This window comes from Amblyomma mixtum, chromosome 3, assembly GCF_055824585.1.
Source record: "Amblyomma mixtum isolate Tamu chromosome 3, ASM5582458v1, whole genome shotgun sequence".
NCBI lineage: Eukaryota > Metazoa > Arthropoda > Arachnida > Ixodida > Ixodidae > Amblyomma > Amblyomma mixtum.
Genome location: NC_143014.1, coordinates 221053958 through 221126046, shown reverse-complemented (window position 1 = coordinate 221126046; position 72089 = coordinate 221053958). Strand labels below are relative to the sequence as shown.

General features: G+C 48.8%; 1 protein-coding gene across 1 annotated transcript; it reads left to right on the top strand.

Moving 5' to 3' along the window:
* Positions 1-35836: 35836 nt before the first annotated feature.
* LOC149353756 (acyl-CoA desaturase-like) lies at positions 35837-51054 on the top strand. Its single transcript, XM_089582813.1, has 5 exons — positions 35837-36192; positions 39622-39880; positions 46980-47110; positions 48688-48893; positions 49306-51054. The coding sequence occupies exons 2-5, from the start codon at positions 39649-39651 to the stop codon at positions 49766-49768; spliced, it is 1032 nt and encodes a 343-aa protein (XP_089438939.1). The 5' UTR covers positions 35837-36192; positions 39622-39648; the 3' UTR covers positions 49769-51054.
* Positions 51055-72089: the final 21035 nt, after the last annotated feature.

The window sequence follows — 72089 nt, the reverse complement described above, 5'->3', positions numbered from 1 at the left end:
TGTGCTAGGCATGGTGCCAAAGTGTGTACAAATAGAAGGCTGTGCCCTGCACTCAACACCACTCCAGGTATAACAAGAAGGTCGTCTATGGCGTCGCGCACAAGTTTCATGACATATGGGAAAGTATCAAAAGACCCCGATGTCACGCAGGAGGTATGTAAGCATCGAAAGACAAGAATTGGAGCAACGTGATGATAGGCCTAGACAGGGATTGCAGAGCCCGACTTCGGAAGCTCTGCAAGCGCATAAGAGCCTATATGCACAGTGAAATGGCATTAACAGCAATGAGCAGGACCTCCGTTGAAATGCGGCCGCTGCGGCCGGGATTCGATCCAACGACCTTGAGATCCGCAGCCGATCGCCAAAGCCACTGAGCCACTGCGGCGCGTGTTTCGTGCAAAGACGCGCATATCTATAGCGGAAAACTGTTAAAAGTGTAAATAAAAATGACGCCGTTCAAACCCACTGAAAGAAAAAAAAACTTTTCCCGGGAAATCAAGATATACATACCGATAATAGCCACGTCGATATCAAAATAAGGGCCACTGTGACAAGATGGCGGAAACCAAAATGTTGTAGTAACAATAATGTTGTGATGTCTAGAAAACAATGCATGGGATGTTTATGGAGCAGCGAGGCCCGCCGCGGTGGCATACTTATCAGTACAAGTGGCCGAGTTAGCATATCGCATTCTGGGTTCACTGTCCTCCTTTCAACGAAGGCAGAATGAAAGAAAAAAAACCGTAACTAAAAACTCCCGCATGTTAAAACTTCGCACTATAGCTGCCTCATTTATAATCCGGACGAAGCTTTTGGAGATAAAAATCGATAGATATTTTTAACCATCTCAAACTCCTGTTTCCACAAAGCGCTATCGTGTGCGGAGCGTTCGCCGCACGTGCAACCGAGCAAGTGTAATTGCTCTCATATTACAACGACGTGATTGCCTAAAACGCCTGTATCTCATCTGCCGACTAATTGGCAATAGATCTCCCTTACTCCATCATCTAGCTCTGAGTCTCACAATCTCGCATCGATCTCATCTGAAAGGGGGAAAAAAAAAGGGGGGGGGGGGAATTCGCTCGTTAGCCTCCACTCGGCACTGCCAGTGTTGTCTGGCGCATTGCCTGCAGCGGTTGCGATTGGGACTGACGTATACACGCTCTGAGTGACCTTATTTTCGCGTATGTCGGCAGCGTCTACCTAGTGCGGTTCAGAGGCAGTTCACGCCATCGCTGAGTCCGATAAGCATCCATAGAAATGCCGCTGCGTGCGTCGTATGTACGCAGTGCATTGATTAATTATTCGGATTGTTTGGCGGTGAGAAGGTTCTTATGAAAGCGCCGCTGCATGAATCAAGGATATATCGAAACAGAATCGGAAATGATGCCTACAATTGTCGGTGAACTCTCCGCAACATATCAATTGTTACATGATTTTTCGAAAGATTATGCGATCACTTACAAGTAGTTAAGACAGCGTACCATTAATTAAATCATAAATTCACTGCAAAACACTATTCGTCCCTAAACATATGCGGAGATGCAGCGATCATCGCACGGTTTGCAGTGTTAAAGGACTCTAGACACCAAATTTTTGCTTGCGTGTTTTAAGCATGAAATGCTTTTAGCTCCCGTTGTCGGCAGTGGGGTGACGTCACGCCGAGACCGAGAGCCAACATCCGGGCACTGAATTCCACTCATCCGGGCACTGAATTCCACTCATCCGGGCACTGAATTCCACTCATCCTGGCACTGAAACGAGAACATCCGGGCACCGTACGAGATTTAACGAGATTTAACGAGACACTCTAAGCCCTCCTACAGGACCGGCATACAAGCGCCGGTAGCTTCGCGCCGAACGGGTGGTGGCGTTCCTCCCTTCCTGTACGGTGCGGTTCGGGTGTCCACCGAGATGATAGAGAATTACTGCGCCGTTTCCTTTCCTCAAAAAGCTTTGCGTTCAAAGGGCAAGGCATCGCGCCGAACAGGTGGTGGCGTTCCTCCCTTCCTTTACGGCGCGGTTCGGGTGTCCACCGAGATGATAGAGAATTACTGCGCCGTTTCCTTTCCTCAAAAAGCGTTGCGTTCAAAGGGCAAGGCATCGCGCCAAACAGGTGGTGGCGTTCCTCCCTTCCTTTACGGCGCGGTTCGGGTGTCCACCGAGATGATAGAGAATTACTGCGCCGTTTCCTTTCCTCAAAAAGCGTTGCGTTCAAAGGGCAAGGCATCGCGCCGAACAGGTGGTGGCGTTCCTCCCTTCCTTTACGGCGCGGTTCGGGTGTCCATCGAGATGATAGAGAATTACTGCGCCGTTTCCTTTCCTCAAAAAGCGTTGCGTTCAAAGGGCAAGGCATCGCGCCGAACAGGTGGTGGCGTTCCTCCCTTCCTTACCGGCGCGGTTAGGGTGTCCACCGAGATGACAGAGAATTACTGCGCCTTTTCCTTTCCTCAAAAAGCGTCGCGTTCGGAGGGCATCGCGCCGAACGGGTGGTGGCGTTCCGTGGACTGCCTGGCAGCGCTACAACACGCTGTCGCGTTCCACTCCTAAAGCCGAAGGTTAAGCGTCATTAATTAGCAGTTAATTAGTATTTTGTCATTAATCAGAAATTAGTCACCAATTAGTAATTTGTCATTACTTCGTCATCAATTATGTGTGACGTAATCCAATGGTGACGTCACCAGTGTCACGTCGGCAAAGTGGTGCGGAAAACGCTTTCGCCTCTACGCACTTTAGACAGTTTCGAACGCGCTGCATATACATTCTTGTCAGGCCTGCGTCTCGACATGTCCGCGTACGCTTCTGCATCGTTCTGCATTTCATGCTTACCCTACTCTCGGTTACGGGGGAGGCACAGATTTTCTTCTTTCGAACGACGCGCTAAACATTGGTACACACGGAGCATCTCGTGGTATGACTGCTAAATAATTTAGAAGTTGATTTCCTCTTGACGCTGTTTCGGTTTAGTTTCATCAACCGAACGATGGCTGTAACGTATAGTTGAGGTTTAGGTCACGTGAGGTGCAAAAAGAAAGGTGCAAAAAGATGGAGCATTGCCGGATTAAAGAGTAGTGGGGACAACACTGTGTCTTGTGGCCTGCCCCACGTATCCATAGTGTAAGGACCATGCTTGTTGTCTTTAATGCAGATAAAGGCTTCGTGGTCCGTTAAGAAATGTTTGATATAATTAAAAGTGTTGTGCCTGCAGTGTGTCTCGCTGAGGTGAGCGAGGATGACGCTGTGTTTCACGTTGTCGAAGGCGCCCTTCAAATCCAAGGCGAGAACCGCCTTGTCATTGTGGGGGTGCTATAGACAGGCGTGAGTACCTCGTGGCTGAGTTGAAGCAGAATTTCCTGTGCCGACTTGTGAGGCCAGAATCTGAACATCATGTCTGCGAACGTATTACGGGCCTCCAGATATTCGGAGAGGCGATCTCGAACCATGGTCTCCATAAGCTTGGCCGCACAAGACGTTAAAGAGATAGGTCGGAGGTTATCCGTATTGGTGGGCTTACCTACCGTGGGGATGAAGGTGACAAGTGCTGTTTTCCAATCTATGGGGAGGGGTATATCTACTTTCCAGATTGCGTTGATATAATCTAGCAGGGCTTCATACGCCGGGTCAGGAAGGTTGGCCAAAACCTTGACCCTAGTAACCTTGTCTTTGCCTGGCGCGGTACCCCCTCTCATTTTAGCAAGAGCCGCCCGCAGATCGTGAAGCTGGAACGGATGATCCAGAGCCGGATTATTTCTGCCTGCACATATCGATGCGCCGCGGCACACGCATCGCAGACTATATAGATTCCCTGTTACAGATTTAACCTCTCTCACATGGTGCCGTGGTGTCTGTTCCTTCTTTTCAGATCAGAGTGGCTTTAAAAAGTGCAATCAATGAAGATTTCGAGAACGTGGAAAGTTATGCCCTTGTCTTAGGAAAGAAGGCCAGGTTATTTTTTTGCTTTTGTGCACTTTCCTCTTCACATGCCTACTCTTCTCCCAGCACATCGACGCCACGGAGATTGTCAAACTGGCTTTCTCTCGTGTCTGTTATCTCGGCATCCATCTTATCATTTGCAATGGCAGTCACCCGGCCGTTTCACGCTTCTCTGAGAACGCGAGTATAGCGATGTCGCTGCTCGTGAAACGTTACGAAATGGAGGCCGGCTGAGACAGACCGTGGGATTTCGCGCTCTTCCGCGGTGTCGTAAGACACAAGCCTCCTTCCGTCTGGTATGTTGCCTGCCGGTGGTTGGCGCGCAAAGACGAGTTAAGACCGCCGGAGACTTCGAACTATCGTCATTTCATTGGCTGTGCTCCTTGGGCAAGCAGGGACTTGTTAGAGAGACAAAGAGGTTAAGCGCAATCTACCAACTGCGGTTTTATACCAGATGATTGGAACGAAGAAAACAAGTGCACGTGACAATGGTCCGACGATAAACGAAAAAGAAAAATAAACAACAGAAACACACAGTGATCATAGCAAGAACCGACCAAACTAACCAACCAAAGGATTCGTTCCCCTACGCCCCGAACAGATGCGTACGCTTAGGCGACACTCATGTTAGTCGTGTACCAGCGCGCCAAATATCTACTTCCCTATGAGCCTCGGAGCGTAAGAGAACGAAACCTTTGGTCGGTTAGTTTGGTCGGTTCTTGCTATCATCGCTGCGTGTTTCTGTGGTTTATTGTTTTCTTTTTCGTTTATCATCAGACCGTAGTTCCGTATACTTGCTTTCTTCGCTCCAATCTTCTGGAATAAAAGCTCAGTTGATAGATAGCACTTAACGTCTCTTTTTGGCTGTCTAACACGTCCATGTTTGCTTGCCCAAGCAGCGCAGCCTATGAAATGACGATATTCCAACGAGCCCAATCCCAAGCACTTCTTAACTTCGAACCAACTGCTCAACTCTTTCATTCGCCGTCTAATCGAACCGCGAGCAAGAACCCCCCCCCCCCTCCCCCCCCCCCCCCCCCCCCTCGCAGTCCCGGAACAACTAGTCAGCTCTAAAACCGGGCGCCAATTTTGTGCTATAAGGAACGTAAAGTAGCACAGCTTTTAATGCAGCAACTATAGTTGGGGGTTATACCGTGAACAGGTGGAAGCATGACGCACGTGCTAGACAGAGACAAAACGGATGACAAATAGTTCCATCGCGCCATGCTCACACGAGTTGGCGACCGGCTATAGATCAAACGTCCTCCAGCGCTATCCTATGCAGACTGACGAAGGTTAATGGGAGGGCGTTTCCTCGTTGCCAAGGCTCAAGAAGTGGCATCTGAGCGAGCGCTTCCACTCACAGCCTAAACGGAACACGAGCACAGAGATCTGTTGCAAAAGCGCGATTGTCCGCAAATCATTACTACTCGCTACTTATATCATTCTCAAAAGAATTCTGCGCTAAGCGTACATTTGTTAGCCTTCACAAACCATTACTGTGGCGGGCGTCCGCCAAAAGCTGTCTTTCCTAGGCTGCTCAGAGACAAGGACGCGCAAACGCTCCCAAGGCTTCAGAAAGATGCGTGATGCACGCTGTTACGCGTTGCACCAGCGCCTCCTCTATACTAGAGGAGGCGCTGGTTGCACTCGCTCATTAACGTGGAAGTGCGTATGGAAATATAGGCACCCTGCACCCGCCAGGCACCGCCACCGTAGAGGCAGCGTTCAGCTCCCCCGCGCGGCCAGTTCTTCGTCCCTGTCAGGAAGGCTCGCCCCGCGACTGCGAAGGGATGGCGTCTGCTAGCGGCTGCCGCTGTTCGTAGAGGCGGGATTTCGACCTATTCATTCATGAGGCTGACAAATTCTTTCGAGGAGCGAACGTCAGGAAAGGAACGAAGCTTTTTGAAGCAGGCCATGTACACAATGTGAAAGAGGTGGTGTCGTGCGACGGGAGCGAAGTAGCAGCCCGGTGCATTGCGCAGACAAGCGTCACTGCGCTACCGAAAACGATCAGATCAACGCTAAGAAATATTTCTATCTAATGCCTGTCAGCGCTACACTCTCACTCATTTTTTTTTTTAATGTAGCTATTTTCCGGTAGAGAGCTTGTAGCCGCCGGCTGCACTTGCAAGGCAAGCAAATGTAAACACGCTGCTGCCGTTACCGTGTTTTTGGAGCGGTGTGAAACGCTCTCCAAAACGAGCCACCTGCAAGCCTGGGGTGTCCCTGCATTTATAAAGGCTTACCCTGCACTTTCAAAGACGGCCAGTCGGCATAGCATTGAAGGTAATTAGAAAATTCCAGTTGCTGAGCGAACGACGCAAACCTGACTTCATAACAATCTCGTTTGCCGCACCTTCGGTGTTCGATGTGGAATACCCTGTTCAAACTACGCCTTGAAATGATGTGCCCATTGCGTAGTCCGCCACTCATATTTTCTCATTTTTTCAGCAACTGCCAGGCCATTATCGCTACAACACGTCCGTCAGTATTTTGGTGATACGAAATGTCCAATGAACGAACTTTTGTAAGCAGAAGAGAATGCAAGCTGCTGCGAAGCGCTTGTGCGCACTGAAACTCCTGCGGAAAACATAAACCTATGTGACTGGGATTCTGCAAAAAAGGAGTATCCTGGCTATTTCATGCGTGATTCTTGCAGAAAGCTTGTGCTCAGAAAGCGGAATTTCATTGCAATGTTTGTTAAATTTTTACGCATTTAGTACAAGTGCCCTGATTTTTCGACATTAGGATATATGATTTTTGTACTAAATTATCACCCAGTCGTTCAGACGTGCAGGCAAAGATTTATCAGGAGCATGTTGCCGTTGCCCCTGAAAACGTGCTTTTACTGTCGAAAAAGACGCTGGACGACAAGGCGCAGTGCAAGCGAACAAGGATTCCGCGCATAGCTGGAACTAATGTAAGCGATTCTTTGCAGCGCAGAATTTGGGCTTCTTCCTCAGGTGTGACTGCGAGTGGATTTCAGCGTGGCTTTTTAAGCCCACATATTGTTGACAGCCATGTCAATGACCGAAAATCGTGGGTGCAAGAAAAGGAAAGGGTTCTCAGAGAGCCATTAGCATTCCTCCGAGTCTGCTGAATTTACCATGAGTCAAAAACCTGTCTAGGAGGTAATGCATGAGTCAGGTAAGCGCCTTCCGTACGGGTTTGAGCATTGTTTGACCAGAAAGCGCGCGCGCGTGTTGCCCATCGCAAAGGGTGGGCCGTCTCCCAATGTCGCGTTGGAAATCCATAAAACCTTGTCCGAGGCGAATTTATATATGTATTATTGTATCCTACAGCACAGCAATGTGTCCCGCTGTTGTTATGTGCCATTTGATGCTCGGGAAGGAGGCGCACAACTGCTTCGCGACGGCGCGCGCAACACAGCGGGAGCTGTCAGACTGCCCCCGCCTTCCTGACAGGGACGCGCGCGCCGCCGCCAGTGGCGCGCGCGTCGCGCGGGAGTTAGATGCGCAGGGTGCAACCGAGCTGCCGCAGCCTGAGAGCAAAATAAAGTTGTCTTGAACAGCCGCACTGCGCCGCCGCCCACCATTATTTCCTCGCTGTTATCGCTGCTACGCCACTTGTCTCCCAGCGAGGTTTCAGACATTTAACACGAATACCACGTGTTGCATTGTGGGCGTGCTTTTTAGTAAGTGCGCGATGTATACCTTGTTTGTGACGTGAGGCTGACGAAGGTTTTGCAGTATGCAGGGCCTAGCTCCGGAAGTTTGTATGCGGCTTTCTACGCCTTCTTTTCATAAAATTTGTTGCGGAAATTTCGCGCGCAAAAGCCGTCCCCTGCCTTTCTTTGTGCGCGTATTGAATGGTCCCCCAACTACCAGCATCTAATGAGACAAGTTTCTAAGGAAATTGACACAAAAACATTCACTGGTGGGCGAAATTTCCAAGTACACCAGCTCAAAAACACCATTCACGCTGCGCGCTCCTGCTTTGCTGTCACGCAGTCGCTCAAGTAGCATGCAGCACGGTATTAAGATCGGGTGAGCGTGGTCGGGCCGGAGAAGGGATGAGGAAGGCGGGAGACGGGGTTACGACGAGATAGACAAGGAAGGAGAAGTTTATGCAGGAATATTTACATTATTTACAACAAGGGTAACTGAGAGGGTCTCTCAGTGAAAAGGAGTACTTCTTCAGGAGTCAACAGGAGTGCCCTGGAGTCTCAAAACAACTCCCGTTAAATAACGCACGGATTCCCCAGATCCCTGTCTGGGGAATATAGTTCGAAGGATGATGTCCAATAGCATGAGCAGACGTGGACTCCGGAGGTACCGCCCACGGCAGGGCGGCGCTGGGCCGTGGGGCTCTCCCGCAGCTCGGTTGATGGGAGAGGGTAGAGGCTCAGTAATTAAACACTGCTGTCTTTCACTCAGCACACCACCACTCTGTTCGTTGACCCGAGGGTCGACTCGGCCACGGAACGCCGCATCTTCGGCCTTCGGCGGTCTTTGACCTTCGCCGCTGCCACCATGGTCCCACGGTCCTGGAAGTTCACTGCCTTAATCCACTTAGGCAGGAGGGGAGGCATCACAGGCGCTACAGCACCCCTCTTTGACCTTCGCCGCGGTTTCTGCCGCTGCTGCCGTCTTTGCCAGCCCCCGCCGCATCTTCGGCCTTCGCCGGTCAGGGTCCGCTGCCTTAATCCACTTAGGCAGGAGGGGACCGCGAGCTGCCTTAAATCCACCCAGGCAAGAGGGGGAGGGGGGGGGGGGGGGGCATCCCAAACCCAACAACGGCGAGCGCGACTCTATGAGTCTCAAATCAGTCCGAGTGAGTGTCTAATCGTGAACACGGAGGAAACAGAAATGTTTAAACAAGACCGCGAATTAAGGTACGGACACACTGGCGGCAAAACGCGCGCGGCACGCCGCCGGCGGCAAGCCGCTTGCCGCGAAACCTGCCGCAGCGGCGGGTTGATCTGCCGCGCAGCGAATGGGTTGTTATAGTTCTCCAAGGTGCCGTATTCTTCAAGAAATAGTTCTGTAAAACGTGCGAAATAGCTCCTGGGATATAGGTTTTCACCACGCGATCATGAGTTTGGGTAAAAATGCCGGCCATTCCATTTAGTGGATATATATCTACAGCGCGTGTTTGGGCAGTGTAAAAAAGTATTCCCTGTCCTGTACCCTCTTTCTTGTGAAAGTAAGTTTTGCTTTGAAAATTTCTTATTCTTCTTCATTCGTCCTCCTATGTTATTAATTTTCCCTTTTAGTGTTTCTTTTGCCATTTTTTCAAAGCGTGACAAGTCAAAGAAAGGCTACGCGTTCTCTCTTATAACTCACATGCCCGTACGTGACCACGTGACGACTACATTAACAGACCCTCATGACACCCGCTGCTTGTTGATGGCGCCTGTTGTGGCCTGTGGAATTCCGCGCGTGGGCAAAATATCGCCGCTACAGCACGCCCCGCTTGCTAGTGATAATGGCATATTCTGAAACGCATCCGTGTTCATTTTTGCCCGGCACATTTACCGCTGCTTAGAACCCGTACAGTGAAATCAAGCAAGTACGGTAAAACGAAAAGGGTACATAATGATAGAAAGGCGTAATAAGGGAATCTGAATAGAATGGTATGAAAAGGAGCCCGAGATTAGCACAGATGTCAAAAAGAAAAGTAATCCCGTCAGACCAGAAGCACTCCTCTCTTGATGACGCTGGTCCTAGCCCCAGACCATACTTTGCCGCTGACATCGGTTTCCTCTGAAACTATCTTTCCCCGTCGCCTCCAACGAAGGTATACACGTGCGTATCGTTGACCGCATTCGTGAGAGCTGAAAATTGCTCGAACGCGCAAATACGTCCAGTCAGATTCGACATCCTTCCTTACATTGTGAATAGAAAAAAATAATGACCACGTCTTATGTGTGGGTATTAAATTATTTTTAATTAATTGAAGCACAAGGCGCGACGACCATAAAAGCACTAGCATGACTTAAAATCTCCTTTCCACGACACCCCCCGTACCACGTCGAGTGTGCTCGCACGTTTCAGGTGACTGGCACCCACCAAATATATTTAAAGACTTCCTGTGTCTTTTGCGTGCAATTCGTTACAAAGAAATTCGCCCGTAGCGAAAGCAGCAGTCAGTTCTTGCATAGTCAGCGAGCACCTAATCAAAATTGTGCGCTTTAGGGCAGGCACGCGTTCACATTTTAGGGCTATAACGATGCATGAGTCTAATTTGCTTCATTTATTTTTATTTTTGGCGCAGCTTCCTCATGATAAGCCAGCACTAAGGCGCATGAACAATGCGACCCAGTGTATGGGTTAGTGCCGAAACACAAACTTGAAAACAACTCGCGTCCATGCAAAGTAATTATGTGCAAGCAAATACAACGTATAAGGAGCAGTATTAACAACAAAAAGAAAAAGATTATGGTCGGCATGGTATGTGGATTTAAAGTGAAGCCGTAGAGTTGAGCTCGGGATTTATTTGGACCAGCCGAGGTTATTTAACGTGCACTAACGTCGCACAGCACACATGTGGAGTCTAAATGCAGCTGCCGCAGCAGGGATTCGATCCCGCGGACTTTGACTCGATATCAAAGCCCCGTACAGCCACTGAGCCGCCGCGGAGAAAAAAAAAGAGAAACATTTGCTATGCGTACTTATGTTCCCAGCTGAACGTAAATTAAACAAAATGGTTTTTTCTTCCACAGTGATTAAGCAACCATTTGATGTAGCTTTGCAGACTGAGTACCTTTGAAATGTTTAGTCTGTGCAGCGCAAATATACTGCGACAACGTGGATGTCAGACAAGGACACGCCTTTCTCGTCCCAAATGGACGCAATATGCCCCCGTCAACCTTTACTGATGACTGCTGAGGAGCCGTATTTGATTCCGGAAAAAGTGGGAGGGCCGACCTCGCATATCAACACGTGTATACGCCCGCATCAGACCATTTGGACGGCAGCACTCTTCTCATCCGTCAGAATAGCAACTAGCCGGCCCTGAGCCGCTAATGAAGAATGCTTGTTTGCGTGTAGCCGCAAGCTAGCCCGGCAACACGGCAGCCTATTATAGCCGCCGCTTCATGCGAATGACATTCTCTGTGACAACCGGCATGGTGTGGCAGTCGGCGTAGCAGGTCGTAATCTAAGACTCTAGCGTTCAACTAAGGGTGCAAAAAAATAATAATAAAGCTGTCCAGGTCATCTTGGGTCATACTGTGCGGGTGAGTAACGTAGTCGGCACTCTTGGAAGATGCGCCACATGTAATCATGTCCTGTGACCCAAGTTGACCCTAGGAGTTGGCGATCTGCTGCGCGACAAAATTACAGCCCAGCTGTCTCGTCAGTTCCCTGCCCCGGGAGATGGAAAGCGCAGTTTTTCGTTACGAATAAAAACGGAGGCGTATGCGCTACACGCTGCTAAATGATCAGCATGCGGGAAGCTGCATCAGCATGAATCCTCTATTGCACTTTTCGTGATGAACTAAAGTACTTGTGCTTCCGCTTTCAGGTGACACTATACTGAGCGAAAACGGCGCGAGACACCCATGCTGGAATGTTGCTTTTGACTGCAACTGCGAAGAAGCATAAACTGGCTCTCGTCGATAGCGTGGTTTTCTTTTTTGTCTCAGAAGCTTCCACTCTCCTCCTGCCTTTCTTTGCAGGTGCGCTGAAAGGCGCAGGGACAATCCACGGCAGCACTGGCAGAGCACGAATTCCAGTATGCATCACGTGCTGACGTAGGAGGCCTGGAGCGGAAACTCTACTTCACAACCATAGCTGCAAAAGCCGATTCATCGATGAAGCCTTGACCTTGAATGAATAAATAAATAAATAAATAAATAAATAAATAAATATTGCCGGGACTGCGATTAGAACCCGCAGCGGCCCGAACAGATCATCTTCGCTGGCCACTGCTCAAGGGCACTATGCTCTCGCCGCTTTTTTTTTTTTCAACATGGTATTTATTACAATGATGGGATGTTTTATGTCATGAGATATCTACAAACATTAGGAAAACATTGACAAATCAAAACACCTAAGCAACGAAGCACGAGAAGAGAGTCAATGCGGAGCACACAGCTAATACATCATAATACGATAAATGTAAGCAACAAAGAACTAGAAAAAAAGCCAATGAACAACACAGCACTGATAGTGAGTGCCACGCCGGTTCAAACTCGTTCTGGGCCTACATGGCCTTTAGGTGTACAGTCATTCTACAGAAATGGTCTTTAGTAGAAACAACGGATTCACAATGTCGGTCCACCATGCGTGTTTTGCATAGGCTGTGCAATCCAATTAAATATAACTTATCTAAGGGTTCATCAACAAATCGTAGTGCAGTGAGAAATCGCAGAGAATGCTGCGTCAAATTGTCTTTTTTTTTTAATGTCCGCTGCATTACGTCCAAGAAGAGTATATTGCATCTTTACAATTGATGAAACAATTAATGCTAAATCGTTTCAGGAGGACCACAAAGGCGACAGTTAACCGTAGACACGAAAATACCCTTTTCCCTAGACATGTTTCAACCTATAATGTCTCAGAGTGTAGCTTAAAGAAAAATGGTTTTGTACATGGCGAGAGGGACATTCTACGCACTCCCTTCAGTACGTCATGTCCCGGTAAACCGAAATACACAGAGCGATACATTGGCGGAGGAAAGAGTATACAGGTTAAGTCCTTGTACAACCCCATCCTCGACTCGGAAAAGAACTAAGGAGAAAAATGAACAAGTAGGAACCGAACAGACAACACACCTCATGCATAAATCCCCAAAAACACGGACGATCAGAAACATTATAGAAGACGCAGTGATGCTCGACAAAGCACGAACTAAATCTACTTGCAAGAATGCACGGACTATTGGGCGTGTGTCCCGGAAAAGCATGAAACATGAAACTATATGTCGGACATACAGATGCACTAAACCGAGGCCGCCAGCGCTTACAAGCCGGAAAAAGTTATCATGCCTCAATGATTCAAAAGACGAATCCCACACAAAAGTTACGGAAACTCTGGGGAAACGCTGGATATAAAGTCTTGTGCAATAAATAATCTGCAGTACATAATAAATTTCAATGACAAGAAACAGACTGCATGTGATCGCCCTGCAAAAAATCAAGAGAGCGCTGAAGAGTTCGCACGCGGTCTTTCCAGTAATGTACTATCAGCAAGAAATGAAACGCGAACAAGACAACTGAACCACACACTGCAAAATAAGCAGCTCTTAGCCAGGGGAAGCTGAATACTAGCTCTTGCTATTTTAATTTCGAAGGCACAAAGACTCTTCTTTAGAAGTGTTATTCAAACGCGCTTGTATTTCGTATACAGGAGCTAATACATTGGTGTTTTTGTATTGCCACCTCAGTTTTCTTGTTCGCGTTTCATTCGTTGCTGATAGTACACTGTGCTTATGGGCACTCAAAGGGACACCAAGGTACTTATAAAGCGTAGTACGTATCCATTGCATACCAGCATATTCGGCAGATGTCGTGCCCCACATGATAAGCCAAGCATCGATGAGGTTATTCGTTTAACGCAAGACTTCGGTTCAGTGTCAGGAGCTCGAATTAATCATTCTAAAGAGTTGATTACGCTCTCGCCGCAGCCGATCACGCCTCGTGTTAAACTGCAACACGCTCTCGCTATATATATATATATATATGAACGCCACTTTGGTGCCGCCGCGGTGACTCAGTTGTTAACTGTGCGATGTCAGGGCACGTTAAAGAACCCCAGGTAGTCGAAATTGGGGCCATTTTTTCCTTCCGGCCGTTTCGTGCGGTGCATTTTTCTCTGAGGCCGCTTTTTTTCTACACCCATTGCAGACCGGTGTGGCTTTCGAGGCGACAAGCTAAATAAGGAACTGCGGCAGCACTCATAACATAGCTGAACATACCATTGCCTTTGTATGTACGCGTGCATAAAAAAAAAATCGCTGGTGTTTTAGCATTGCGAAGCACCAAATATTGTGCGAAAACACTGTTTTTGTACGTGGACACCACCGCCACGGACCTGACAACGCGATAGAGGCGTCCACTGACCCAAGGAGCCAGTTATGCGCGTCTTGAAATTTTTCATCGTCAGTGCCAATTTATGCAACGTACGCCGGCGGCCTATGCTCCGTTGCCGCGCATTGCTCTAGTACCGTGTTTCTGGCACAACATTGTCGACGCCACCGCACTCAACGCACATCTCTCTTTTTTAGGCCCGCAATAATATTTATCACTACCACCCCATAGCTCAAAGCGCGCATGTTAGTTGGATAGTAGTAGCACTTGATGAACAAGACGGTGTACAATGCACGGCATGAGAGTGCGTTGCAGTTTAACACGAGGCGCGTTCGGCTGCTATGAAAGAAAAAAAAATAAGAAAAAAATGCAGTGGTAGCCTAGAGAGCTATTGCGCAGTGAGCAGCGAAGTTGATCACTTCACGCCGCCGAGGGCTCGAATCCCAGTCACAGATATTTGTTTGTCACAAGCCTGTATATATCAGCGTATGTGTATTGAAACTAGCCCTGAGCACATGTGCCAAGCTCACGAGAAGCCTATAGAGCATAAAACAATATGTTAATTCGGCTGCGGCCTTATGTTTCCTTGTTTTTTATGTCCCCTGCTCTACTGTAATATTTAATATAACACGACTCGAATGACATTCGGAACCAATGTCATTAGAGAGACTCTTTAATGAAATGCAGAGAATTTAGCCGGCGTTTAAAAATCGCTGGCATGCTACTTTGCGTAGGAAGGGGAATTTGGGAGAAAAAGACAGAAGGAGAGCAGCGTGGAAGAGGTAAAAAAAAAAAAACCCGAAGATGAAATGCGGCCATGAAATGGGTACTAAGGATGCAATGGCGAGTATTGATGTAACCTACGGAATGATGGAGCGCATAGTCCGACAAATGGGCTGACGAAGTTCACTGCATGAAGAATGCATGAAGGTAACGTGCAAGTGAATTTAGATCTTATCAAGATGTCCAATGTCTTTTAAATATGTAAAAAGAAAGTTCATTGCAAGTCTCTGTTGCCTGAAGCAGGCTAAGGGACCTAAAACTTTGTCCATTGTTAGGGGCACTGGGCAGAGCTTCTGCATGCAATGTTCATAGTACGCACGCTCGTTAGCATACGCAGGGCACACAAGTAGGATATGTTCCACAGTTTCTATAGAGGCACAATTGTCACAATGCGGACTGTTCGTTTGTCCAAAACGGTATCGCAAGCCGTTTGTATATGCAGAATTCAGACGAAGTCGGTGATAAAGTGTTTCCAGTTGTCGAGGAATTCTGGGTGAGAGTCTTGATCTAAGATGTGGGTCGATTGAGTGAAGAAATTGGTACTGATGTGTCGGCAAACTCCAAAGCCGATACGTTTCTTCGTAAGCAAAACTTTTAGCCATTTGGGACGCATCCGATTTCGTGAAAAAAGTTCGAATGTATCTCCGATGTTGATGGCCCTTACGGGCCGCTTCATCTGCTTTTTCATTAGCCAGAATGCCACAGTGAGCAGGTACCCACTGAAATGTTATGCAGTGGCCTGCGGCAATAGCTAAATGATGTATATACCCGATGTCGAGGGAAACTGGCTGGTGATTCGTTTTCTTCAGCAGGTTGGCCAGGATCTGCAGAGATGCTTTTGAATCGGTGAAGATAACCCAACGGCCGGCGGTTCGGCGCAGGATGTAAGAAACAGCTTCCTTAATGCCGTGAAGCTCAGCTGTCGTAGAGGATGTCCTCCGCTGCAGCCGGTAAGAAAGGGCATGGTTTGTTGAGGGCACATAAAGGCCACAAGAAGAGGTTTCTTTAGTAGTTGAACCATCGGTGAAGATATGGATGTGCTGCGTATATTCCTCCGTTAAGTAGGCGAGAGTAGTTTGCAGAAGCGCTGCCTGTGGCATGCGGCTCTTTGCATTCACATCTGGAACAGACTTCTTCACCTTTAGAGGAGAGAGTGTCCATGGAGGAAAGGCCAGAGGTAGTAGCTTCTGTGGCTGATTAATAGTAGGAAGGGGCAGGAGATGTACTGCCTGGCCAAAGCTAGAGTTGCTGTGGGGTTATTAAATTTAATCCGGTTCGAAAGAACCGACTAAACTGATTTGCATTCCACTTCGAACCGAATGAATTACTCTCAACCCCAGGTCAGTAGTGAAAACGAACAGCATGCAAAATAGCCTAAACTCCACGAAAAAAAAAGAAAAAGAAAGGCTATTCCTTTCGTTTTATGACACCCGTGTCCGCCGATGCAAAAAGCTATTTCCATTCCATGCTGCCGCAGAGACAGAGAACAAGCTGTGCAGCTGGCTTTCGTTCATTCATATCAACACCGCACACATGGCCAGAACGTTCCAGAGAGTGTAGTCACTTTCGACCTTAGTGGCAATCGGGCACCGCCATGCGAGTTGTCCATTTTCGCTTCTTTAGCCCCAGTTGCTTGGACACAGTTGTCGCTCGGTCATTATTCCACATGTTGGCAACTGCTGTGCCGTATTAAGCAGTGGCTTTCACTCCGTGAATCTCATTTGCAAAAATTTCACTCCGCTTCACGCCGCCACGCTGTTCGTTTGCATTGTTTCGTGTGTAAATACTGGTAAAACACTTATTATAGGTTGATGTGTTGCTTATACATTGATTTAAAAAATACCTTGTGAAATTGAACTATGGCCGCCGCGGTGGATCAGTGGTTATGGCGCTCGGCTGCTGACCCGAAAGACGCGGGTTCGATGGAGGCGAAATTCTAGGAGCCCGTGTACTGTGCGATGTCAGTGCGCGTTAAAGAACCCCAGGTGGCCGTAATTTCCGGAGCCTTCACTGCGGCGTCCCTCATAGCCTGAGTCGCTTTGGGACGTCAAACCCCCATAAAGCATAAAGTTTTTTTATTTCAACTTTCGTACTTTTTCTTGCTCAGCAATTGTCATGGCTATCATTCTCGAAAGTTTTTTTTTTTTTTTTTATGCCGCAGAGCACGGATCGAGAGTCAACAACATTTGACGTGTCGAATCTCATTAGCCTGGAATGACATGCAGTCCTACAGCGTGACAGGCGTATTTACTTGTGCGGCGTGCGACTGACATCGCGCGCACCGATTACGAAACGGGAAATTCTTGAAAATACATATGCCTTTCCAAAAGTGTCCTTGCCGTTATTATATGCGCAGGGACACAAACACAGAGGAACCACCTCTCAGCACCTGTTCACAACCGTCCAAAAGTCGTTCGTATGCTGCGTGACGTCACCGCACTTAAAAGAATCCCCGGTGGTTTAAATTCATCCGGAGCCCTCCACTACGGCGCCCCTCAAAATCCGTGTGACGCTTCGAGACGTTCAATCCCTGCATATCACTTTCCGAAGAGCAGATTTTTTTAAATCTGCGCGCATCCGACAGAAATGTCTATTGCGGTGTAGTCGTCCAAACAGTACGGCGCAGACTCTTGGGGTCAGCTCCAGCTGGTTCGCGCAATGATGCAAATACACGGCGAGTTGGAGGATGTCACAAATTTTGGCACAGTTGTGATGACCGCTTTGTAGTCTGCAAAATGTATGGACATGTGTGCAATTTTGAAGAGAGATGTGTTTCGAGTAAATGCCAAACCAGCGCACGTGTTGAGTGATGCGGCAGGCTGTGTAGGTTTTTGTTTCGAGGGAAATATCTTCTATGACCATGTCAGCGATGAAATTTTTTGTGTTGGTTGGCGTCTATGCTAAATTCGCGAAGGAAGACCTTTGTTCAAGCAGAAAGACTGGCTAGTTGGCCGCTGTGACTTCAGAACATTTTTTTTTTTCTTTTTCAGTCGACTGCGCTGAAAATATGCGCTCAAGCGAGGAGCGCCGTTGGCACAGAGCGCTGTATAAGTAAGATGACGTACTTGTCCAGCAGGTGGATGTTCGCCTGCGAGGTGCCGTCGGGAGTGTTGCGTTGGGCCTACTGAGATAGCGGACCCCAAGAGTAGCGCTGACCGAGCGAGACGTCGGGCCTTTGTGGCTCTGACATCGGTAGATGGTCGCCGATGCGCAGACGGGCTGAGGAAGAGAAAACCGTTTATTCACGCGGCAGAAATGCAGCCTAGATAAATCCTTCCCTAGAGGGAAAGGTTCAGCATGCAAAAAAAAAAGAACACGAGACACCGGTCACTGGCACATGAGGCTCCGCCCCTTCACACCCTGGCACACCACACGTGGGAGAGGAGGAATGAACGCGTGCTGCAGTCACATGACTCACCACACATTCCTCGCAAAGCACTTGCGAGGAATGTGTCGTGAGTCATGTGACCACAGGACGCGTACATTCACCCTCTCTTAGATATGTGAGTGTGTGAAGGGGAGGTGCTTCAAGTGCTAGTGACAGGTGTCACGTGGCTAGTTCTTGTCCGACCGCCTACGGGGAAGGCTTAGAGGGATTAGTGTTCCAAAACTCTTTGGGTTGAAGCCAAAATTTACGGGGTAGGAAGCTGTGCCTCTGTAGACCTCGACCAACTTGCAGACGGTGATGCGAGGAAAGCAGGTGTTAGACAAGCTGCCTCGTCCTGTTTGCCATGCGGTCACCTCGTGGGGCGCATGGGGTTCGACAGCTGCTAATCCTGTAGCTAGAAACGAGTTGTTCGTCCAACTTTCACTTTCCATTAACCCATTCAGAAACCGTTTATCATATCAAATATAAACAAATATTTCTCGGTCAAAAATAGCATATCGAGGACTCAAGAAAACAACTCTCCTAGTTTTCCAACGAAAAACACTAGCTGTTCATTTTTACATGCATATACACATTTTCTTATAAAGGGTCAAAAAAGTCCGAAACTGTAATATTAGAACATCAAAATTTATGAAATCAGCTCCATAGTAATCGTGGAATTTTTTTGTATTTCAAAGGAGCATGCGACGGAAGAAATCCAGAATAAAAGAAGACACTAGTAGTGCGGCAAAATCTATCAGCAAGGAAATGGCGGAAGACGCGCTACCTATCGCTACCAAGCCTGTGAAATACTTTTTGCTGCGTTCGCTAGCTAGCATAAAAAAAAAAATGCAGTATTGCGCAAAATGCAGTATACGCAAAAATCTGGCCATGGAACAAAGATAAGGCAGACAGAGCTTCAGAAATGACTGTCTTTAAAGATCACTTCTTGGTATCGTTCACTGGTCCTCGATACCCAAAGGCCGCCATTTAATGCGGCCGCAAGACGGCTGTCGCAGGTGCTACTTTGTAATTAATGATGTCGGCATAACACAGCTTTATACGGGCCTTATACAGACACTCATGCGCAAAATTCATGTCAACTGAGTCCGCAAAGTAAAATAAAGGAATTACTGACACTAATTACACATTACACTATTTGTACGTCTGCCGCCCGCTCGCGCTCGTCGCAGCAGAGAGGTTCTGCATGATAGTGCGGCGGCCGCGGCTTTCGCTCTGGGGTCAGTGTAATAATTCCAGATGACTCATAAAGCTGTTTGGTCGCCATGGAGACACGACGTCAGAGAGTACGGGATGATGAATAGGATTGATGTTTCGGACTGAAAAAAAAAAAATGGTCAGTAATTACTAAATTTCTAATGACTCGCTGTTTTTTTTTTATTATACATCACTTTTTTCATCCGTGCGGATGGTGACAAATGGGTAAATAAATTTGCAACGGAGTCTTTTCTGCACTTACCATTCAGCGTTTCACTCTTCGACGGAAATAGCGCTTCGAGCGCCCAACGCACTGCGGGTGCGGCCAGCCCTTATTCTAATGCATTGCCGCATCGTACTCAAACGCAAGGCTGCGCCTGCTGCACGCAGTGTGCAAATAGGGAGCCGGTAAGTTTCTACTTTCGCAAATGATTACGTGGGTGCGCGAATGTCGCTGGATTCGGTATACTCGCGAATTTCTGCTCCTTTTTTCGATTCGCACCGAAATATCTAAGCACGCTGTTTTTAGAGCGCGTCTCTTCGGCGCTCGTTTGTGCGTTTCGCGGCGTCGCCGTTGTCCCTTGTAACCAGCAGTGGACACCTTAGTCGCGCTTTAAGCTGCAAAACCAATGGAGCGGGAGCTTGGAAAGCAAAGGAAAGGCGCATAACTGCCCTCTTGGAACAGTGGACACCTCAATAGGGCTTTAAGCTACGTGGCGGTAGTGACAGATGTGCACAGCAAGCGTTGGCATTTGTGCCAAAAACGCGGCGCTGAAGCCATAGGCCGTCGGCGTGCATTGTGTTCACTGGCGTTGGCGTTGACAACGTTTTACGCTCCGATCATTTTAAGGAAGGAAGTGCGCATAACCGGCTCCCTGGGTCAGTGGACGCCTGAGTCGCGCTAATGGGAACTTGGGGTGATGAGAGAGAGAGATGTGGGCTGCATGCGCTAGCGCTGACAACGGTGAGCGCTCTCTCGCGATCAGCCATTAACTGCCACCTGCCAGCGTGGCAGGGTGGGCGGGGACTTCAATATACATATAAAGAAAAACAGGAATTTCTTACCACTCGTGCGGGAGAACATCCCGTTCCTCTCACTCGTAATGCCTCCCACGGCTGTGACAACTTCGCGAAATACTTGCACAGACCTCGTCTTTGAGAACCAGGAATTGGTACAGCAAGTCGAGCATATATCCATCTATTCCTCCGACCACAAAGCTTACTTCTTGACAGTCAAGAACTGTTAGTGGAGTGATTCTTGAAGACGGAATATGTGGGGAAAATAAAAAGTTGTCTTTAATTGTACATACATGACTTGCTCGAATTCTTTGCCTCAATCTATCGCAAAGCTGAAACAGCTGATGAGCTGCGCTCAAATTTCGCATTAAGAAGTAACGCAATAGTTGGCATTTTTTTTTTTTTTACCTATCATGTACCACGACGCTTCAGTGGCGACTGGCTAGGCATCAATACATTCTGCGACTGCAGCCTCGCTAAAACGAGCAGCGAAGTAGCGGGTATACCCCAAGCTGTTGTCAGGCGCACGCCACCGCATGCATTTGTTAGAATGCATATTAATTTTAAAGTCTTATCACATTTTGTCCGCTCGCATATAGTGCCGTTTTCCGATTGAAATGGCGCGGTTGGGACGCGTAGTAATTCTAAATGTACCGCAGGTTCCGAGAGATGTCGCTTTAAACGCCACGTTAACGACTGCAGTTACCTCTTCTGTCCGATATATTTAGCCGCGTGCAAAAACGCACCGACTGCAGGGCCGATAGCGGCCGGTCGAAGTCTGTTCAACAAGCTCGAACTCTTGCTTTCTTCATACGAGTAATCTCAACCTTGGTCCGGATACAGTATTTCGAGAGAGACCTATGTACGCGAGGAAAGGGAACAGAACATTCGCTTAGGGTTGCGGGAGCTAAACGTGCGTGTTTCGTACAGACCGTTTTTGCAAGACGACGTCTAGTCGTCTAGACCACGAATGCGCTCCGGTTAAAATATGAGCACTTGCGAAGTCGAAGCGCAGGAGGCGGCAGGCTTTCTTGAATTACGACGAAAACAGTGAATTTTTTATGTTGCTGTAGATTTAGTTGCACAATTTTCCGGCGCTCAAGGTTTTCTCAGTGCACTAAACTTCGAGGCAAGAAGATATAGTCAATTAAGGTGCAGAAGATGGCATATATTCTTCGACTCTACCGAAAAAAGTGAATTTTTTCATGCTACTGCAGATTTGCTTACACAATTTCCCGCTGGTCAAGGTCCTTCTAATGCAGTTGACCCTGGCGTTTGGCAACGGAAGAAGGAGCAAATACATCAAAAGTTGCGCTTTTCTTTCATAAGCTGAAAAGTTGTGCATATGAGATTATATGCCGATGAAAATCGAAAGGTAGAAATGATGCGATTTAAAGCGCCGGCGTGCAACAACTCGAAACCAAGAGATAAGGACTGAGAGTGATGAATAAATCCATTCTCCAGGAGGGTATTTCCTAATATTCTAGTTTTTACTGAATTATCCTAGTTCTTACTGAGATGTAGCGTCATACTGGTGACCAATATTCAGCCCTAGCACTGTCAACTTGCGTGCTCATCCGCAAAGGCACATTTTCGTGGGGAGATGGCGTTCCTAAAAAGAATATTGCCCTGCATTGCTAGCTACCTGCTATACCCTGTTAGTAGGTGCAAGGCAGCTGACCTAAACGTCATGACAATAGAACGCCGCCATTGGTCTTAATGCCTGCTCTGAGACGCATTTTCTGCCGCGTTATTTATATATATATTACAATAGGTGGCGTTTGTGAGCATCCTATAATACACGTCCATAATTTCCTGAATTCAAGCAGCAGTCTAATTCAGTGCCAAAATTATTGTTACGGGTTATTGTAAAACACTTCTCATTAACTGGGGCGAATGTACCACACCAAAATTTTCCTTTATATCTACAGCGATGAAATAGATTACTTCATCCTTTGGGGAGAAAGCTTTTTGTTGTTTTCAACAACGCAAAGCGCATAGACTGTGTCGTAGACAGGCCCGCCCATGGGTGTCAAATTTTTGTCTGCTCATGTACCCCAGAGAGCGCCACGTGTGGTGAAAAAAAAAGTAGATTCCTTTGCTACCATTTGACTTCCAGTTGAACTTGCTAGCGGACGATGATACGCGTAGTGTTGTCTCTTCCCGTCTTTTCTATGTTTATATGCTTGTCATTAGTGAACGTGAAGACTGCATAATTGAAATTCAAAACAAAACTTCAACCCATTAAATGACTGCATTTTCATGGCCATTCTCACGCTCACATAAAATCGTAAAAGTGTCATTTGCCTTATTTCATTTCATTTATATTTTCCCTAAACGTCCCGAAAGCATTACATAAAGGGGGAGTAATATCAAGATTTTTGTGACAAGAGCACATCAAAACAGAAAAATAATAATTGGATAAAAGAGAACAATAACAAAAAACACTATGTAACAGTTGAATGATCTTGTGACGCGTATACAATGCTAAGTGGAATGCACGGGATCGAAACAAGAAAAGAATTTATATATGCAACACTCAGTCAATGCATGAGAAAAATATAGTGCAAAAGGCATGACACAAAAAAAGAAAAGTTACAACAAACAGCTGTTTAAAGTGCTCAGGTGAATATGGCGGGAACTTTTTGCCCTCATGAAAAATGGTCGTTTAGTTTTTCCCGGAATAATCTGCGGTTAGTGCATGAAGCGATAGGATTTGGTAGGCCATTCCATAGTGCTATCGCGTCCGGAAGGAATGAAGACTTTAATGCTAAGGTGCGACAGTTGATGCGCGCAATGCTATTATCATGGCTTAGGCGGCTAGACGTCCGTGCGGGGGTTGCAGCTTTTCGTGTCTCGTGCGTGGGCGATAATGGAAATGATGAAGAAGGCACAGGCGAGATATGATGCAGCGTGACTAGAGAGTTGGAAGGGCAAGGGACAGTGTTTCAGCGCGGTGATACTGGTTTTCCTTGAATAGCAAGATGTTATAAATCGGATGGCGCGATTCTGTACGGCTTCGAGGTCAGCGGCGAGGTACGCTTGTGATGGGTGCCAAATGGGTGATGCATAGCCTAGTGTTGGGCGAACGAATATTATATATGCGAGCTTTTTTTATGTCAAGGGATGCGGCCTTCATGTTACGGCGCAGGAATCCGAGTGTGCGTGAGGCTTCAGCGCAGATGTATTGACGTGAGTTATTCGTGATAGCGATAGAGTTAGGTAGAGACCAAGATATCTGTACGATAATGCGGGGTCAATCGAAAATGAGCCAATACTGTATTGATGCTGATTGACGGTGCTCTAGAAGTACTTTGGTTTGGGCTAGTTGGTTCGTAGCCATGTTTGAAACAGAAAGGCGCAAATGGGACGAGGACCAAAAAGGAACGTGAATCAACAAGACAGGCGCCAACTATCACCAAGGTTTATTGCACCACACCCTGCATTTATACGCAACACCCAGCCGTATCACAGAAGCCAAACGCCAGGAAAGAACTAAAGAACCAAAATTAACATCCACAATCAGCACACAGATTAGAGGCGAACGAGGTGGATGTTGATTTTGGTACTTTCCTGCTGTTTGACATCTGTGATACGGCACTTTTATGGTGCCTTTACATGAGGCTGAAACCAAACCTTGCTATTAATGTTTGTTAATTGCTCAACGCCGAAATACAAGCATAATATAAATCACTCTATGCATGTGCAAAAACGCCTGCTCCGAAAGCAAACTACTCGTGTGAGAGCTTCAATTCTGGGCATTTTTGCCGAGGCTAAAGTTCATGCCGACTGGTCGTGGTTGTTGGCTATAGGTTTTCCCCTTGGATATCAAGCAGTTCCTGAGGTTCACAGACATTGCGAATTCAAGCTCGTGCTTAACAGAACAGCCACTCGGTTTATCAGGAAGTGAAGGCAATCAGTCAGACTTGCAAATGCTCGCAATCAGGCTCGCGCTCAGAGCACGGAAGCGGACGCATTTTTGAGGTAAGTGCCCTCCTCCTTGGCAAACTCTCAGAAACGTCGTGATCTCCTCATAATGGGCTGTATAAAAAGCCCCTCACCTCCTGGCTTTACTTCTAACAGACGAGTTTGTCTGTTCACGATTGTCGAACAGGGTTCGGACTGAAGAAGCTTGGATTTGTGGCGTTTAGCCTTCACAAATATGCAAAACTGGTCGAGATGGAGCTCATGTCGTGTGAACCTTCCTCCGTGTCCTCGTTTTTTTCTCGCTACGTTTCGTAAAATGCGTTTAGTCTTCCATGAACAGGTTGACGCTTGTCGCCTCTGCACGATCGGCGCTTGCGTGGTATGTTTCAGTAAGCTGGCCACTTATTATTTCAGCTGTGTGTCACGCCTCTCGCTTCCTAGTAGCCTATAATAGCCATGAATGGTTATTCTCCAACTCAAGAAATCGTGGCAAACCTGATGATGTTGCTCTAAAGCCTGTTTTACGTGCAAACAAAAAACGCTAGCGGATTTTGCCGCCACGGCGCAAAAACCAGTTTTGAGTCGTCGCGGCGGCTCAAGCGGCAAGGTTCGAAGTTGAAAATTTTTCGCTGCGACGCGTCGCTCAACCGCTCAATTCGCTCAGTCGCTCGCATGTGAACCAGCCTTAACAGAACGCAGGTGTACCGAAAGTAAGTCGTTACCCTACTCTATATATTTTTTAACAACTAGTACTAACTACACAGGCGTACGACCGGCGCTCTCTCTTTTTTGTTTCTTTGCTTTGACGAAAAAATTGTTGCGCTGCCCATTTCTCTTGAAGAGGTTCCGGTTTCTAGTATGCGCTCACAACCACGCTTTAGATACTTTACATCACAATGAGAAAAAATTATAGGGCCGCATACGACTCGACAGCAGTGTGTTCTGGATCCATCGCGCAGGGATGGAAGTTGAAGACGATCGACATGCAAAGCACAGCGCGAGAGTCTGGCAGTTAAAAACGCGGAATGTTCGGCTGCAGCAGTGACGCGGCTGCAGGAGAAGGGATTATCAGTGCCGTTGGGAGCCCACTGTTTTCTGTGTATAAAGAAGAAGACAATTGAGCGTGTTTTCTTGGAATGCTGGGACGTCCTCCGCAGGACTCTTAAGAAGGATCTTCCGCTTGACCCCCACTGCATTGATACCGCCCGATTGAAAACGATGATGGTGTGTCTTACGATCAGGTCAACGCTTCGGGATTGCACATCATATGGAGGAGCAGGACGGCTGTGTGTCATGCAGATCTTGGCAGTATCTTAAATATACAATAGCATGATATATTGAATAATCACACTCGAGGATCCGACACCAGACTCACGTCTGGCAACTTTAAGACAATTAGAGCATTTTAGCCTTTCTACGTCAGTCACAGGTTGGCTGACGGTTCTTGCGTGCATAATTTGTTGGCAGTACAAGAAAGAAAGCGGCAATGGCGTAGTCGTCCAATGCAGTGCCCAGCGAAGCTGATGCTCGGAAGTGAAACAGCGCAACCGCACACGGCCTAATAGGGGCCCGTTCACACGTGCCCAAAAACCCGGCGAGCGAAGCGGATTCGATCGCTTTATACGCCTACCGGAAATCGGTCCATTTCCGTCGCCACAAAAATTCCGCGGAGGAAAACAAGACGGCTCCCTACGAAGCAGGACCCCTGGCTTCGGACTGGATTCGGCGTTGTTGCTGCCTTTTCCAATGCGTTCAGTGGCCATAAATGGGACACCGGTCTTTCGCTTTGTCACACCTCGCCTATAAGAAAACGTACAAGTGATAAATATGCTTTATATTTTTTATTTAGAGTGACGATTGTGCCGCCTCTAGGCCTCAGAGTAGATTCGGTCGGAGCGTCGGTTTGTTGACAGTAATGGTCCCCATCCTGACAACCAGATGGCGCCACTAGGCTGAGCTTATCGCTGGGAGGAGGGAAAATTTAGTCCTTCCACCAAGGCTTATCGCCTCGTCTCGGTTAGAATACGCTGCCTCTAGAATGTGCCTGCGTTTAGCGTACGTAAGCGTGCGCACGCTTATGGTACGCAGATAGCGTCGATTTATGCTCTTTGCTAACCATATCTGTGTACTTTTTTCCGGCGACCGGCGAAAGTAGTTTTTTCCGGCGACCGAACCCCTTCGTCGTTGCGCATTTTCACGCCCATCGAGAGAAACCAACTCGCCCAACAGTTCGTGCTTTGAAGCTGATCAATTCGCGCCGCCCCGGATTCAAAACGCACTAGCAATCATGAAAGGTCCGTTCGATTCGCCTGCACCAATTCTGTAAAGGTCCGCGGTGGTGCCGTGAGCTTCGCAGCGAAGTGTTGGCATGAATCAGCCTCGATGCAACCTCGCGGCAGCTAAGCGAAACGCAGGTCTATTCTTTTACTGAACACTTTCCCTCATTAAAATTCCTTTCTCTCTCTATCGACAGCGGTGTGCGCGCGCCGACTTGCATGTTAAGCGGTTGCTGCAAAAACGTGCATAATGCTGCATGCACGTCTTTACCTATTAGTTAACATAACCGGCTTCGACTACTGCTACAACATTATTAGTCCAAAGGAAAGACGCTGGTACAGGTACGTCGAGAGCACGGTGGTCGAGAGGCGCAAGGTGCCGGCGAGGGCCGCCGTTCCCACCTGCTTTAGAAAGGTGGGATGCGCACATGAAACAATCACAAGAAAGAAGACGGGACCCAACAACGCATCCTGCTCAACTACGTTCCCACCTCCGTCGCCGCCTTCTCGGGTGGCCAGTCACGTTCCATAAGAGTCGGACCCGTGCGGGGCACCGTTCTCATCGACGAGTGAAATAATTTGAGTATCTCCGCCGTTTATCGCAAAGCGCAAGTCATCGTCGCGCAAGCCGTCGTCTGCTTCCATGGCGACTGCAGCTGCACCATTTCGGCACCGACCACTGAGGAGGTGCACAGTTTCCTGAACTAGACCTGCACAACGTGTGCACTTTTCTGGAACGAATGGCGTCGTGAAGACGGCACCTTCTTGCACAGCTGAAACGAACGGCGAAGTGCAGCATCGCGAGAACCGGTTCACGTAGGGCAGGCGAATCGAACGCACCTGAAGTGTTTCATTGTGTTCATTTACTAGTCATCCGCCCACCTGACACTCGACGCCCCTGCTATGGCTTGCCCTCTCCGGCAGCGATGTCGATTACTTCCGCCGCCTCACTGTTCGAACGGGGACATGGATTTTAAAATTTCGCGCCACCATGTGATTGGTTCCTTGATTTCACGTGACCTTGATGACATCAGTCCTCTCGACCAATCACTGAATTTTGTGACAGTGAACATTAGTTTTTGCCTCGATGGCAGCTTAAATGCTATCGCAGTAAAAAGTAAAAGGCGGCTTTTACTCCAGCCCCCCCCCCCCCCCCTCCTCCATCATGTATATTTTGATGGCAAATAAAATTATTATTATTATACACCGCCTTTACTGCGGCCGTTTTCGTTTCCCTCTTTCGTAATGTATCTGATGATGTCATTAAACAAGCAGCAATGAGAAAGTTACACGCAGTATTTCCGATTGACGCCGTCTGCTTGGCTCGGCATGGTCCCATTTGCTTCGCTAAAGCATATCGGCGGCTGGCCAGCATGAGGTGTTAGGTATTATTACGTCACGCGCTGCGGTTTGCGCGATGGGTGACGGAGTCGGCTGTTGTGCTCCTGTTTTCTTTGCGATAAAAATCATAACACCGCTGGATCATGGCTGAAAGGTCAAGTGGCGTCTTGTACACCTTCGGCTAGAACAGGCTCCCTCTAGGGGCTGTGGCACGGCTAGTTAAAACGAGTCATGCTGGGCTGTCTTCGTGATGAGGGGGGAAAAAAATGACCATACGTCACTGGCATGTGAAAATTACGCGGCTGAAGTATAGGTAAGCGTCAAGAAATTTTGAAGGAAATAGAACTCGACAACAGGCAAAGTACCATGTAGCTGAAACAGCGAATCGGTGTTTATTTTGCCTCATTTTTTTTCCTTCTCTCCGCTGTCAGAAAGAGCGTTGATCGCTCGGCCACCATTTGATTAATTCACAAATTTGGTGCGTGGGTGTTTAACGTCCGGTACCGAACCCGCGTTACCCGCGTCTTTCAGGTCAGCTGTCGAACGCCATAGCCACTATTTCACTCATTGATCCCGAGTCGTTCCGCCAGGGGAATATTTTAGGAAGAGAAGCAAACAGCTTACACACACCTACGCACAAACAGAAATACGACTCGACAACACACGCGAGCGCTTTGTTTCCGAGGGATGACAAGAGGCCAGTGAGAAACCGGATTGGGAGCCGGGAACCAAGTTGAGCGCACTTCCAGTGTGGCTTTTGGAAAAGCTTTCAAAGGCATTGGCAAAACACGTTCCTGCACGCAAACCAGGGTGCATGCAAGCAGGAAGAGAATGCCGACAAGGGCAAGGGGTAAGGTTGGGGAGAAGGGGCAGGGAGGCGGAATGGCAGATTAGCAATGGGTCAGTTGACGTGCGTCAGCGCTTCCACCTGCGAACCACGCCTCCCAGAACCACGAAATTTAGCCGAAACGCACAAAAGCGGAAGAGTTGAAGAATTGAGAGGAAGGGATACGGCGATATGTCCCCTTCGGTTTGAAAGCTGACAGGCAGCCGAGGCGGGCGCACCGGCAGCGTCACCACTTCCGAGCGTCGACGCAGACACCACGTGGGCGCGTCTCTTCGTGTTCGAGCGCCTCGTCGTCGCAGGGTTCGTCGAAGCCTCCACCGAATCGTCCGGCAAGTGGGGTTTTCCTTTTTCCCTTTGTTTACGTAGCGGAGCCAGGCTGCCGCGACCGCCGCTGTCGTCGGTGCGACCGCAAGAGCGGTGTGGAGGAGGGCAAGGCCGTTCGAGCTCGGGCGTCGCGATTTCGGCGCCGGCATGCGCACGCTCGTTCCCAACTCGAAAGCGGAGCGAGCGTACGGGGCCTGCGTCCGCCCGTGACGCACTGCTTGTCGACGGTCTCGCACGGGCGCTGCCCGTCTCCCCGATGAGCAGCAGCCGCCGTTCTTATTCACTTCTTCCATTTCTTTGTTCACGGCTGCTGCGCTACACACACGGCGCTGCGCATAAGCATTGCTGGAGGCTGCGACGGCGTGCGACGTAGCCTTTCGATGGCAGTTATACGTACAAGACTAACCTTGTCCACAGGTTAGTCAAGTACGTATAGTCCACAAAGAACCAGCGCTAGATAAGTGCTTAATTTGAACTGACATGAAGCAGGATGACTCGAGTGGCACCTTGCAGCTATGAGCGAAGATAGCTGGATTTCCATTAAGTAGTCTGGAAACAGCTGTTCCTATCAACAACACGAAACTAGGCCGGGGTATTTCCGAAAATTTAGTCAAAGCCACGATGCCCGTGTAATGAACGAGCCGCGAAGAGTAGCGATCGCTGGAGGATGATTGACAGCTTTGCTTCAACAGCCTGCTCCGTTCATGTCGCGGCAAGTCCGCATGTTTTCGGAACTGAGTGTTATGAAAGCATACGGAGACAAATACTGCGGAGAACGTTTTCGGCAGTGACATTAATGAGAGGAAAATAGCTGGGGTTCAGCATGTCCCAGTATATTTAATTGTTCATTTAATTATTTATTATTCATACATTTTGCTTGTTAAATGTTTTTATCAATTATTGTCATCGCCTGCATCGTTTTTATTGCTCTTTTGTTATTCTTTTCAATGTTCAGTGTTGTTTATCTGCTCTGAGTGCACCACTGTAAGCAGCCTATGGTTGGGCAGGTCATAGGGCAGGAACCCAGTTTATTCTTCGACTAACCCTCCTGGCTTCCCTTCTCCTCCTCTTCACAGTACATAAATATTTTTTCCATTGCGTCATGGGCGGTTTTCCCACCGACGCTCTTTTTGTTGCCGAACATTAAATCAGGAGAGTCACCGTGGCATTGCTTCTCGTGCTGAAAAATCATTTCGTTACAAGTTCGTGTCGTCGGTTCTCTCGTCTTGTGTCGTTGTCGGCAGGCGTGCTTTGACAACATGGCGTGCATTTGTCTACCTTCTAAAGCCTAAAAGGTCAGGGTAAAAACGAATTTGCGCAGCCACACACGTAAAATGAACAGGCTTCAGTAATGTCGGCCTAAGATTCGGCGTTCGCAGCATGTGCCTGTTATCGCTCAGTGTTAGCTCAGTCGGTCTGTTCGCGGCTGTCGCAGTCTTTGTGGCGATTGTCGTCACTTCTTTTTCGGAGTGTGAACCGGCGTATCCCTACGCTTTCTGGCTGTACCGACGACAGCACTGCTGAAATAAACAACAGCGGTGCTTGTGGACGTTGCGCGTTAAAGTTGAACCCGTTTCTTTTGTTCCCACTGCTGCAAAATTTGAATTAATCCACCTAAACAATTGTAACACTGTTTGGCGTTACAAGATTGGTACTGCGTCCTTTCCCGGCTTGTGAAATTGTTGTAATCGGTGCTGTGCGGTACTTCGCTCCGATAGCTGCACGTAGCATGCCTCAGATCTAGACAGTCTCTTCAGGTGCAAGTTCTTTTTTTAGTAATCTGGTGACTGGGCCAGAGGAACGAGTTTTTTTTTCCTGTCACCTACCTAACGTGAGCGGTGTGTGGAAAGATATAGACTGCGTTTCGCCAACGTCATAGCGGCCACTATTTTGCTTTCTATGGAGCACTGCGAAAGGTCTCCGGCGTGTCTAATGGTATTATCGCCTCCTGGTTCGGCCTGCACCGCTGAAGCTATGCGCTGGATAACAAAGTGGCACCCGTGACGTCATGCTCTCCCCTGTGTTTTCTCGCTATCCATCCTGTCTGTGTTTCGCCTCCCTAGCTTCCCTTGTCTCGTCCATTCCCGCCGGCTGCTGTTCACCTGCTTGAGATAGTAGATAGCAGTTTCCGTGGCTGACACCCCGCTTTTCCTTCCAGTTTCCCACCAAGCACGTGCACACCACTTTGCTCCAGTGGCGTCCAGGCATCGCGTCAAATTTCTGTGTCTTTAGAAAGTTAGGTCTCGTGTACGATGCACGCAAATATCCAAGGATTCGTTTGTTCGTGAAGTTGTTCTCAGAAAATGCAAGTTGAAAAGGTAAGCTTGAGATTCAGATAGAGTTCCAGCTTAAGCACATGCTGAAGCCAAGGTAATGACAGGTGGCTTGGCGAAAAACTCGGGAAACTGTCGAAAGTCTGACGGGCAGCGTGGCATTACTCCAGAATGTTTACTTATTATGCGCTTGCATGGTCATTCGTTGAAGAGCTGTTTAATGTCTGTCGCAATGACAATAAAAATAGCTGATATTCGTGTGACAGAACATGTCGCATACGTTGGTACGTGTCTGAACACGATAACTGCCATGAAAAGAAAGGCTAATCAAGAACGAAAACCGTGCAAAGCGCTTGGCGCCTCACTCCGCGTTCTTTCCTGCGTGAGTGGATTTCGCGCACCGCTTCTGCGAAGCATCCGCGACTGTTTTGAAGAGAAAAGCTTCATTCCCCGCACCACAGCCGCGCTTCGCGTGAGTCGTCGGAGCCAAGATTTGCCACAGCTGCGCATGCGCGAAACCGCGTGACGTCACACTCGGTGCAAATAAAAATAAATAAAAACAAACAGTGCGCCAGGAAACTCTGCCCATTTTATCCTTCATTTGATATCATTCTTCACATCCTCGTATTCATCGTCGCAACGCGCATGTCTCCCTTTGCGGAAATTATCTTTAAATTAATACGCTGCTTAGAAGCTCCATATAGGCGGGCTCAGCAGTCAGAATTGGTGGTCCGACGCCGGATGACGAAAATCGCGGAAACCTGTCGGCATGCTTGTTGATATCTCCGCTAAATGCTATCTCGGAGGTTGTACACACAGACTGTTATTGCAGGCGTAGTAGTAGAACGAGAGAAAGGACTTTTCTGGGCGTGCAGTCATGATACCGAGATGCAGAAGTAATGCGATGAAGCCTTCGCACTTTTTTTTTCTCGCAGCAAAAGTGGGCCGTAGACAGGAAAGACCAGAATGAGCAAGACGCTTCTTCTTGTACAGGCCGTTTAGCGTTAATGGAGGCCTGTGCAGGGGGGTCCGAACTGATATTGCAGCACTGCCGGTGGGTAAACCGGCGCGAAATTGCTAACGGCGCCAAACGACAAAACGCGCGATTGTGGTGGCCATCTCAATGGACCGACAAGCGGAGACCAAACATTTGTGCGGCTCGTGCTGGACGTTTAGACAGGGTTTTATTATTCATCACTCACAACAGCGCAGCAAACACGGACAGAAGGGTGACTTTGATAAGACAGGCGCTGAGTTCAATTAAAATTTATTGCAAGAAGGGAATAATATATGCGGCAGTAATCTCCCCCCCCCCCCCCCCCTTTAAAAAAAAATACAAAACTCTACATCCAAGGCGCGAACTAGCAGCGCACGTGTTCAACAACAATAAAACACTCTGGCCAGTGGAAGATAACTCTGAACGCGGCCTTATTTCCGCTATCAGCAGAGATATTTGCACTCTTTAGGAAATCTTTAAGGTTCGGGCCCTTCCAGCCTCTCTTCTGTTCATGTTTGCTGCTTGGTTTATGGGAGTTTAAAGTCCCAAAGCGACTGCGGCTGTGAGAGACGCCGTAGTGATGGGCTCCGGAAGTTTCGACCACCTGGGGTTCTTTAACGCACACTGACATCGCACAGTACACTGGCCTCTAGAATTTCGCCTGCATCGAAATTCGACTGCCGTGGCCGTGATCGAACCCGCGTCTTTCGGGTCAGCAGCCGAGTTGAGTCCCCGCGGTGGTTTTTAACAAAACAAACATTACGATGACAATTTTGAAGGACCAGGCCACGCAGTTGCGATATCAGGCACGTGCACACCATCCGCCGTAATCAACTCCGCGTGAAGAATGCTACATGGGCGACGAAAGAGCAGTATAACACAGCGAAAGTATTAGGCATGCCGTATGATGCACTGATCTATTCTGACGCGGCGGCTGGAATTTCTTTGGAGGAGAAATTCTAGAGGCCCGTGTACTGTGCGATGTCAGTGCACGTTAAAGAACCCCAGGTGGTCGAAATTTCCGGAGCCCTTCACTACGGCGTCTCTCATAGCCTTAGTCGCTTTGGGACGTTAAACCCCACAAACCAAACCATCTATTCTGAATTCTTACCACGAGTTCATGCTTGTATACTACCCATGAGCAGTGACTCAACTAGTAATAAGAAAACTTTTCTGAAATAGTTTCCACTGTATGTATATATTACATGGCTGGCACAATCTAAGGGGTTTAATTGCATAGTTTTGTGACTTGTAGTTTCTCATTACTACCTGAAATGAGGAAAAAATCTCTGGAACAGTGCTCAGATTAGGTACTCGAAGTGAACTTTGTTTGTCACAACGTTATATTAGCATTAGAGGAACGCTTTGCTAATGCTATAAGTTATTGCTGCACAAACATTGCTGAAACATACTTGCAGTAGTAGTAAGGAATTTTGTTCCTGCCTTCCATTATAGGTGGTCGCTGTTGTAATGGTGAGCATGAATTTCTAGAGCTACAAGTTTCATATGCAACGTGTTTGTCTGTCACACCTGTGCTTGCTTCTAATGTTAACTTTTAATTCTATATGCAATATTACAGAATGATTCGAACATATAAATGCATTATATGTCAAGTTGCAATATGTTTTACTAATGTATTATTGCTAACGTTAACATTTCTTTTTATCTGAAACCTAACATAAATGCTCTGGGCACAACATATACGTTATAATTTTAACGTAAGATTAACGTTATTTCACAACACATAACGTTATTTTAAAATTCATAGCAATTATATAACGTTCTTATAATGTTTTGTGACAACTGACGCTCCAAGAAAAAAAAATGGCATACAGGCGAGGAAATTTCAGCGCATGTCTCACTGACTGCACGTCTGTCGGTTGATTTTCCGATCGCATCGGTTTGAATCTCTGTGTATTTTCTGATGGTACCTTTTCTTCGTTTCCTTGAATTTTCTCGTTGTACATCCAAGCCAAAATAACAAATGATTCGTACTCGAAAAGCACAGACTAATTCATTGAGCCATTTGCCGATGGGCAGCATGCGTGTCGCAGCAGGTGAATACCCACACACACACACACACACAACGCCTTTTCCCAGCATCTCCACAATACGTATGCGTTAGAAAGAAAACAGCGGCGTGGAAAAGTTGGGAACGTCATAATTAGCAGAAACCTGGGACCGCAGCCGCGCGGCTGATGCGTTGGCTCGAAGTCCCCCCTTAATTATTGCCCAGCTGTTGCACCTCTTTCTCCCTTCTCGAGGAGGGAAGTCCCAAGTTAACGGGAGAACGCTGAATGGTTTGCGGCTTTGACCATGCAGTAGTGCCCGTAAACAACAACAGGACGCCACGGCGGAGGAGAGTTTCGCTGCGCGATTTCCGAGGGAACCGATGATAATGGCCGCACCAGCTTCCCGAGGCGCAACCGAGTACCAATCTGGCGCTCAGTTCCCACCGCGCTAAGGGCGAAAGAAAGCAGGGAACACGGCAGCGACGGCGTCGACGCTGGGACTTTCCGCGTTTCGAGGGGGCGCGCGTCTACAGCCGGACAAACCGACCGGCGACGGCGGAACCACTCGCTCCGGGAGCACGGCCGAGGCATTCTGACCGCTCCCGGGATGGTTCGGCTTCCCTTCCAATCACCGCGTCCTCTCTCGTCGGGCGGGCGAAGGAAGACAAAAACGTGGAGAGGAGAACGCTTTTTCTTTCCCCTCGAAAGCGCGGCCAGGCTTGCGCACCCTTCCCTCTCCTCCAGGCTGTGACGAGTAGCGTGCGCGCGTGCTCATTCATATGGCGAACGAAAAACGTTGGTTTGTAAGGAAAGGGTACGACGTGATAGCCAGGATGTTTTCTTTTTTTTTTCGCAAGCGCGAACCAACTTGGGCAATATTCGGTGCCATGTGAAAACGAGGCTGGCGATCCCCGGTCTAAGCGCGCGGAGCGGAGTTCACTTTCTCCCTTTACCTTCTCCGCACGTGAAAGGGGCGCTGGCGAGCCGTCACTGAAGGCGCTACTGAGTAGTCACCGAAAGGGATGCGAATGTCCTCCGGCGAGCGGAGGAAATGCGCTTAGCGCCGCCAGCGCCGCCCGATAACCTCCTCCGCTTCTCTTCTCCTGCAAGCTCTCCGCGCGTCGCGAAGGCAGTCCTCACCGATTGAGACTCCCTTCCCTGCGCTCGGAGCTGATTTCTACCTCACTTCGGAGAAAGAGAGAGGAGGAGAGACGAAACATGAAGGGCAGACAGCAATTCCTATCGTCCTTTCCCAAATTTGAAAGCCGCCCCCACCCCTCCACATTCTTAGTCACTGTCTCTCATCCCCTCTCCAACCCCTAGCTGCTAGCTTTGCCTTCCCTTTCGCTTTGTTCGCTTTTTCTTTGCTAAGGAAGTAAGAGTGGCGGTTTTGGTGGGACGGGGGAGGAGGAGGGGGAATCGCTGTTTCGGCAGTACTGTTCTCTCTGTTGGTTCTTTCCCTTTTTCTCGTTGCTTGTCATCGGGGAACGGTATTTAAGAAAGGCAGTCAGTTGCTAGCCCCCAATAACCCTCCACGAGACAGCGCGTGCCGACTACTGCCAGGCAAACCTTGGGCGCCTGCGAGCTGTGTGTGTACCTCTGGACTGCTTGCTTAGCTTCGCCTTCGGGCGGCCCCGGCGTTTGCACATCGGCAGCTTCGTCGTCGAGCCCGTGCGCCCCGCCAGTGATCGCTCACCTCCGTGTGATGCTCAGCCCGTCCTGCGGTGGGGGTTCGAGGATTTATTTTCCGACCAACGCCTGAGGAACGCCTGCGAACCGTTCCGGTGCGCGCATCACTCCAGCAGGACCACCTCGGTGCGACTTGACTCTCGCGTCGGCACACCCGCGTCTTCGTCTCCTCACAACACTTCTAATACCAGGTACGCGAACCTTCTTCTTCACTCGGCCGACACAGTGCAGTGAGCAACGCTCGATGCAATTCTTGAGTGCTTCCTGCATTGTGAGGTGCGGCGTCCTCAGAAAAAAAAAAATCCCGTTTTATCATTTAAACGAAACCGCTATATTCTTGTCCCCAATTCATAGACTGTTCCGCAGCAGAACACGCCTTTCTGCCATTGGAAACAGCACTAGCGTTGCCGGATACTTCTTTGGTGGAAGACGGCACTGTATCGAAGGGAAACGACGTGATACTAGTCTTGCTCTTTATATCTGACCCTGGTGGACGCGCTCTACAATCTTCGAGGAGCAAATAAGTGCTTTCGCCCACTTGGCTGAATTTTGTCATTTGCTGCCGAACTATTTTAGAAAAAAACTGGCGAGAGCTGACCGGTTCCCAGCGACGATAAATCCTTTCCAATGATTGCAAAAGCCCAACTTGAGTACGCATCAACTCTAATTATTACATGCTCTGTAAGTAAAGGAATGGATGGGAGGCAAACGCAGAGTGAACGTATTTATGATGGTCACTATTGCTGGTGGAGCGCCACCTTCGTGTCGCTGCGGACAGCAGCAACACTTGCGATATTTTGCGCACATGAAAGTTCCGTATACGTGCTTTCGCCAATTAATCTACCGAGAGCGCAACAGCGAGTAATATTTGTTAGCTTATCTCTCGATCACGAAATTAAATAATTACTCGCGACCCGAGAATAAAAATATGCTGTCCGTGAGCGAAAAAGGTCGTCCACGCATCATCCCTTTTTCTCATAAAAAGGAAATTCGGCACAACCCATTTCGGTCGATGTGTGTTGACGAGAATTAATGGTATCAGCCAGTACGCCTTCATCGCCAGCCTCAAAGCGATGAACCCGTGCTGACCACATCATTACGCATCCCAGCTGTAAGCACCGTCGTTGTGTGATCAGAGAATCCAGCTTCCCCCTAACCGTTTCAAGGCGCCCGCGAGCCCTCCTTGTTACGCTACTCTTTACTGAGCAGCAAACAAACCGTCGGCCTATAAACTGTCCTATCTATTCGCTTTTATATTTGAACAAACTCCAGGTACACACTCACGTAACCTGACAATAAGGGCAGGCTTTTGACGCCGTCTAACTGCGCGCGGATGTCATCTGGCCACGCAAAAGCCCTCGGTGAACCGCTTGTCGTCCCGTCTACGTCACTCAGAACGCCTATCGGACGAAGCCATCTCCTCGGCCCGTGAACAAGGGATGCTCCGGTGGCAGCAATCGCCTCGGGAAGTGTGCGACATTGCTGCCACTGCTGCGGTGGTTTCGTGTGCGCGGTGAAGTAACAAGGGCGAAAGAAAAAGGTCAATCGTACACGAGAATCGCGCGCGCTTCTACCGGCGTTTACACGCCTTATCGCCGTCTAGTATCCGATCGGCTCTCTCGTGCGCCCGTGACCGTGGGACGAGATACGATCGCCCTGCACTCGGAGACGCGTCGCGTCCACGTGCGGTAGCGCAGAGACCACGCGTGACCCTCGAGACGAGGCAACGTCGGCTTTGGGTGTATTATGCATTGCCGCAGTGCGCAATGTCGCATGCTTCTTAGCGGCCTGTGGCGTAACTGTGGCAGCTATCGACGATTCCTTTGACTTTTATTTATGTTGGTACGTTGGTGTGCGCGCCAGGCATGGGGAGCGAGGGTGACTACGACTGTGTCGAAACCTAGCGGTTCGTGGAATTTGACATTTCAGCAACCAGACCCACGATTTCACAAAACGAATGCCACGCTAAATGCAAGTGAAGCCAGCTTGAGAAAAGCGAATGCGGGCTCTGGCGTTTTGCACAGTGTCGCCTGTCCATAAGCTCAGCATTTGAGCTCTGCTGCAATCAGCCTCAGATTCTTGCTGAAAAAACATTTTCTGTGGGATTTTCTTACTGCACTTCGAAGCCGTGCTAGCTGGTTGGTGCTAAGGTGGGTTAACTCCTGTCACACATTATTCATGGAATTTGGGTAGAATTATGCTGCTGCAATTCGCGCGTAGATGTGAGACTGAAGGCTGCCGCGGCGAATGCTGCGCAAGCAGCTGCAGACTGGCGCATATCTCGCGGTTCGGTTTTATCTCTACAGCAGGGGGCCAGATTTTTGTTTCCGCCAATTAAAAATAGGCAACATGCAGTCGCTCTTTACATTTACACTGAAAAGCCTGGATTTAGGCAGCAGTGACTTGCTACTAGTTATGTAATTAAGTGATTATAATTAACAGCATAACTTGGCCTTACAGTAACGCGCGTGCGATTCGGTCTCCTTCAGACATCATCGTGTAGTTTTACGGGTAACATTCGCACTTCCAAATGATCGGCGAATTTTCTGGGAGTGAGAGCGGCCAGGTCACTCGCTGGCATTTTTAACATGTCAGCACATGTAGGCGATCGTTTCTTTCCGCCGACGTGGCTGATGAGTGCGGTCGGTAGTGAAACGCTCCGCGGAGCCCGCAATGCGCAGAATCCCGGCCGCGGCGAGGCCAGTCGCAAGGTTAATTACCCGCCACGAGCTGAGCCAGCGCGCCACAAATGTAGACCACCACCTTCAGTCCCGCAGCCGCCGGCAAACTCTGCAGCCTGAAAGGAACTCTTGGCTCGATCGTTCGGGCTGGGCGTCACGGATACAACGGGAGCATATCAATCGCCGATGGACGGCGAAGGCCGACAATAATGTCCACTATTTTCTTGCCCGGAAACCTCGGAGAGATAATCGATGCTCAGGGCTGCGTCTTTCGACGACAACCTGTGATCATCCTTTTGCATCTGCAAACGCCGAACGGAACGGCCAGGTTGCGGCTTCTACGGTTCCGAGTGGCCTTTCGCTTAAATAAAGGGTTATAAAAGAAGTGGTGCTCATGGAACCACCAAGAAGACAAATCACTCAGGTACAGCAGTGAAGCGGCCGACCAGAGCATCGTTCGCTTCTAAGAGCAGGTGTCACGAAGCAGACTATAGAGCAAGCATATTCGCACTTCAGCGTGTCCAGGGATGCAGATTTTTGCAGCTAACCTCTTCATGTCTCTTTCTATCATGTACTCACGAGGACATGAGGGATGAGAGAACAAGCTGCATTTGAGCCGCATGACACGGTTTCAACCCATCACAACAAGACCAACCGTGGCCAGTAGCGAAATTAAACTGCCTGAAACCATGTTCGAGACTTGCGTGAATGGCAGAGGGGTCGGTCTTAACTGGGTGAATGAAATTAGTCAACGTTAAACATCGACGTAACAGAAATGCGCAACGCACTTGCATGATGGCGCAAACGCTATTTCATTCAAGCGTATCTTTTCCTTACATGCTCGCCCGAATCTCTGTAGCTGCAATAACTGCATAAAAAGTTATTGTAGATTGTGCCGGCTGATGTACTTGAACCCTTTCTTGCGCTCCTCTGGTCCAGGTCTCGCTTCGTACCCGCAGACCAGCCATGGCCCCTCGAACCGAGACCGCCACTATTGTGACGACAGAGGCTCGCTCCAAGATGGACCTTGAGCCATCCACCAGCGAGGATGATGGTGCGGTACAGTTGCAGACCACACCACCTGAGCCCATGGAGATCATCTGGATCAACGTCTTCAAGATCTGCACCATCCACGTGATGGCACTGTACGGCCTCTACCTAGCGTTATTCGAGGCCAAGTGGATGACTCTCCACTTCAGTGAGTCATCAAACTTTTGCATGGGTCGCCGCACTATTAGCACGCGCCTGCCACAATGCTTGCTCGGTAGACATGCTTAAAGTGGTCAGCGCTGGGGGAACAACTTACGGCAGGTCTAATCGTGACGCATGTCTCGAAACAAGAGCGATCGGTCGTAGAAGTTTGGTGAGCGACACACCTTTGCAGGCAACCGGGTGGGTCCACGTCTCATGGTGTGTGCGCCGACTCTAGCGCGAGCTGCTTCGCTTCCCTTCCTTCAGAACGTTTTGCTCTAGAGAAGGCTCGTACTGAAAGGCTATAGCTGTCTCGAGAGCGAAGTGCGTGGAAGGCTAGCAGCAGCTCTTGCCTCCCAGCGCACACACCAGCATGACGGCTTCCATGGGGTCGCCCGGCGGGATTGATTTTCTTCGAGAGCTGCTCAAATCAGTCAGAGCTTCCGCGAAGCCGTCACCCGTGCTACTGAGTGATCTGTTTGCAGATACGTCGCCCCGTAACCGCAAGATTAAAGTCGCTTTGGCGCTTTCGTCACCCACTTGCCGAGCTCGGAAATGACCTTGGCACGGAGAGAGGCCGCCGCAACGGAGCCGAAGTGCCGTGAAAGTAGACCCAACCGTACGCTTGCAACAGTTTGCTTGCACTTTGCGAGACTGATTGCCGCGAAATTTACGCGCCCTTTCGGGAAAGGCGAAGAATTAATGTCGTACGCTGGTAATGGTGCTCGCTTGATTGCCTCTACTAATGGTCAAAGTGGCATACGCCGGAGTATTGACAACGCTGAGAAATTGAGTTTGATTTACACAGGGATATTTCATCGCGCATTGAAGTGGTGAAGAAAAAAGTTCGAGGCTGCATTAGTTTAGAACTTTCGATCTTTCATCCTTCGATGTGCTGCCGGTTCGCCGATAGAAAGGTTCCTACTTGAATCCATACGCAACGGGTGTATTTTTGTTCGCGTCTCTTCGTGATATCCCGCTATTTCGGCCTCTTGTCTGATGCAAGTTGGCTTCGAGTTTGAAGCGAATGTCCGTTTTGATTTTTGTTCCTTCTTGTAGATTATAACTAGGTTAACTTTAGACAAATGAAATGAAGGACACGAGGCTAATGAGCTTTCACAGATGTGGTTCTAACGTTCAGCTTCAGCTAAAAGTGACTCACCGAATTGTTACCCGAAGGAACCGCGCATGTTCGCTATGCGGCGCTTTCGTTTCGCCCCCCCCCCCCCCCCCCCCCACACACACACACACACAATGCACCATTTTCGGACGGTTCTTCAAGCGCTAACCTTATTATCAGCAGTTAAATCTAACTCGAGATTTCGTTTTGGAAAGCACCACTCGATTATGTCACCTTTCTTCACCATGCCACTCCGGCTTCAACGATTCGGCCGGGAACTTGTTCAGCGTTGCGGTGCTATTCTTGTAGGGTGAACAGAGAGGCAACGAACCGGTATCATCGTCCTTAATCCCATAACGCAAGCACTTTCCTGTCAGCGGAAAATCCTCCGTCAGGTGACCCGCTCCTTCCAACCTTTCTCGGCATCTTCTTTTCTCTCGAACGCTGACCTCATCCGCAGGCGTCATACTGCCGCGTGACGGCCTACACTCAGTCGCAAGGGAGAAAACGTCGAGAACTTTCTTCTGCCTCGTTTATCAAACTCAAGCCACGTCCAGGCGCCGCAACCGCAGGAAACAACGGACACCGCTTTCTGTTTCCGGCAATTTTTTTTTTGTTTGGTTTTGTCTCCATCAGCTCCATCGTCCACCCTGCGAGAGGAACGTGACTTGTCCTTTTCGGTGCTGGCCCGTCCGTCCTAATCCCGCCATTTGCATTTCCTTTCCTTCTCCCAGCCCTGAGCCGCCTATGAGATGCACCGCTCGGCCGGACGGCCAGGAGTCCCACAGAATTCCTACAGCTTAAAGAACGCGATAGCAGCTTATGCACGCGGAGACACGATATTCTCAAAGACACCATTTGCTTTGATGACGTCTTTCTTCTCTGCTTCCTTTTTTTCTTTCACCTCCTGTTCGTGTTATAGTCGACAGCGTTTGGCGGAAACTGGCAGCAGATGTGCGCCCGCACAGGAATTGCGAGCTCACCGCACTGGTCCCTAGTTCAGCGAAGAGCTAATTCCACGGATTTACTCCGAGACGCACGAACAAGGAAAGGGAGCCTTGCGTGTAGAACGCTATTCTCAAAATCTCGGCCAGCAGTCTCGGTACTGAGCGAGGTGTACAGTGAGTCCATCATGGTCGCTTTTAGCTTTTAGAAATATTTGAAAGGCCGAGCAAGTTAAAGATACCTGCCTATTCAACTAAAAACTGCACTCTTGATGTTTCTTATCGTTTCCGTCTTCTTTGGTTTCCACTGTTTACAATAGTTAATTCCCATTAAACTTCTTCGTGCATGTCAGTAGTTCCACCAAAAGAATCAGAATCAGGTTATTTTAAACGATCTGTCAGTGCGTACACATATTTGATAAAAACAGGAGGCATGGGTTTGGCCAAGCGACTACAATAAACGGAATACCGGACCAACAACCGGCATGAAAGGGATGGCAGTAGCAAGATTTGGTGGGTGACGCAGAGTGTGTACCAATAATTTACCGGTTGTCCGCTATACACTTTACAGGACCCTTTACGTAGAAACGTGAATCACGTTATTTGCTCGCTGCAGCTGAATGTAAGAAGGCCCAAGGCTGTGTTGTGCTCGTAGGCAGTATTTGCAGCTAATTTCTGCCTAATGGCAGGTCTCGCAATGCGTTCCTCACCGTGTCAATAAGGCTTTTAGCATAGATGAGACGTATTAGCGTAGACGTACTACGTCGGTTCACTGGTCGCCAGCTGCGCTCGCGCAGTGGCCTCGTCTGGCCACACCGATGCCATGGCACGTGAGCAGGAGGCGTCAGGTAAACCGGTGCACGTCTACGTCTCCGCTATGCTAAAAGTCGCGATTTTCGCAGTCACACCATGATGTAATCTCGCATGAAGTTTCCCTGAAGCCGAACTTGAATAGAGGGAAGAGAATAGGAAGGAGTGGAGAGAACGAAGAGCTCATCCCTTGCTCTCGTTGTTTTCACAGTCCTTCACTTATCGGGGGCGCCATTCGGCAGCCGCGGCTCGTGAAGCGGCGTATGCAGCGGCAATCGTGCTGGGGAGCCGTGATCTGGCGAGAACTTAGTGCGCTATCCCCAAAAAGCTTTGTTTCTTGTTTTTTTTTTTTTGGCATCAGTGAAATATGCTTATTTGCTGGAAAGATAACCTTGAACTCTCCGATCGCGGACTGGATGAATGCGATCGATATCTTTGGATGGGCAATGATTTCATGAGGCTAGCGATATTTCGCGCCGCGTGGCCCGCGTTCTGCTGCCCCAAAACTTGGGCTCCGCTAACGTGTTGCTTGGCACGCGCCTCTGACGAACTTCGGAGAACGAAGAGAGAGTCCCGGTCTATTTCCACGCCCCTCGTGCGGTATCCAATTTTGTTTACAGCCGGTGAAGGCCGCCATACGGCTCTTACTTCCACCCGCCAAAAAAAAGCAAATCAGAACGAAACGGGCCGGAGCGACGAAAATGATCGAGGCCCTCTAACTGTCTAGGAGGCCAGAGTTGCTTAATCACCAGATATAGGAGGTTAGCAGACTGAGGCTCCTCCATGATTTAAGTCGGCTCTGTTCGCGACACCTTGAAACTTTGCTTTCTTAATCCCATCTATGTTTCGAAAAACATTGTGTAGTATCTGAATGCCGCGAGCAGCGTGGAAATCGGCTAACTGCGAAATTTTGTCCCCGTAGGAGCCCGCAAATTTGATCCATAGGCATTATGGGGGATTGATGATATTCACTGGTCACTGGCTATGGTCAAACACAAATGACGTTTCGGGAGCGCTACGGCTCCCTTGTTCGCACATTGTGAACAAGGGCGCCGTAGTGCTCCCGAAACGTCATTTGTGTTTGACCACGGTCAGTGACCAGTGAATATCATCAAGCCATGATTCTTCACCAGACGGTATGCCGTCGAACCCTCGACTATATCACTATGGGGGATGTCGCCCAAATGCACCATCCTTTACGTAAATCCAGCTGTTTTGTCCTTCGGTCCAACACTATGTTAGTTGTAATCCGCAGATGTGCTTAGTTTGTTGTAGGCGATACACCTCTACTTGTATTAACTCTCACTACGCTTCAGAAAAAAATAATAATAAAAGCTACTGGCTTGTGCCTTCCCCGAGGGTCGTTTTTGTTTATATGATAGCATTTATTTCTCTTATCGTTTTCTTTCTCTTTCGGAATATACTTTTGTCATTACGGGGCTCCTTTTATATTGATTGCCTTCGGCCCAGTATATAAGTGGCGTGAGATGAGGAATTATTTTTCGTTGTTTTGGTTTTAGTGCTGCCCCTTTCATTTTACGGGTCTTATCTTATCGTACCGTGTGCGGAATCTTCAGCAAGAGTCTTTGGCTCAGACGGAATGGACGCGCCTCTCACTTCCTCATGGAAGGCTGCCCTTTGCGACTCGCTGCGTATAATGACCACTTTGTTTCGCCAAAGGCTGGCAGGAAAGTGTTGTGGGACGTCATGCGCCGCATGACATTTGCTGCCCGTCGAGCTGATAGATGCCAATTATAAAGCACGTCTCTTTGATAGGAAAACTTGGTAGTTTGGCCAATCAGCAAGGAAGGAGAAAATATAGCAACACACAGTTACTTCCAGACGTGATGAGCACTCGTTCGAATGCAAGACGTGGCACAACTGCTAAAAGATGTCGAAAAAAAAAAGGATTTGCGCATGATCTAACATCGGCAGCATTCGCCATTTATTTTTTCGGTAGCAACTGTATATAAAACTGCATTCTTTAGGATGGACCAACTCGTTGTCTTTATCATATAACGGGGAGCGTGACTTCGAACAGCTTCGGTCAGACTCGCGTGTTTCAGCTTGCGCCGTTCGCGTATTAGCAGTTAGCATTTTCTTATCCTTTATTTTTTTTTTTCGTGCTTGCACGCACAAAGATCTTTTGGCCGGTAAACACAGGCAGCGGACGAAGAAAGCCGAAGCGACCGACTAGCGTCACGTTCACTCCGCACGGGACACGCTCTCTGAAAGCACGCTTTGTATGCATGAATGCGCGCCTCTGCTCCGTGCGTCAGCCCGCCACGGAAAACACGAGCCCCATCGTAACAAGGAAGGATGCGGCGGCGGCGGTGGGGACGTGCCTTGTTGTTTCCACCAGCTACCCCTCCACACCGGCTTTCTCTTAATTCCTTTCTTTCTTCTCTTTATTATCTGCTTGTTCCTAGTGCATCGATGCAGTGGCATGCGGCGCAGAATGGAATGCCATCAATTTTACTACCTATTACGTGATTCGCAGGGACGATAAAGAGAACAAAGGGGAGCGGAATGGTCCTGTATTCATTCGTCTCCGCGCCATTTTATTTAACTCCCTGCCTCCAGCGTTTGTGCTTTCAGAAAGGCTCCTGTAGGCGAATCGGCGCTCAATGAGCATAGTTGCTACATACATACACTCGTGCAAAGGACAAGCCTTGACAAATCAACTTCCCCGTCGTCTCCAATGAGAGTGTCTACAAGGCAGACAGCGTCTCCGAGACGTTGAATTTTGTTTTCATCGCATTTTCTTCTTACGTAGTAAAAGGCCAATATTTCGTGGAGTTGTTGAGAACTCTGGTGAACGTGTGTGGCATAGTACGGGGCGGGACGAATTGCAAGGCCGGAAGCACACACCATGGGGTTTTTAGTAACCGTGCTCATCGTTTTTTGCTTCGCCTCCGTGATTTTACCGGAGTCGGTCAGCCCGCGCTCCTTTCCGACATTGGGCGAGACGTCATTGTTACAGCTGCTGAACTTGAGCTCTTCTTACGGGGAGCGCGATAAATGCCTTCGCGCATTCAGAAAGGCGAGCCAGTAATTAATCTCAGTCCATCTCTATAGCTCTTGCTCGAAAAATTGCTCGGATAAAAATAAACACATAACGCTTACAAGACGCAGCGGAAGAAGTGTCTAAACTTCCGACTTTCAACGAGTGTACACAGGGTCTCGTAACAGCACCCCGTCGCGGGCGTTTGCGATTATCGCGCTGACAGGCCCGTGGGGCTTTCCCCTGCCGGCATCGGCGTGCCACGCGCTAGTCTGTTGCCGGACGCCTGGCGAGGTACCGTGCACAGACGGGAAAGCCATTTCACGGTCCGGCTTCCTGCACGCCCTTTTCATAGCGGTTCCATTGAAGCGGGGCTTCTCGAAGTTGTGTGCAGCCCCCTCTTTTGCCTGTCCATCCCGGCACCCTTGACCATTGTACACGGCGCTTCGGAGAAAATGAAAGACAAACAAATAGGCGGGGACCGATATTCTCGTTGGCGTTCCCGAGGAGTGCGTGGGGCACGCTCTGGCTGTTGCCCACGTCTGGGACGTGTGTATACGCACTGCGCCGATGGGCAACGGCGTGTTGAGTTACGCCTACGCGCCGCACTGGGGCGACCGGCTAGAAGAGTACTGGTAGCAAAATGAAAAGGCAAATCGTTGAGACATGTGCAGCAATAATGACCCATGCGTGCCTTGCGTTTCTTTTTTTATATATATGGTGCATACCAGTAGTACTGCGGGATAAAACACCTCTTTGCTTTATAATTTCTGAGTAACGCTAACCTCGTAAACGGCAATCGAGGTGCAACGTAACTGAACGCTTTAGATTGCCGCTGCTGTATACTGGTAATAGAGAGCCTTGACTTAGCTTATATATGCTAGCGCACACCTTTACAAATGTGCTAAAGCTCCCTATTGTTACGCTCCCGTCGAGTGTTAGTTAGGAACGTATTTTCACGCGCCTGGATAGTAAGTGGAACGCTTTAGCTTGCCACTATGCTACCGTGAACTAACTCGCACGCGCGGAGCACGGCTGCTCAATAGCGCCCGACGGCAGCGCTAAAGGGTAGCGGGTATCTGGCAATGGTCAACTGAAATGTTTCAGCACAACGAAGCACTTGACTATTCCTGTTTATTTCGTGTACATATGGGCACTTGTCTTGTTTTTCCTCTTTGTATCCTGAAAAAGTGTTATACAGATTTTTTTTCTTGCTTATTCTGTGCAGCTGTCTTCTACATCGTTTGTTCCGGCCTAAGTGTGACAGCTGGCGCCCACCGCTTATGGAGCCACCGTTCCTACAAAGCCAAATTGCCGCTCCGGATCATCCTCATGCTGTTCAACTGCATGGCTGGACAGGTGGGCATGCAACCCGTTTTATAGAGAAAAAAATGAGGTCAAGATACATGCCTATTACATGAAGATTATGTACAGCTGCTGTGCCACTTCAGTCCTATTGATCATCTCCATCGGTCCATAAACAAGGCAATGTCGAAGACAAAATCTAGAAGCACAAGCATCCATTCTACATAGTTGCAGTAGGTAGTTTGATTGGTGATAGCCTGCCCTTGACGAGGAGGGCTGCCCGTGGCGTGGCTACCGTCATAATAAACAGGAAAATAGCTCGTCTCACGCCCCTGTGGCAAGCTTAGTGTAGTGGAGAAATATATATTTGCTATCAGGGCATACGTTTCTAACGCCGGACTTGCGATCAATCGAACGAGCAGGAATAGACCCCGATAACATCATGTTACAAATTACGGTAGCTATTTGTGAAGCTGCACAGCTTAACTGTTTGCTGGCAGTTCCTCATTAGGTCCACTTTTGTCTCTGTCTGCTCTTGCCGTTCTCTTTTTTCTGAACACGCGAACGATTCCAATTCTGGGCACAGAAGCAACGAAAGCTCAAAATAAACGTTGCCTGTGTTTCAAGGGCGAAGCACGTTTTAATCTGTAAAGAATGACATTCGCTACATATGCCAGTGGTTCGCCGCTATGCCACTCCGATTTGTTCGATTGAGCTACGGGTAGTTATTTGCATTCCTTGTCAGACATAACGGGCAGTCTCAATGGTGTGAGGATGATTATGGCCGGAAGAGGAAGGCCTTGCGATGGAACCACACAACACAATGAAAAAGAATAAAAAAGGGAATGTCGCACTTTCATTCGTCATTGTCCTTTTCTACGGATGTGTAGGCACCAAGCTACACGGCGTACTGAAAGCGACATGAAGCAACTAATTCGTTCGACCAGTGAGGTCACAAGTGACCGTTCCTAGATACCGGAACCGATACGAGGGATGACCTTCTGAAAGCAAGGAAATAAAAAGAAGGTACGACAACAGAGGGCAATCAATAGTCGGCTGACAACACCGCCCAGCAAGGCAAAATGTTGCGCGAAGCAACGTCGGGAGGGTGTCATTAACAGACGCCCTCCCCCTAAAACAAGGAAATTGCCGTCGTTCAATGAGAACGGTGCCGGCTACCCCCGCGGCTATTGCCAGTGTTTTGTCTGAATATAGTGTTCATGTGGGAATCGTGGTGAGGACGGAGCACAAGCCTATTGCACGAACGCTTGGTGAGAGGCCGACTTTGTGTGCCCGTTATGCTCCTGAGTCAAGGTCGTTTGAGTCGACGCGTGTCCTTGGGTGCTTTCTGCGTAGATGCAGTTGCCTCGGCGTATGCCCTGTCTACTACTATAGGTGCGACCTAATGGACAAGATGATTAGCATTCTCTATGGCTACAAGACCGGTCGTCAAGAATGGTGGTCATGGCCGCTCTTGTGCGAGGAAAACAATTATTCATGGATCATTTCACAGTGAAAAGAAGCTGTCGATATTAATTGGGCGGTTTGATCGGAACAACTCTCGTAACTTCTTAATGCTTGTAGTGCAGCTGTGTTTGCTTAGTGTTTTTTGTATCGTTTTGGCACTGCAGAACGACATCTACGACTGGGTGCGCGACCATCGTGTGCACCACAAGTATTCTGAGACCGACGCTGATCCGCACAACGTCAACCGCGGCTTCTTTTTCGCGCACGTCGGATGGCTCATGTGCCGAAAGCACTCCCAAGTCACCAAGAAGGGCAAGGCCATTGACTGCTCGGACGTCGCCAACGACCCTGTCGTCAAGTTCCAGACTCGGTGAGGCGTCAGAGATGAACCCTGTATTTTCATGTCGCACATAAGTGTTGTATCGCGTGAACAGCACAGCTGGAAAAGGAAAATTATGCAGTATACGCTTGTAAAGAAGTGAGGACCTATTCGTTGGTGTTGACAGCATCTTGTTATTCATCAGAGATTGGTCATGCTCTTGTGTGCCTGTTCAAGCGATGTTACCGACACACCGATGTACTCTGTAACAAATCAGTGCAATGAAACAGATTTTCTGAGCATCCGCAACGCTAATTGCCGAACTTGTCACGGGAAAGTGTGAAACGAAGGCAACTGACCACCTGCCGTTTCCACTTTTCCAACGTTCGCCTGTTTGTGTGCATGCCGTACTGCAATCCGCCATGGACACGGAGCGTGCTCACACCTATTTTATGCAACACAGGTACCACATCCCGATGACGATCCTGTTCTGCTTCATCGTGCCGACCGTGGTGCCGTATCGCTACTGGGGCGAGAGCCGCTGGAACGCCTTCTTCGTGGCCGCAATCCTGCGCTGGGTGTTCCAGCTCAACTCCACCTGGCTGGTGAACAGCGCCGCCCACATCTGGGGCCAGAAGCCGTACGACAAGAACATCTCGCCCGCCGAGAACTTCCTCGTCTCGTTCCTTGCCATCGGCGAAGGTTTCCACAACTACCACCACACCTTCCCCTGGGACTACTCTACCAGTGAGCTGGGCTGGAAACTCAACATTTCCACGATGTTCATCGACCTCATGGCCAAGATCGGCTGGGCGTACGACCTGCGCAAGCCCACCCGGGAAATGATCCAGCAGCGGGTAACGCGAACGGGAGACGGCAGCCACTCGTCGCAACGGCACGCCCACCACCATGAGAACGAGTACTAGGCGCCCCCGGAGGCACGCGCTCTTCGATATGCCCTTGTGCCGGCCGCGGTCCGGCGCAGTGCGCTTCCAGGACCTCGGAAATGCGGAGACCATGTTGAACATTTATACGGCTCTGGTCCCGCATTGTGCCCATTGGACTCAAGCCCTGCACACCGCGGAGTGTCGTCGCCATTGATGAAAGCGCCATGCGACTGCTCTCACGAGGGCCTCCGTGATGCTATTCACCCCTGCTCAGGTTCTTCAAACTTTTGCCTCACAACGTGACCGTGTTAGACTATGGCGGAACACCTGGAATACGTCCCTTTCGAGTCAGCAGTGTCGCTGGTATCGTGCTGCCAGCGAAGGGCCACCTTTTTTCTTTGTCGCGGAGGCTTTCGTGATTGCCGTCGCATGAGCCCTGTACTAGGACTGAATACATGTGATGCGTAGTGGCTGCTAGTTGTAATCGGTAGATTTAGTTTGGCGCCACGTCTGTGCAAGCAGCGTTGCACCACGATCAACCGGATACAACCTTCTTCAGTGCAGCATCGTTTGCGTCATTGTTTCGTGAGCGATACACTTTCTGTTCTTTGGTGATGATCCTCGTGTGAAACTATTACGCCAAGAGAAGGAAACAGAAGAGTAGTGTTTGCAGAGAGGAACTTTTGGACAATTTCGCGTATTTATCACATTCCGTGCCTGAGGAAGGAAGCCTTCGAATGCTAGTGATCAGATTTCAGTATTTTGCAAATGGATTGGTTAGCTATGATGGCAAACGCAAAGAAGTACGAAGAGGGTTGTCAAATGAACACTACCTGTTACTGACTGCTGGCTACGTAATCACCGCAGGAAACGCGGTAACGAAATCGCACCTATGGTCTCATGTGATTTTCTTGTCTTGCTATTCGTGTGCTTTCCGCAGGCGTTGCCTGTGGTTACGTGGGCACGCGCACGATACTTGCGAGTGATTCTTGAGTGTATTGTTGTTCTGTTGTCTTTGTTATCCTGTACTGTCCTTTTCCTTGATGTGACATCGGGTTCTTACGCCGGCGGCACAGAGTTTATCCTACTGACGCCAGTTGTGCATTATAGCTTTTAGTTCCCTAGGGCATGTAGCGTCGTTAGTGTTTAGCATATTAGGTGGAACTGTAGGCACACTTCTTCCTACCGCGCAAGTGTTTGCATTCGACGTGGCGCACTATGCGACGCAAGTGTGTGCCTACCACCCATATTAGTCCGAGACGTAAGCGTGTACATATCTATTTTGTCATTTGATGTCAAAATAAAGTTTTAGACGGATGAAACCACTTGTTGCCTTGTTTCTAAGGGGACCCAGGAGACAAAAACTCAGTCCTCTAAAATTTTTTGGTAAACTAATCCGGTTAAGCGTTGCGTTCCATTCAAAACAACCGGAAAGTGTCGTGCCGAACTCCCCACGCTTTCAGGCTATTCAGAGCAGTGAAAATATTCTTCGGCACTCCGCCATTAACCGCAAATGAGATGACAGTTATCACAGTATTCCCATTAATGAGTTCGAAGTTTGCCTAGCAATTTCAAACATAATAGGACGAGCATAGCCTTGAGTTCACAAAGCCGGCTTCGCCAACTCTCCGCAAACTTTGCTGGAAACAAGCCTGCCGAGGTGGCGCTGCGACGCGTTCTAGATTAGAGTCACTGGACTCCCCAGTGACTCTATTCTACTCGTACATCAGTTAGAGGTAGCTGGTGAGGCCGCACCGAAGATACGGCGTAAAGGCTGGTTCACATGCAAGCGACTGAGCGATTGAGCGGCGCGTCGCAGCGAAAATTTCCAACTTGTTGGTGCCTCGCCGCTCGTCGCAGCGACGACTCAAAACAGGTTTTTCCGTCGCGGCGGCAGGATTCGCTAGCATATTCGCTTGCATGTGAAACAGGCTTAAGCCCAGATAGTCTGGCGGTCCGGTAAGGTTAAAGGCACTTCGCAGGCGCATGGTGAGTTGCGGCATCTTGATCCCGAGCACAAGTGGGCTGTGCCCACTGATGCACGAGTGGTATGTACTACCGGGCACGAATGAAGCGCAAGCATGCCAATGCGTCATTCCTCGAATGTGTAGCACGGCATTTTGGGGAAACCGGTAGAAGAATATACGATTCGCAAATTTGTTTAGATTGTCACGCATATTACGCTCTATGATTTCCGAAAAGCGCTCCTTGCGCGTCGCCATATTGCTCGATGTCCTGTTGTGGGCATTTGGAGCAACCACTATGGAAGTGGTATAGTGCGAGCCCTGCACCTGTTCGCAACAGTCCAAATAACAGGACTTTTAGACACCTGCGTTTACTGGATGGCGGCTAAGCGCTACTTTAGTACCTGCACCGTCATCCTTCTCTCTTTTTACTCTAATCCTTTGCTCACGGCGCTGTTGAAGCGTCTACCAAGGGCGAGACATTACTGCAACTTCCCTTTCCTCCTAACTTCATCCTCATCCCATTGGAGCGGCACGATGCACTTTGATATCTCTCTTCCTGCGCTCCGATTGGCTACTGCGCCAATCATTATCGGGTGATGTTTGAAGTCACGACGAATCGGTTCTGCTAACCGCACTACAGTACAACTCAAGAGCGAAGTGGTGAATGCCCCTCTCAGGAGGTCCTCCCGCCAATAGCGTTGGCCTATTGTTATAACGCTACGAACAATGGCTTTGCACATGTTAGCGTGGTATGCAGGCGGCTAACAGGTGCAAGGTCATATCGCTGGTTGGAGGGCCTGCTTGGAGGGGCATTAGCCACTTCGTTCTTGAGTTTCATGTGACCTGTAAAAGCCGAAAAATGTCCATTCCTTGAGATTCGCGGGAAGGCTCAGAGGTGTAATTCGTGGTCATCGGAGCATTCGGGGCATCCTAATCTCTTTCGTTGTCGCCACATGGGCCAGCACTAATAAGACTTGTGACATGGGCCTACACTAACGTTGTCTGCAGTCGCATTTGTGCGCTAGGTAATCGCCGCGAATGCGAGCAGACGGAGACGTTCCAAGCGAAGGTCTCGCTGCGCCTAAAATGAATTTCCGTCCAAACGGTTTGCTGGAAAAGGGCTGTCGTTAGGGCTTCTTGTTGCCTCTGTAAGCCCAACGGCGATAATAGTTACAAAAATTACAGCCCCATGCTTGTGCGTCCTAATGTCTTTCTATTGTTTTGTGTGTGTTTATTTAGGAGTTCTGCGGTTGCTTTTTTTTTCGCTTGCTTCACGAAAGTGAAATAAATATATTTACTTTTTCCCTAACGCTATGAATTACTTCACAAGTTTCGCATAGCCCCTTAAAACATTGAATGCCCATGATTTTAGTCATGCGCTCAAGGGCCTTTCAAACTCATTGAAGACAGCAGTGATGCTTGTAATGCTTAAGGTAATGTAATATACCCATTTTCTAAGTGTAGATCATAGAGATTTTTTAAATTTGTGCTCAAGAGACATGCCTGAAGTGGCAGCACTGGCTCCAGATGTTCGCAGCTGTCGGTAGCTGTCTTCTGCGTTCATTTATTTATTTATTTATTTATTTATTTATTTATTTCAATATCTTCAGAACCCGAAAGGGGTTAAGAGGGGGTGGGTACAAAGCAAGAAGAAATACATATACAAAACTCCATAGTGCAGGTTTGTTAAAGGTGCACTGAAGAGGAATCTGAATTTGTCTTTTTGCCGCGGGAACTCGATGTACACGTTTCGAGCTTTCTTAGAAACTTCGATATATTGCCCTGTGTGGCCGATTTCCGTAATTAAATCGAATTAACGTCCGGCTCCCACCTTTTTTTTTTCATTCTCCCGCGTACGGTGGGCGGTGTCGACTAACGCGTGGAGCGCCTTTCACCCAGTCCCGTGGCGGCTTGCCGCTCTGCCATCGGCGGAGTAATACGTTGTAGTCCGTAGTAGCAAATAGTCCGCGCGTATTTTTATTTCCGCGGGCTTATTTTGCGGCTATATTATCTGCGAATGAAACTATTTATTCATGGAAACCTAAAAAACAACATAAAGCGAAAGCAAAGCCTCCACGGAGCTGGCTGAAAGGCACTTCACGCGTTGGTCGACTCCGCCCACCGTACGAGGAGAATTCAAAAAATAAAATCGGGAGCCGGACGTTAATTCGATTTAATTAGGGAAATCGGCCACAGAGGGCAATAAGTCGCAGTTTCTAAGAATGCTAGGAACGTGTAGATCGAGTTCCCGCGGCAAAAAGACAAGTTCAGAATCCTCTTCAGTGCACCTTTAATAACTCATAATGGTGCTGTTACAAACGCTAGTCAATACATGCTGCCTTGAATGATGGTACAACCACAATTCAGGCAAGGGTGTAGGGAAGGTGGTTCCACTCTGTGAAAGTTTTTTGACAGAAATAAGTTGAACAAAGCATTGGTACACGTCAACAGGGAATGACGACCTTAAACCGGTGGTCAATGCGAGACGATACGTATCAAGGCTGGACAACAAGTAAAAAAAAGGAAATTTTGTGCAACATGGACACGCGAGAAATTTTTTTTTACGGAGAAGTAAACCTGGCAGTCTAAGATTTTATTTCATTAAGAAGGCGCCAGCTGTAAGATGACAGTTGGAGGTGATTAAACGAGCGAATCGGTTTTGTACAGATTCAGTGAGGTCAGGTCAGTTAAGGTATGTGGAGCTGTTTCCCATATTGCCGATGCGTATTCCAGTTTAGGGCTTACTAGAGTCTGATACAGTATTACTTTGAGATTTAAAGGTGCTTGAGAGGAGTTACGACGCAAATAGCCGAGAGTACGATTTGTGTTGGTAGTAATGAAGTCGATATGTATGTTCCACTACAAGTTAATAGTAATAGGAACACCGAGATATTTGTATGAAAAGACTTGCTCCAGTTTATCACTCTTAATATTGGAGCGGGAACAATCAGGAGGGATAGAATGGCGCAAGAATCTGATACTCTTACGTTTGCTCGTGTTTAGAGTCATTAACCATTTATCGCACCAATTAAAGATACTCTTAAGGTCAGATTGAAGAAGACAGCAATCGTTTGGGCTTGTTATTTCTCGGTGCAGAACACAGTCATCAGCAAATAATCTAATAGGGCAGTTAATACCATCAGGAAGATCAATGATATACATAAGAAACAATAAAAAACCTTAAACAGAACCTTTCGGTACGCCGGATGCTACGGTGCAAGATGGTGAGGTGCAATAGTTAGCTTAGACAAACTGAGAGCGGTTAGTTAGGGAGCATTCGATCCACCTTAAGATGTTAGATCGGTGTACAATGTGCTAATTACAAGGAGCAGCAGTTGATTGGGAACTTTAGCGAAGGCTTTAGCGAAATCTAAAAACACACAGTCAATTATCCGCTGTCTAAGGCATATAGGCAATGCTGTGAGTGCAAGACAAAAGCTGCGTTTCGCGGGAGAAGAATTTACGTAAACTGCTGGAATAGACTGAAGAATGAGTTAGTTTGCAGTATTGGTGTGTAGCTAAGAGGAGATTGACTGTTACCTGTTTTGAAGATGGGAACCACCTTTCCCACTTTACATTCCAATGACAATGTAGCAGACTGAATAGACTGGATTAAAAATGTGTGCCAGAAAAATAGATGAATACGCTTCTATGCTTTTAGAAATTTCGAGTTGATTTCATCAATGCTGCCGCACGAAGATCATTTCAATTTATTATTTGAATTCATGATCCCGACAGAACTAATCGCAACAGGGTCCGTCGGAAAAGAAATTACCGTTACACACATATGGCATCGAACCTGAAGGTGACCGCGAAAAAGATGACGAAAACTCATTTAACTAGGTGCAACATTTATGGAAGCTCATGATGCGATCATTTAGATCCCTAACAGATATAACGTCTTTTGTGGCAGGTTTAACGTCTTTAACTGGAGAGAAATGACGGCGACGGAAAGTTTGCTTGGCTTCTCTAACAGCAGTGAGATAAGAGGACAAGGAATCTCGATGTGCGCCCCAACGAGCAGGCATGTTGGTGCGTTTTGCTGAGCGAAAAAGCCGCTTCTTCTTATTGAGTGCCCTTTTAGTGTGAAAGCAGTACACTTCACGAGGTCTAACCGGCTCTCCGAGTTTGTGTGAAGCTTGACCTTGAAGGTGACATTGGCAAAACCTAGCATAGCAACAGCCCATGCAGAAATAAAGTGAATGTTGCAGGCAGTGGATTTCGAAGCCGCTGCAGCGCTAACAGATCAGCTTCGCTGGCCACTGCACGACAGCACTATGCTGTCGCCGCAGCTAGTCACGCCTCGTGTTAAACTGCAATGCACTCTCGCGCCGTGCATTGCACATCGTCTTCTTCATCAACTTCCTCCTGAGGCACGAACAGATCAGGTCAGCCTAGCCTCGATCAGAGCTTAACCTGAGTCTAATACCGTCGCCAGACGAGGCGACAACCCACAAAAGCAAAACCATGAGCCAACCAGGCTAAACGCATACTTTCGCACGTCCACTCGGTTTAGCTACGTTAAGACCCTACCATTTTTTTAAGGCGACTGTGAACCATGGTGAGCGTGGTTTGGCTGAGATTACCTGTAGTGGTATATACTTGCTGGTTAGATAGGCAACTTTATTTCTGAATATATTCCAGTTCTGTTTCACCCAACGCTCAAAGAAGTCATGTATGAAATCACCAACAAGCAACTCGAGTTCTTTATTTACAGCAAAATAGTCGCCTTTTCCGGAGTTTCTGTTGGCCTTAGGTGTAGAAACTAGATGTGTCATGCGGCTTTGAAGCGTAAAGTGCAGAAAGCAATGGTCGTTCAGACCAGGGAAACAGGTTAAGGAATTTACAAGGGAAGCTTAGGCTTTATGTGGTTTAACGTCCCAAAGCGACTCAGGCTACAATGGGCGCCGTAGTGGAAGGCTCCGGAAATTTCGACCACCTGGGGTTCTTTAATGTGCGCTGACATCGCACAGCACAGTACAAGAGGAGGAGTTGCGTTAAGAATAAAGTCTATATATAGCGTGTTGGCTGAGGTAGATACAATTCTCGTAGGTTGAGTTACAAGCTGTTTAGAGTTAAAATCTAAGCATAAATAAATGAAGGCCGAGCTGTCACCTGATGCGTCACTGAAAACAGGACCTGGTCTAGGCCAATTTATTTTTGGAAAACTGAAATCGCCTAATAGGAACAATGAATACGATGCGTAACTTATGACTAACATGTTCAAAGCGTCGTGCAGCTGATTAAAAAAAGCAAATGCTCCATTTCGTGGGTGCATGGTAACACGCACACAACAGCATTCGTAGGTGTCCTAGCTTCGCACAGACACACAAAAGTACTAGAGTAGAGGTTACAGGATTATTATTTGACACTAAGCTGCTGGCTACAGAGATAATGAAACCCCCTCCAGCTTTTACGTCCTGATCGCGACAATAAAAGTTGTCGGTCGTCGCAATCGCCAAGCTTTGCTCACAGCTGGGTTTCGGTCAGCAAGACATTAGCTTTCTTCATTAACCGTCAACGGAGAAGAGAAAGCATCGCGCTTTTTGAGGGTATAATTCTGACGTTAAAAACTAAAAATTATAAACCACCATGACTGGAATTTCGCGAAACGCTAGTTGTGATAAAAGCGTGCCTGTGCTAGCGAGCTCAAAATGAAGAAAATTATCAGCTGCGTTTCGGACGCTCTCAAATTCAAATTTGCATACGCTGTCTGCAGAATGGAGAGCAAACATAACATTTTTTTTATTTGTGCATAGCTTGTTGTAGCGCACTGAAAATTGTTGCCCACTGCCTTTTCCAATGACACTTCTTTCCGCAGCAAACTTGTTGCCCTGGAAAGATCTTCATTTAGAGATACTTTAGAGTCCTCGAATTCTTGCTTGAAAAATAATACAGCGTCTCGAAACTTCGATATACCAAAAACTTCACGATAATGGGTCTGCACTTCCGAGGAGAAAATACGCCTAGCCTATGGGCACTTCTATTCATATTTAGGTTCAAAGTAGAGTTTAGTGCGGTGCAAATTTTGCCTTCAGATTAAGCCTCAGTTTCGGGCAGATTATGAGAGATCTCGAAAGATATCAAACTTTCCCGGCGAGAGCAATCTTAGAGTTCGTCCAGTCGCTTCGTGAAGGCTGCCACTTCTTGGCTTTGGTTTTCGCCTGCTCCACATGGCTGTAAATTATATTCAACTAAACGGAACCTGCTGTCAATGTTGGCGATTTGTTGCTGAAGTGAAGCCTGTACATCCGTTAATTCGTTTAATGAAGCTGTGAGCCAGGCATGCCTGGCGTCCATTTTCATGTGCAAGGATTTAACAAGCTCGAGGAGCTCATTGTATTTCTTTCCCATTTCGTCCCTCGTAAGCCCAGGATTCAGCTCAATGTCACAAGACAAAGCAGCAGTCTGACAACGTGAATACATTTAGACAAGAAAAACAGAACTTATGGACATGTAATTAACAGCAAGCAAACAGAGATCGACTTCGCCCAACGACGGGAAGATCAGAACGCACCTGTGCCAAATATTATTAGTGGTTTATTGAGAAACAACATACAAAGGAAGGAGAGGATGTTTCCTGGCCGCGACATCTGCCTTAGTATCCAGAAGCCTCCGAGCTGCAGCCAGCGGAAATAAAAAGGATAGAGAGAGAACAGTGAAGGGGAAGAGAAAGAGAGAGCGCCAGTGAGGAAGGACAGAGGATAGAATACTATACTCAAACTGAATAAAAGCAGTGCAGTGCCGGCCGTGACAGTCTATTTCGGAGAGTGCACAGTGAGCCCACCCGCATGTGTCCACGGAACTGAGTTCTTCGCGCGCGAACATGTTAGCAGAGTGTTCACACGTGTAGAGTTTTTCACCGCGCACCGGAAATGTCCGGGCAGGCGCGCCGTGAACTGGCAGAGACCGCTGCTGCGAAAGCACTGAAAGTGCGACGGCCCCGCGCACGTACGGAATAAAAACATGTGCGCGGTACTCTGCACACACATGTCGCTCAGGTCCCCCGGAAAGATGGGGTGGATCGCCGCAGGTTCTAGCCAGTGAGAGGGCCTGCTGCTTCTAAGTAAAGTCGGCGACCGTCCGAACCCTCCGGGAAGAGCGCGCTGGCGGCGAGGAGCGCGGCCTGCATGCTGGCAGTGATGGGTGGCAGCGGCCCCATGCTGCGTGAGACATGGGGGGTCCCTTGCTGCCGCTGCTTTGATTGCCGCGAGGTGCGACGGACTATCTGCGCGTAGGTGCGCGCACGATGAGGTTCTTTAATAAGGGAGTAATTACTTCTTTAATAAGGGAGTAATTTGCGCTGCTGCTGTTGCGTACCCAAGACGCCGTCTCGGCGTGGACCACGGCCCGCACTGCCAGTCTATACAGAGGCACCGTGGATGTGGATAAAAGTGTTGCCACGTCGCGCACGCGCTGCCATTGTGGGCAGGTAGATTCCGTGGCCACGTGGCGTCCTCCGCAGTTAATACAACGCGGTTTCCTGCTCTCGCATGCAGCCGGGCCGTACGAGCCTCCACAGTGGGTACAGAGAGCGGGGACGGGGCAAGCCGCGGAAGCATGACCCAGGCCGGCGCAGCTCCTGCACTGCATGGGCCGCGACCGGCATGGCCTGACAGTCATGTCACAGCCACAAAAAACGTTGTCGTAGCTCTCCCCGAGAGCGACGCCGACACCATCGGCACCTCGGTCTCCACCGCAGCGAGCAGCTGGTCCGCGGTGCGCTGGGCGTCCACGCCGAAGACAAGTCGCGTGGACTGGCCGCGCGGGACACGATCCTTGCCACCCACCTCAATGCCGCAGTTGTCAGAGGTGGCGCGAGCAGCTCGCGGAAGGAGTTCACGCAGCCCGCATCCATGGCCACCGTGTTTCGTTACGTGTGGGCCGCCAGGACGCCCGGCCGCGGTCTTAAGCTCCTCCGCTAGCATCTCGCTCCTGGGTGAAGCAGGAGCTCCGGTCAGCAGGCCGGAACAGCGTCGTGCCTACCACGGTTTGTCAAGCACCCACAGAACGAGGATGGCGGTTTTTGCATCGTCGCTGTACTTCTATGCCCACTCGAGGGCCGCACGGCCTGTCAGACCGTTAAATAGTGCTCAGGTGATGCATTTGTCGATGGCGTTTATTTGGGGCTGGTCAGCAAAGTCGAGGGAGCATCGAAGAAGGTTCCCGATTCGAGGAAGAGGGTTAAGTTGCCCGTGGACAAAAACTTCCAGTGCATCCGTGGAAGTTCGATCTGATGCGCCTATCTGATGATACACTACATACGGTAAAACTGACAAAAGAAAGTTCAGCGCGCCCTGAACAGCCACGCCTTTTGCTATGCTGTTAGTATATGCTAATGATTTGCCTTCTGCTCCATTCGTACGTGCGGCGATCACGTAGGACGGGAGACGTCATCAGAGAGATTTAGCGCAGCGGTGACGTACTAGCGTAGACGCATAAGCACCGTGCGCATCCAGCTCCGGATAGGGACCCCAACTCCGGAGCGACACTCGCGCCTCTACTTATTAGCTTGCTCGTCGTCAGAAGTAAGCTCCTCATAATCTTTCTACTTTACACATTCGTTCGTCGTTGTCAAAGAACTTTAAGGGGCTGTTTTATTGTTCCACGTGTTCTTTCGAACAAAACAATGTAATAAGCCAGAATAATACCCTAGTTTCCTTTGCCGTGTATCGTTTGGCATCGGCCTATGGCAGACGGCGCCGCTACTAAATTCCCATCTTCAGTGACAAGTTTCTTCACCTTGAAATAAACTTATCACGCCATTCACCAGCCGAAACCCCGCTGAGCTCTCACGGTTCCGTTCGCTTCCGTTCGCTTATCATGGTATTTGAGAACTGCTTTTCGTGCAGAGCTTCCTAGGCTGCCTATAGTTTTTACGACTGTATTAGTGAGCTAACGTAGCGCACGTGGCAACACGTCGGTCTCCACGAGAAGTTTTTTGCGATCTGGAGGTTGTTCATCTGGCGATAACATGTTGTCACAACCTCAAGCGAAAACTACTCCTTTGGCTCAGCCCACCATCATGAAGAGGAAGTTGCGCTTAATCACCAAATCGTCGAGCAGGTAGTTATTGCAGACATGCGTCCGCGTAGTCGGAAGAAAAAAAAAGACGATGCTCCCGAAGTGAAAGCAGCACTGCCCACCAATGTCTACCCACAGGTTACACGGTGCCGCCGGCACAAAATATAGTAGCCCGAGCACCCATCATCACAAGTGTACTTTATCAAGCACACGCTGCTGCTGTCGTAGCAGAAAACAGTGCGACGGCCGTGCGGCCAAGGTAGTTTCGCAGTTTTCAAGCAAAGTACACACACGAACCGCGATCAAAATCGCTAATATTTACGTTGCAGAAACAACGTCGTGGGCTCGCACTGGTATAGCCATCACTGCAACCATCGCTACGAATGCAACCAGCTGCACAATGCCAAGTTAATTTCAGCATTCTGAAAACACGGCGTGCGTAGGGAACTTTTGGCAGGGGCACATTTCGCTGACTTGACGGAAAAGCGCTCGCTCCGATCGTTAGCACTCTCACCACGCGGGTAACTGTCATTGTGCTGTGCAGCTTATGCCCGCACAGGAAATTAACTCTGTGTACCTGTTACTCGGCACTGTTCGTGATGATCCTCGCCGGAATTATGAATGCTTGTGACAATCATAAGCGACTCCAAATAAACGCTTTGTGACACCGCCGACACGGCCACCGTGCAGGCCTTGTGTCGGTTTGAAGACCACTCTGTCAACTTTATCAACGTAGATGATTACAGAACTCAATTTTGTGGAACTGTCGCTCAACGCTGTCGCACGCGGCCAAGTTCGCAGTCGCTCTGAACACTCCTAAAAGCAACATGCGGCCAATATAACACGTTTCGCGGCATAGCCCTACCATCTAGGCCTCGCTGGGACCCAGTTGGATCCACGGACAGTCATCTTGTCCCTGCAAAAAGTGAGTAGGAGGGGCCTGAAGCGTCACATATTCAAGCAGAAAATAGCTTGAATCCAGTCGCCGCCCAGACCCGCACGCCTGCATAGAATTTGAAGTTGGCATGCGCCCTATTCGAACTCCGCGCCAAGTATTGGAAAACTATTCGAAAACTATAATAAAACTTGAGAATGTATTCCATTGGTTTCGAATAATTCTGAGCATGCACTATTTGATTCGTTCAGTGAACTGTATAGAGGTATATGCGGTGTCCTATTAAAAAATTTGGATTATTCGCACACCCCTATTTAGTAAGGTTGGATGCACCGCATGTGAGTGGTGTCGAGTAGAAAATCAGCACGAGAGACCGAAGGCTACCCTCAATCACTGCCAACGCTCACTTCGTCACTCGGTTTAACAGCGCTAGCGCTGTCAGCAGGTGTCCAAGGCCACGCAGTTGACTCGACTCGGCGCGCGAAAAGTGATCGACAAGTCCGTCAGGAGAAGCGCCACTAGCAGGGGTGCGGCGCGCCGTTTGATATATGGAACGACCGGCGACGAAACAGGAAAACACAACTTTCCTATACTTGTACACAGGACTTTCAAGGATGTAATCTGTGTGTTCGATATAGTCAAAAATTCCGTATATCCCGGCTCGGCTGTATTGACAGCGAAGGACATTCTGTTCTGGCCTCTGCAGGTCGTCGTTTCGAAGAGGGCACTTTTTTGGTGCTCTGTACACGATCGCAGGTAGAATGCTGCAGCATTAGGTGTACACTAAGGACATCCTTAAAACGTCAACTGGCCTGTTTGCAACGCACTACACTGGACCTAAGCTGGAATTAAGCATATTTCCTTGCAGCTTTATTTTATAAGAAAGGTTGGCAAATATTTTAACTGAAGTTCACTTTTATTTGCCAGTGCAGAGACCTATGCCATGGCGGTAACGTAGCCTGTATCACAGCAAAGTTCTGTTGCTTTAAATGCTGTTGCGGAGTATCCGTCAAAGAAAAAAAAACCGTCGCGTCAACTTTTCAGAAGATGTGAGCGGGTGGGGCACCACTGCGCGCTGCATTCGAAAATTCCTCCGGTAGTGAGAGTGGCGCAGTTTGCGGCTGCGAAACACTGCTTGGGGGGATACAGGCTATATTTCAGGTGGGTTGTTTATGTCACACAGATGCTTACTTAAAAATAATTACAATAATCGATGCACAGGAACGGGAGTTATTCAGTGAAGAAATTTCAAAATACAAGCAAACAAAACTCTGCCCTCAACTCGATTTTGGCGGGGCTTCCCACTCCTATTTCGCTCTCCCAATGACGGCACCTGGCGCAACCAATCAAAACAGCCAGCCAGAGCACGTCGCGGAAGTTTGTACTCCATGGTTGCCTGCTCTCTCTAACTCGTTCTTGCTGAGACTAGCAGCGTCGTTTCCATGCCAGAGCGTCCCTGGTGGTGTATTTTTATTTTACTTGCTTTGCAGGGCTTTTATCTAAAACAAACAAGTTGTTTTTATTGATCTAATATAAAACGCAGACAGGTGACAAAATGTGTCTCTATTTATTCACACAATTTGAAGTATATTTACTGTTTGTCCGATCATCAAGCTCGCGCCAGGTGATGTCATATCCGCTGCTAAAAACCCGCCACTGTGTGGCGACACCATCAGAGTGATGAAGTTGTTTTTGGGAGCACATTAAAATATTAAAAAACGGAATATAGGTGGTATTATCGACGCTAATAGCACCATTATAACTCACTGTATGCAATCAACAGGCAAAACAGTTGACTAAAATCGTTTTCTGGGCCCCTTTAAGCCACGAATTGAAAAAATTCCTGCAATCCTGTGAGTGGGACGAAAGCGTTTCGTTGCATCAAATGGACTTCGCCTCCGATTTTAGTTCCATTGGTACCCCCTAATGTTCAGTATACAACTTCTCGACTGTTCGTCTTATAGGCGCGCCTCCTGAGCCCAAAGCCTGCGTTCATTATCTCAGGAGCTCCAAAAGAAGTCTTCGAATGTGCGGGCGTCAGCGGCTTTCATGAGCCATAGCCGTTAGCGCGCTTTCGCAGGGGCGTTCTGCCTTTCCGGGTCTGCCGTTACTATAGGCGTCCCAAGTTGTGTATGGAAGCGCGAACGGCGCCTGCCTCTTTAGCGGGAGTCATTTTGTCAAGGATGCACACAATGCCAATCACTCAAGCGTCGAGTTTAAGTTTGTACCCGGAACGCTTCAGGGGAGTCTGCATTTTGCAAGCGCTCATTGCGGGAGGAAATAAAGAGGCAACTTTCCGCCTGGCGGTCACAGAGGCGGTTGCATTAACTGGTTCGTTTTTCTTGTATCGTTCTGGAGGCCTTTCTAACCGCTTTCAACGCCTCGTCGCTTTCTGGCAGGAAGGGGTAAAGTATGTGGTAGGTTTGCCGCTGATAATCTTTCTTTCTGTGCGTCTTCTTTTTTCCTTTATTTTTTGTTGCTTTTCATAAGCGAGAGTCAGGTATAGAGAAAGTAAAAATAGCAACAGTGGCGTATTTCGCAATTCAGGTAGCGCTGCATAGAAAGGACCAAGGGCAAAGGAATAAACACAACACTTTTGGCCCTTGGGTCTTTCCTTTTCGTAAGTGCTAACTGCAGTTATGAAGTCAGCCAAGCATCCCGATTCACTTGTTTGTGTTTCGCAGATGGGATCACATGACCACACTAGAAAAGAAACCGTTGGTAGACGGGTTTGGAGAGATTATTTAGAAATGTGAAAACGGAGGAATGCGCCAAGATTATATGTCCAGAGAGACAAGGCATGGGAGAGGGTGGTTCAGCCCCGGCACGCTCCGCTACGCCGGTGCGGGGGTGGGGTGGAGAGGGCGAGGCACTGACTCTCGTTACATGGAACACACTGTGGAAATATGCCACTACGTCTTCATTTTCTGTTACCTTGCTGCAATGTGAAGGAAAGCCACGGCAGCAGGGGAGAACTAAGTCTACTTCATCCATGAGGCAAGGTGAGTCCCAGGTCACCTCTGAAAGATATCGCCAGGCCCTTGTGGCGCCCGGAGCTATAGACAAGCGTCAGGCCGTGACGTCACGGAGATGCGGCGACGCTGGAGGCAGCAGTGACTTTCGTTGTGTAGGCAAAAGCCGGTACCGTGTGCCTTGGGTATGCTACGCTTGAGCGTTTTTGAGCGTATTTGGCAATATTCCGGCGAGCTGCGGTGCGGGTGGTTAAACCGCAATGCTGAAGAAAGGCAGCAGCACAAGTTTCCACAAGTTTATCGCATTTAGATATGGGCCAAAGCAATGCACAGCAGCAGTGGAGCGGGAAAAGTTGGGGGACAGGTCGGCTGCGCGGCCAGTATTTCATTTCTGCATCAAAATATGATAGTTTTCGTATCTTAATCTGCATGTTTGGTCTTCAGTCGCGCGGCGAACAGCTTGTTAGCGTTCTGTCGGGCTCCCATTATGAGAAGTCTGGACGCGACATTATATGCGGGTGTGACCGTAAATTGAATGCAGGGGATCGTTTTCAGGTGGCAATCAACCGGACTACGTCCCGGACATCTCTTCGCGCTAAAAAAGAAAAAAAAAAGCAGCTGCTGCCAGTCGCCTTCAGCATTCATCGGGCCACTAAGCGCGACGTTCGAAGCAGCACTGTAGTCCGGTAGTATTAATATATGACGCATAGTTTTTTCTCTATTTTCGCTTCCACGAGCTTCAACATGTACGTTTCTTCACCATCTATCCTAGAAAACGATTAAACGTCGCTAAGGTATCGGCAAAATCATGCAGTTTTATTTCCCATATTACCTGAATTTTACAATTGCTGGTCAATCAGAACCTGGCGAAAACAGCAAATACCGGACCAAAAACCAGTTATCAAGCAGAATAAGGCTTGCAAGCAGAATGACTTAAAATATTTAGCTCTGCAGAGCGAACGTAACTTCGTTGTAGCTCGAGGTAAACTTCTGTCCATTCGCCTGTGCACCACTCTTAAAGCCAAGCGAATAAAAAAACGTTTTTTCACACATTACCAGTGAAGATCGCATTTGCATTACTCATTCAAAGTAACTGCATGGCTTAAGTGTCCAGTAGTGTACGGCGTTCGCGGCACTGAAGTGGCTGGACGAGAGCAGGCACATCACAAAGGTCCGTCATTGGAAAAAGTTGCCTCGCGTCGTGCATCCCGTCGTCCTCCTTCCTGCAATTAGCTATCGGGTATGCTGTATCGCCCTATATGTTGAGACTGCAGACCTCTATACCTCGTGCTTTCTCGGTTTCATTTAATAAGTCAACCTAGTCGACCGCCGTAGCCGCGCCGTTGCTGCCAAATATAGGAGCGCAGAAGGAAGACTATGCAGCGCTTCGCCATATAATTCCGTCTGGCGAACAGGTTGAAAAAGTGCTGAACTTCTCTCCGGTCACCAACAGAAACGTATCTAACCACAAGCGACGCGCACGCTTTGAAATATGTGCGTACGCGAGTTGGTTTCGAAGGCAGCATCGCTTGGCGCGGAGTGGTCATGCTACGTTTTTGCCTACACCCCGCGCCGCTGCCGACCGCAGCGCCACCTTTGTTTAGACCGGAGCCCAAGCGAATGAATGTAAGGTAGAGAATGGCCAATTCCGCACATATGGGCACGTAGGTGCAACCTAGGCGAAATACTAGTATACTTGCGCGGGAGAGATCTGTAATACTATCGCATCGTACTCTTAAGGGTAGGTTAAACGTTATGTGATGGTGAAAGAAAGAACAGTGTCCGTGCCTGCGAAGTGATACGCACAGAGGACCCCAGGCCACTGTGGAACCAATTACATCATCTCGCGTCACACCCTAAAGGCGGAGCTTAAGCGTCCCGTTTCTGCTACAGGTGATGCACCGTCCGTTCGTCTAAATATATCCCTACCAAATCCTGCAAGCCATTGGCTTTGCTGCATGCATGTCGATTCAATACTACAGTGACTTGAACAAATAAATAGCAGCGCAAGGAGACAAGGACAAGAAGAGACAACAAGGACGGCGCTGAACTTCCAACTTTTATTTCCAACGAATCGTGCGAACATATATGCACTCTGAACAATCCGGCGTCATCGTCAGTGCATGCGCAGATATGTCAGCTCTTTATCAGAAAGAGTGATAGAAGCGGAGTTAACACATGCTTCTCCCCGATTATAAATCAACTCTGATTCAATGATTTCGCGCGTTACACGTTGATTATTCTTTTTTCTAATGACGGTGCTAGCAAGGTCTGGGGAACATTCTTCACACGTAAGACAGTGGGCGGCCAGAAGTCCTTCAAAATCTTTTCCTTTAAGGGCATTATCTACATTTTTGGCATGTTCCCTCAACCTGTCATTCACGCATCTCCCAGTTTGCCCGACATAAGTTTTGCCACAGATTAACGGAATTTCGTATACCACGCCTTCTGCGCATTCTGTGGGATAACTTTTAAACTATACGGGTTCGCTATTATTTTTACAACAGTGAAGAAACAACTACATTCTTTTAGGAGAACAAAACAGGATTATATTCTGAACTGAGATACATAGTACGTCCGAACTGGACGGAATACAGTGAGCTTCTCCTTGGGCGGTTGGGCCGAGCACTCGACGCTTGGCCGCTGGCTTCCCCCTTTCCATCTTATGGTCGGCGACTCGACGCTTGGAAGCAGTGTTCTTTCCCGGTTGGGGTCGGCGCGCAAGCCTCTTCAGCACCGGGCCCCCCTGGGGTGGAGCCGCGGCCTTACAATTTATGGCCGCGCCTGTCACAGTCAAGTGGCGTTGAGGGGAATTCTTCCAGGACCGCATTTTCGTTTCTCCGTGTAACAGGATACGTTGTTTTTGTCGTCGAAGCCCCACTTCGGCTCCGCGCCTTCTCGGAATGCTGCAGTTTGGCTGCAAACACGGACATGCTACCGTAGCTGCGCCTGGCTTTCTCGTCCGGTTCCACTACATCCTCCCCCCCAAATGAGTATACTCATTTTACTTTAGTCTCTAGAGGGTAGAGAAGTTGCACTGGTCGCCGTAACTTCATTCCGGATGGCATCTTTATTTCGCAAGAACGCACGTGGCCATCTCGCCCTTTGAATAGTTCCACGACGCGAGCTGTGCGCCACATATGTTTTGGTGCATTATCGTCCTGGACAATGACGATGTCGTCCACTTGCAGAGTGTTGGCTGGACTTGCTGCCGATGTGTGAGCTGACCGTAGATGCAGCAAGTACTCTCTTCGCCATCGCTTCCAAAACAAGTTGACGATAGATTGCCGGTATCTGAAGCGACGAGTAATGTCCGAAGCAGTGGCTGAAGGAACACGGGTCACGTGTGCTGCAGGGGGGGCTGTCAGCCTCCTGCCAGTCAGCAAATGGGACGGCGTTAAAACAGATGGCTCACCAGGTTCATTAGTGCTGTACGTTAGTGGTCGAGAGTTAATGGTGGCTTCCACATCGGTCAGTACAGTGGCAAGCTCTTCAAAGGAGAGGCTTTGACGACCGAGGATTTTCCGTAGGGCGACTTTTACGGATTTTACCATACGTTCCCACCAGCCTCCCCACCACGCTGCTCTTTCAATTATGAACTTCCAGGTGATCTGCTGCGAACTACAGTAGTCCTGCGTTTCTCTACTGCGAACGATGTTCCAGAGTGTCTTGATGTCCTTTGATGCCTTCTTAAACGTTAATGCATTATCACTATAAATGACAGATGGCATTCCTCTTCGAGCCACAAAACGTCTTAGGGCAAGCAGGAAACACTCTGTTGTTAAATTGGAGACAAGCTCCAAATGAATGGCCCTCGTTGTAGCGCAGGTAAAAAGGACGATGTAGCTCTTTGAGCTAACCTTCTTTGTCGTCGTGTATAAGGGTCCAGCGAAATCAATACCAGTGACATCAAATGCATGACTATCGCTCACTCTATCACTTGGTAGAGGCGCTGTTGGAGCGGTCGCTGGCTTGAGTCGCTGTCGGAGGCACACAGGGCACTTTCCTATGACCTTCTTCGTCACCTGACGGCAGCTCGGTATCCAGAATTTCTCACGCACTTCTGTCATTGTTGTCTGCAGCCCTCCGTGGAGAGTCCGCAGATGAGCTGCTTGAATGACAAGCTTCGTGATCGCGTGGTCCTTTGGAAGTAGCAATGGGTGTTTGATGTCTTCAGGCAATGGTGAAAACTGAAGCCTGCCGGTGACACGTATTAAGCCGTCCGCGTCAAGGAAGGGCTGGTACTGGATTATCTGCGATGACGTCGGTAAGCTCTCCCCGAGTGACAGGGCGTTAATTTCTGACATGAAACACTCCTCCTGAGCCTGCCTAAGCCAGTATTTTTCAGCTTCACGTATTTCTTCGGTTGTGAGGTATGCATGACCTTTCTTGTTTTCAGTGCGGCAGTTTTGCGCAAATCTAATGACCCATGCACTGACTCTCAACAAGCGGGTGTAACTGCTGAAATGGTCTGCCTGCAGAAAAGGTGGTAGATGCGATGCCTCAATTAGGAGCTGGCTGGACTGCTTCTTTCTTTCTTCATCTGCCAATATACTGTCACTCTCGAGCAGAGACTTACTCGATGGCCAGTTATTCGAGGCTTTCGAGAGCCAATCGGGGCCGTTCCACCAGCGTGCGTTAGTCAAAAGTGCCTCTGCTTTCATTCCTCGAGTGAGGCAGTCGGCTGGATTGTCCGCACCCGGGCAGTGGTTCCATTGTTCTGGGCTGCTCGCACTCTGTATTTCGCCAACTCGATTTTGCACGAAAGGCTTCCAGTTTTTGGCTGAGCTACGAATCCAATGTAGAGAAATCATTGAGTCAGACCAAAAGTACGTTTGCACTGCCTGAGGGACTATATCTTGCAAGTATGCTGCCATTCTTGTTCCAATCAGGGCTGCCATTAATTCGAGCCGAGGTAAGGACAGAGCTTTCAGAGGTGCTACTCTTGATTTTGCAAAAAGAAGGCTCACGCTCACCTTCCCTTTGTGGTCTTGAATCCTGAGGTAGGCGCAACAGCCGTAAGCCTGTGGGCTTGCATCGCAGAAAATGTGCATCTGCCAAGAGATCCCATTGTTCGACACGATGCAACGTGGGAAATGCAGTTCTTTGAGCTTCACGAGATCTGAACACCAATGTGTCCACTCAGCTTCCAAGTCACAGGGTAATGGTTCATCCCAACCTAACCCTTTTTCCCACATCCTCTGAAATAGTATTTTTGCTCGTACCACAAACGGAGACACAAGGCCCAAAGGGTCAAACACTCTCGATGACGCCCGCAACACCGCTCGTTTCGTCTTGCTCCCCGTGCTCACGTTAGTTAGCACACTTGTGAGCGATATTGCCATGCGGTCATTTGTGGGCATCCAATGCAGACCAAGGACCTTTCGTGTCCCGTCTGAGGCGGCGCCGTCCCCACTGCTCAGTTCTCTTCGCACTGCGGCCGAGTTCGACGTCCACTTTCGTAGGCGCATTCCTGCATTTTTCAGTATGTCTGCTGCTTGTGTTGCTATTTTCATAGCCTCGTCGTCTGATTTTGCACCCGTTACTAAGTCGTCTACGTAGAAGGAGTCCTTCAGTAAGCTAGCCGTTTCTCTCAAGGCACCCCTTTCCTTTTCGAAGTGATGAAGAAGTGTGGCTGTGAGAAGGTAGGGGCTTGCTGTAGTTCCAAATGGTACCCTACACATTCTCCATTCTTCTACGTTGGGCAAAGGTTCCTGAGCAATAGGTGGGCTGCTGTACCAAAGAAATCTCAGCGCGTCTCTGTCCTCCGGTCGGACGCTGATTTGCAGAAATGCCTTCTCTATATCGGCAACAAGTGCAACCTCGTGCAGACGGAATCGCAGTAAAATGCGCACCAAATCGCTGATGAGCTTGGGTCCTTTTTCTAAGTGGTCATTAAGTGACTCCTTGCCGGGCGCGTGCGATGAGGCGTCAAACACTACGCGTAATTTGGTAGTGGTCGACTCGGTTCTGATAACTGGTTGGTGCGGCATATAGTAGACGTGGTTGGTCTTCGCTCCCTTAGGAACTCTTTCCGCATGCCCTCCTTCCATGTAGCCTCTAATTGCCGAGTCGTACTCTTCCATCATTTCTTTGTTGCGACTAAGTCGTTTTGTCAAGCTGCTTAGTCGGTGCACTGCCATGCTTCTGTTATTCGCCAGCTCGGCGCTTTCGTCTTTCCATGGCAGAGCAACCTCGTAGCGGTCACTTTTCCGCTCAATATTTAGCACGGAAGGTTCACATGTTTGTTTATCTGGCTTGTCGTTAATTCCAATGGAGTCCAATTCCCAGAATTTTCGAAGAGTCGTTTCGTCCGCAGCTTCGATCCCAATTCTCAGCACATACACGTTGGTTGCCAAAGCGAGTGCGCTGGTGACGTTGTAAGGACCTTGGAATGTCCACCCTAATGTGGTATTGACTGCGGTTAACCCGTCGTCCTCTTTGTGACGGCGAACTTCTCCTGTCACGAACTTCCACAGGTGGTCTGAGCCAATCAGTATTCCGATGCCAGGTACTGCTGGCATGCCGGTACACAGAAATTTGTCTGCTATTAATGCTCCACTCTTTTCCATTTCTTGCACGAAACTGTGCTCCACAGGGACTTGCAGAACATCGCTGCATATAAATGGCACTTCGACAGCGTCTACCTTTGTTTCTTTTTGATCGTATTGTCCCCGTAGAACAAGCTCGACAACGCGGCATTTTCGCACACCTGTACTAGTGCAGCCGAATGTGTTCAGTTGGAAGTCCTTCTCTCCCAAGACTCTCAATTTCAGCGTTCGTGAGACGTCTTCTCTGATAAAGGTTCGCTGACTTCCTCCATCCAGCACTCCGCGTATGTAGCCCTGCACACTGTCCCCAACAGCCCATGCGCGGAACGTCTGCAGAGCTACTTCTTTGTTCTCTCCATTGCCAATTGCTGCGTGGACGTTGGCTGTAGTAGCAGCAGAGGCCCTGTATAGCCCTTCTTTGGTCGCATTGTTGCTCCCCGCTTTCCAGTTGGGATTGCAGACTGATGACGCATGCCGTTTTTTACAGTGTATGCAACTGGTCTGTCGTCTACAGTCTTTCGCCTGGTGACCCCACTTTGTGCAGCGGAAACAACGCCTTGCCTTTGCTAATCTATTTCTTTTTTCTTCGATGGGGAGGGCTGACTGGCAGTCTTCCGTTTTATGCTCTTGAGATTCACAAAAGAAACATTTTTCTGCACTGGCGGAATTACCATGCAGCACCGCAGCACTTGCCTTCGTCGGGGGTTGCCGTGCGCTGGTTTTGAAGCCGTCTTGGACACTGCGCTTGGGCTTCTGTCTCTCATATACAATACTGGCACCTTCCTGGCATCTCTCTCTACTTTCTGTTTCCAATAGGAGGAATTCCAGTACTTCTTTAAGCCTTTCCTCGCTTTTGTCTGAATCAGCCACTGCAGCTCCAGGAGTCGACTCAAGCTCGGGCTTTTTTTTCGTCGCTCGGTTATCCTGACGATGAAATTCGACAACCAAGTC

Bases quoted from the DNA above. Each gene is read 5' to 3' on its own strand.
- LOC149353756 (XM_089582813.1), top strand. From the start codon at position 39,649: ATGGCCCCTCGAACCGAGACCGCCACTATTGTGACGACAGAGGCTCGC. The intron at 47,111-48,687 runs GTGGGCATGCAA...TTGGCACTGCAG, and splicing joins TCAACTGCATGGCTGGACAG to AACGACATCTACGACTGGGT. The intron at 48,894-49,305 runs GTGAGGCGTCAG...TATGCAACACAG, and splicing joins GTCGTCAAGTTCCAGACTCG to GTACCACATCCCGATGACGA.